The 70382-nt window shown below is 45.0% G+C and overlaps 1 protein-coding gene and 1 pseudogene across 12 annotated transcripts; both read left to right on the top strand.

The window, feature by feature from the left end:
• Window positions 1-1640: 1640 nt before the first annotated feature.
• Window positions 1641-2156, top strand: LOC100427335 (dnaJ homolog subfamily C member 5 pseudogene; annotated as a pseudogene).
• Window positions 2157-28007: 25851 nt separating this feature from the next.
• ENTPD4 (ectonucleoside triphosphate diphosphohydrolase 4) lies at window positions 28008-57302 on the top strand. Of its 12 annotated transcripts, none has more exons than XM_077942727.1 (14): window positions 28008-28167; window positions 36450-36554; window positions 36695-36734; window positions 37510-37707; window positions 38555-38760; window positions 41832-41982; window positions 42492-42595; window positions 44412-44471; window positions 44755-44885; window positions 46565-46731; window positions 49224-49548; window positions 51014-51099; window positions 52007-52168; window positions 53462-57302. In XM_077942727.1, exons 3-14 carry the CDS (start codon window positions 36718-36720, stop codon window positions 53688-53690), a joined length of 1836 nt encoding a protein of 611 aa, XP_077798853.1. In that variant the 5' UTR covers window positions 28008-28167; window positions 36450-36554; window positions 36695-36717; the 3' UTR covers window positions 53691-57302.
• Window positions 57303-70382: the final 13080 nt, after the last annotated feature.

The raw sequence follows: 70382 nt of genomic DNA, 5'->3' as shown, positions 1-70382 counted from the left end.
CCCACCCACATTCTGCTGATTGGTCCATTTTACAAAGAGCTGATTGGTCCGTTTTACAGAGAGCTGATTGGTCTGTTTTTGACAGCATGCTGATTGGTGTGTTTACAATCCCTAAGCTAGACACAGAGTGTTGATTGGTGCATTTACAATCCTCTAGCAAGACATAAAAGTTCTCCAAGTCCCCACCAGATTAGCTAGATACATAGTGCTGTTTGGTGCATCCACAAACCCTGAGCTAGACACAGATTGGTGCATTTACAATCCTCTAGCTAGACATAAAAGTTCTCCAAGTCGCCACCAGATTAGCTAGATATAGAGTGCTGTTTGGTGCATCTACACACCCAGAACTAGACACAGAGTGCTGATTGGCACATATACAATCCTCCAGCTAGACACAAAAGTTCTCCAAGTCCCCACCCAACTTAGGAGCCCAGCTGGCTTCCCTTAGTGGGGGCTGGGGCCCCAGCTGCATGTCAGTCCTGGCACCGTACACAGGCACTCCCCAGCCCTTGGGTGGTGGATGGAACCCAGCACCGTGGAGCAGGGGGCGGGGCCTGTCAGGGATGCTTGGTCTGCGTGGGAGCCCACCTGGGGTTGGGGGGCTTGGACATAGCAGGCTGCAGGTCTCGAGCCCTGCCCTGCAGGGAGGCAGCTGAGGCCTGGCAATAATTCGAGCATGGCACAGGCTGGCCAGCAGTGTTGGGGGACCTAGCACACCCTCCGCAGCTGCTGGCCCTGGTGCTAAGCCCCTCACTGCCTGGGGCGGGCAGCGCCAGCCAGTAGCTACCAGTGTGGGGCTGCCAAGCCCGCGCCCACCGGGAACTCGAGCTGGCCCACGAGCGCCACGCAGCCCCGGTTCCCACCTGCACCTCTCCCTCCACACCTCCCCGAAAGCAGAAGGAGCCGGTTCCGGCCTCGGCCAGCCCAGAGAGGGGCTCCCACAGTGCAACAGCAGGCTGAAGAGCTCCTCAGCGCTGCCAGAGTGGACCCCAAGGTGGAGGAGGTGCGGAGAGCAAGGGCTGCTAGCACGTTGTCACCTCTCGTAAGAACTCAGGAAGCTATTATCACCCATCCCCATCATCATTATAAAAAAAAACTGCTGATAAAAGCACTCACCGGAAAGGAGTAGAAGGTGGTAATGAACCTGACAAGGGACTTTTGTGGCCGGGGCAGCCTGGGGAAGAAAGTGCTGAGAGAAGGACATTCCCTATCTCCCTGAAGATCTCCAGCAACCCTAGGAGAGACCCACATCCTGAGCTGGGCTTTCAGGGGCCCAGGCTGCATCTGGCTGGAGGGAGTTTGTTTTATGTGACAACTCGGGGCTGGGAGCCCCTACTTTGGGGGTAGGGCCTTGAAGCCCTTGAATATGGACAGCAGTTTATCAGCCCTGTCTCCACCCAACCCCAGGAAGCTCTCAACTCATCAATCTCCCTTCCATAGAGCAGGTATTTTTTTTATTTTAAAATAATTGCCGCATCTCTGCTGCCGCTGCCGGTGCTGCACCCGCACCTTCTGCTGCCGCCGCTGCCGCTGCCACCGGGGTCTCCAGGCTGAGGAGTGCATTGGCCGCTGCCCAGCAGCGCCGCAGAGCGGGGAGCAGGAGCCATGGAGCCTGCAGGAGGGTTGGCGGATGGGCAGATTAGCCTAACATGGCAGACCAGAGACAGCGCTCACTGTCTACCTCTGGGGAATCATTGTACCACGTTCTTGGGCTGGATGAAAACGCAACCTCAGATGACATTAAAAAGTCCTATCAGAAACTTGCCTCGAAATATCACCTCGACAAGAACCCTGACAACCCGGAGGCCACAGACAAGTTTAAGGAGATCAACAAGGCCCATGCCATCCTGACGGACGCCACAAAAAGGAACATCTATGACAATTACGGCTCGCTGGGGCTCTACCTGGCCGAACATTTTGGGGAAGAGAACGTGAACACCTACCTCCTGCTGTCCAGCGGGTGGGCCAAGGCCCTGTTTGTCTTCTGCAGCCTCCTCAGGTGCTGCTACAACGGCTGCTGTGCTGCGGGAAATGTAAGCTCAAGGCGCCTGAGGGCGAGGAGACAGAGACAGAGTTCTAAGTGTCCCCTGAGGCTGCAGTCTGATGAGAGGGAGGCCACAGACACACCAATCGTCCTACAGCTGATGATGCGCTAGGGGCCACGTCCTCCTGGTGTCACCGGCATCACCATCATTCCTCGGTGTCTGTGCTGGGCACAGCTGGCTTGGGGTCTGTGGTTTCCTGGGCCTTGTGGCAGGGTTTCTCCCATGGGAGAAGTTGGTGTGGAAAGCATAGGAGGCCCCTTCCGACCTTCCGAGGTTGACATCGCATCCTCCACACAGTGTTTCTATCCTGGGTCTCCTTGTCACATGGACTCTGCAACTTCGGTCCTTGGAGGTGTGTCTTTCGCCCACGTTGGAGTTGTTTGTCTGTCTTCCTGCACTTTTCCCGGCTGTGAGCTGGATTGATGGGGCCAGTCTCCTCCTCCCCTATCCTGGGGTCATTCTCCACATTCCTTCCAGCCCGCCCGTCCTTTCCATAGCCTTTTTTGGACCTTTACAACCACAGATGGTAGCACCAGCCCGATGAGCACAGTCAGAGGGTAGGTTGTCCATGTGTGAGCACCCAGCTGCTGCAGACAGGGGCTCTTCCAAGACCCCTCCTCCCGTGTTTGCCAGAGCTCCCATCTGCCCCACTTGCCTTTGCCCCGTCATTGATTATTCAAGCAGAGTCGGATTCGTTAGGTCCCTGGAGGAAGGACTGACTGGACCAGAGGGACCCTCTAGCTCAGGAGGGTTGGATCCCTGGGAGGCCAGCAACCAGATTGCAGAATCCATGTGTGGACCATTGGAAGTCAGTCTCTTGTCTGTCCTAGACCTTGTGGGTAGGGGAACAGGTGAAACGAGCCTGATGTGCCTGTGCTGGCCGAGGGCTCAGATCTGCCCCCACTCTGTGGCTCTGAGCCCTTGATGTACTGGGCCTGCCTTTGGCAGTGGGCCTGGTTTCTGCAGAACGTCCATGGTGGCCGCTGCAGAGCTGCAGAGTTCTCAGTGGAGGTGAAGCTGAGGAAGAGGCTGTGTGTGGTGGCTGTGGCTCGGACCAACCAGATGAGCCTCCTGAGGCTCCTTTTCCTGCCTGCCTGCTGACTCGTGGCCCCAGCTCACTCATTGCCCTCAGCGGCCCACCCAAGGCCGTGCAGAGGGGTAGATTCAGGTTCACCAGGAAGTTGCCAAAAAAGACATGGATGTGAGGACAAATCTGGATGTGCTTAGGAGCGGGTTGCTGGTTGAGGGCCCCCAGCTGACCCCTACTGCAGATCCCCATGTGGGTGATGAGCTGGCTGCCAGCACCAGGTCCTGGGGCAGTTTTGTTCGTCCCACTGTTCTTTGGTTTTTCTCCCTAAAACGATCATGAAGACCTTTGATGAGAGGAGAGCTATGCACTGTGATATTAAGTTAGAAAGAATTTGTCAAAATCAGACCTCTCCTAAAAGAATAAGAAATTCATTGTTTGGCCTGTCCTGAAATGCTAGGCAGCGAGACGGTGGGGTGCCTTCACGCCGCTCAACACAGCAGCAAGTTCAGCCTGAGATGCCGGCTGTACTGTCTTTGCAATTTTTGTAGATGTAGCTTAGGAAGTGAGTTATTTTTCCCCAGACTCCCAAAGAGCCAGGTTCTAACCTTGGACCTAAACTAGAAAGCCGCCCGTCGGGGGTCCTGGCTCAGCCCCACCGGGCCCTCTGTTGCGCCTGCACACAGCTCTGTGGCTAGAACACTCCAAGACCCATCAGAGTGGGTCCCTTGCCAGGTGACTTTTCAGTTACAGAGTCCAGTGGACCATTTTTTAGAACCATGTAGCTCCCTGCAAAGGGTGGGGTAGAGTGGGAAAGAGGAGCAGGTCTGGAGGTTTGTGGAACCCGGTCCCTGCAGAATTTGTAAAACCTAAATAAATCATGGCCATGACAATTCTCACATTGTGATTATAAGACCCCCAGGAAGCCCAGACACTCGGGGCCTGGAGTTCCTCCCACTGCCTGACCCGGAAGCAAAACCGTTTCTGGTGTTCCTCCCTATTGGTTTTAAGGCCTTGTCTTAATTCAAGGAAAGAGAACCTCCCAGGTTTTCTCTTTTTCCAGAGTGGAATGTTTCCCTATTAATTAAGAGAGGTGGTGAGTCCCCTGGGGCAGCTTACACGCCTCCCTGTCCATGTGCGAACAGATCGGGACGCCCCCAGCACCCCTGACTGCTGGTGACAGTGACGGGACCCCAACTCCTCACTCTTGGGCTGTGGACGATGCTGTGAGCAACTGTGGCCGTGGGCACAGAATGTCGCATTGGACACTGCTGCTGGGTGCTGCCAGGGGCCTGCTGGGGTCGTTCGTGCTTTGAGGCCTGTCTGGTTCACAAGGGGGTCCAGGCAGCACTGACTGCTTCCGACCTGCAGGAGGCGTAGGAGCAGCGCCGCGGGCCCTTTCATGGCAGCTGCTGGTGTGTAGATTTGTCTCCACTCAGTGACGTGGGATTTGTCTTCCTTTTGGCTTTATTTTTAAACTGCTTTAGATACCACTGCTCAGAGTTTGTGAACTTTCCCAGTTCTCTGATGTTCAGTTAATGCAGCCAGCACCCAGTGGGGACCTATTAGAAAAAGAAACTGGCATGTGCACGTGCCCAGCAGGAAGCTTCAGCTCCACGTTGGCTGCTGCCGTCCAGGAAAAGCCCTGAAGCCTCACACAGTCGAGGCTGCTCTCAGGTGCCACATGTTGCCCGTGGTGGCACCCATTGCCCTGCCGAGACCAGAGCGTTCTGTTCCAGGAGAGCCTTGTGCCGCAGGGGCATCAGCATGCAGACTGCCGCTGGAGGGTCCGGATGCTGAGGGCAGAGTTCGACGTGGGGCTTGTCCGCCCTCCCTTAGCTCTGGCTCAGTGCATCCTACTGTGGGGACATCTCGTGAGGGGACACGAAGTGACTAATCTCACCCTTTGCCAGTATTTGGAGCTGCGAACCTGTGTGGCACAGGACTGGCCTGTGTCTGTTATTTAGGTTGTGAATTATACTGTGGAATTGGCAAAAGCTACATTTTTACTGTCCTTACCAGCAGCGATTCGCATCATCACATGCTGTGAGTATGGGCTGTGGTATGTCTGTGTGTGTACATATGTGTACATATGACATAGCAAGCATGTCATGCTGCTGTCCATCAGTGAAGCAACAAGTACAATAAAAGGTGGCTCTAAAACAGCCTCTGGTTTCTTGACGAGTGGGGCAGGGACCTTCAGGAGGCTTTCCTGGCAGGTGCACAAAAGGAACGGCTGAGCCTACTGTGTGCAGTGTGTGTGTGCCCAGGGCACTGCCATGGCCCCCAACGGCGTTGGCCTCTGGTCTGCAGGGTCAGGTGCCCATCCTGGGGGCTATGTGTCATGCTCACCTGACCCCGGTATGTGTCCTGGTGTGAAACCTAGGAGGTGACTGGAAACCCTTTCCTCCCTTGAAATATTAAAGATGATTTTCTAGGCAACAGATACAATCAGTGGTGAAGCTGCATCTGAAGGGCAGCCCAGAAAGGGGCCCTGTCCTGGCCCCAGAGGAGTCCACACATCTCCACCCTCCAGAAGGGGCTGGGCCCAGGGTCCTGCAGGCGGCACCTTTTGGTAGATTTTGTTTCCCTGGAAAATGGGGAAAATGTTTCAAGCCAGGTGAGGGGAGGAAGTTAACACTGAAATATGTATTTTTAAAAATTAAATGCAGGCAGGGCGCAGTGGCTCAAGCCTGTAATCCCAGCACTTTGGGAGGCTGAGGCAGGCGGATCACGAGGTCAGGAGATCGAGACCATCCTGGCTAACACGGTGAAACCCCGTCTCTACTAAAAAATACAAAAAACTAGCCGGGCTAGGTGGTGGGCGCCTGTAGTCCCAGCTACTCAGGAGGCTGAGGCAGGAGAATGGCGTAAACCCGGGAGGCGGAGCTTGCAGTGAGCTGAGATCCGGCCACTGTAATCCAGGCTGGGCGACAGAGCGAGACTCCGTCTCAAAAAAAATTAAATGCAAATGCATGGAGGCTGGTTGTCCATTCTCTGGTTTTGTCACTGGCATCCTGGAATCCAACCGTGTTGGGGTGTAGGTGCTGTCAGACTCTGACTGATCCTGGCTCGAGCACACACATCTAAGGGCCAGGCTGGTTTTGCATGGTGATCTCCGTCTTGTATGTCTGAATGTTGACCTAAAATAAAGATTACTGTTGTAAAATAAATGTTTTCACTGCAGAAAAACAATAATAATAATAATTACACGTTTTTCATGTTTACATAAATAACAAGTAACTATTTATTAGGTTGGTACAAACGTAGAAAAGCCAAGTCATATTTTATAATTACCTGAAGTCTCACCACCCAAAATAATCACCTTTCTTTATTCCAGATTATTTCAATGGATTATTTTTGTTTGTTTCAAATGTCATAGACATCATCAGAATATAATTTTATTGTTTCTCACTTAACATTCCTTCATAAACTTTCCTTGTTATTACAGACTTCATATACACAATTTTAAAAGTCCACCTTTGATTTTAATTAGATGGTGTATCCTTTTCTGAGCATTCCTGCATTATTAGGCTGTTTCCAATTTTACACTATTACACAGACTGTTACATTAACATCTGCGTATTATAGCATACTCTATAATTTGAATTACTGTCTGATAGTAAATCTCCAAAATGAAATTTGTATAGTTAAAGTGCATGAACATGTATAAGGCACATAATTTAGAATATATAGATCAGGTATCTCAAAATGTTTTTCAGTTTTTTTCTTACAGTATATTCATTGTAAAAATGTTAAAACACAGAGACAAGTATATGTAATGGAAAAAATGATTAACAACCCTGCCACTCCCAAATAATCACCTTAATATTTTCATATATTCCCTTCTTCCCACATTGTTCTGGGACCACTTTGTATATAAAAAACTGTATTTTTCTCTTATTTTAACTTATTTCTCCACATCATTAAGAATCCTTCTAAAACATGATTTTTAGCTACCACCAAATGGCCCATTATGTGTGTATATCCAAATTTATCCTTTATTGGTGGTTATTCGTGTTTTCCCCAAATTTTTCAGTATTATAAATGACACTAAAGCAGATGCTAAAATGTCACCACATTTATGATGAGGACCTTAGTGGAAGTCACAGAATTATAGATCTTGAGCACTCGTATGCCTCGAGAAATTCGCTTACCCAGGACCCTGCAACTAATCTCAAGTGTATCTATATACTTATTTTACAGAGGTAGTATCCTGCACTTAAGAGAATGGGAGTGGAGGCCGGGCACGGTGGCTCACACCTGTAACCCCAGCACTTTGGGAGGCCTGGGCGGGCGAATCACCAGAGGTCAGGAGTTTGAGACCAGCCTGGCCAACATGGCAAAACCCTGTCTCTACTAAAAATACAAAAATTAGCAGGGCGTGGTGGCACGCGCCTGTAATCCCAGCTACTCAGGAAGCTGAGGCAGGAAAACCGCTTGAACCTGGGAGGCAAAGGTTGCAGTGAGCTGAGATTGCGCCACCACACTCCAGCCTGGGTGACAGAGTGAGACTCTGTCTCAAAAAAAAAAAAAAAAAAAAAAGCAGAATGGGAGTGGCTTGTGCAAGTTCACAGATCTGGGACGTATCAAAGAAAACAACTGGAGAGCTAATGTGTTGGGTCCAAGGCTCTTTCCCAGGTGATTCAATGAGATCTTGTTATTCTGAAACATTTCTGGGTCTTGAGTATTGTGAAAGCTAGGAAAGCACACCATGATGATATGGTAAGGAGAGCCTGGAGAAGATTGATCTTTTATTCAGTATCAGCCTGAGCAAAGGGAAGGTCTCTCGTGGTGTGTCACCGATCTCTAGCTTTGACTCTATTCTGTCCAGCACTGGGATGACAATGGATAAAGCAGGCAAGCCTTAGACTCGGACTCTGGCTAAGTTCAACAACAAATCTATTGGAAGAATGAAGAGTAGTTCACATGGTCAAGGAAAAAGCTGAAGGAGCGGAGTTCTCGGTAGCAGGAACTCATGGACAGCAGTCATGGATTGCAGCTGTTGGGATGAAAGAGTTCCATTGCTCTGCATCCTGATTCCAGGAGAGAGCAACTGATTGGCCAGACTGAGTCAAAGGGCAATAGCCCCCAGACTGTGTTCAGTGGGGTCTGGAGACTTCCTCCAGCAACATCATGCTGTTATTACTTGCAGAAGAGGGAAAGGGTCTACACAGACAAAACTGGATGACTACAATGCAGTTATTAATTAAAGTGTAATCAGTCACTAGGGTTGTGTGTTTTCTCCAGCAATATTCAGTCTCTCTGGGGCAAGCTCAAAGAAAAGCAAATCAGTGAGACTGAACAAGGTGAGTATTGTGTAATAAGGAACTTATTCTAGCAATGAGAACTTACACAATTGTAGGAGGAGCCAGGGAAGTAAGAATCCAAATATGGAACTGAAGGATCAGGAAAAAAGCCACTAACCAGGCCTGCACCGGAGAACGGCTGGGCACCTGCAGGCTATGTGGAAGCTAGCCACATTCGGTTGCTGAAAGCAGACTGCAAAGGGGGATGGTGTCAAAGTTCATAGAAGAGTGCTGCTGCTCTGTGAGTTCCCATCAAAGTACCTGGAGATGGGCCTGAGGTCCTTGTTGGTCAGTACAGCTAGCAGTTGGGAAGAGAGTCTCATCGAGGAAAAGAGGGAGTGCACGCTGGGATCTCTGGCACCCCTGTGTCTACCCCTAACCAATGACAAACACCAGCCTGGGTGTGTACCTCTAATCAATGACAACCTTCAGAATAATGGCTGCTGTTTCACCTTGACTCCCAAATCTTGCACATTTTCACTGCTGGCCAAATCTAACACTCTGAACCTTTCAGAGAAAGGGATCTGAGAAACAGCTCCCAGTGTAAAGAAGTCATCAATAGAAAAATATGGCATGGTGAGTATCACGGAAGAAAAGACAGACAAAGGGATTCAGGGTATTTTCAGGGGAGTGACATTATGACAAGGGATCATAAAATCTAGAATACAGGGACCCAGGCCGGGCGCGATGGCTCACGCCTGTAATCCCAGCACTTTGGGAGGTCGAGGTGGGCGGAACACGAGGTCAGGAGATCGAGACCATCCTAGCTAACAAAGTGAAACCCCCGCCTCCACTAAAAAAAATACAAAAAATTAGCTGGGCGCAGTGGCGGGTACCTGCAGTCCCAGCTACTCAGGAGGCTGAGGCAGGAGAATGGCGGGAACCTGGGAGGCGGAGCTTGCAGTGAGCCGAGATTGGGCCACTGCACTCCAGCCTGGGCGACAGAGCAAGACTCCATCTCAAAAAAAAAAAAAAAAAAAAAAAAAGAATACAGGGACCCCATAACATTGGCAGTCTCAAGGTCAAAGACACTGTGGATGGTAGAGTCAGTGAACTGTAAGCGTAAAAGATGATGGTCAAAGTGGCATGTTTGAACTTGAGATTTTGGATATTGTGACGTGGTGACCTGTGATAATGAGGTATAAGGTGGCTAAAGTGATGGAGACCAGGGCATTGGAAGAATCATCCATGTGGATGTTGAAATAGCTGGGTACAGTGGCAGGATTGGGCAGAGAGAAAGTCAATGAGTCTTGAGCTGAGGTCTTCAGTAAGCACAGGGCAGTTGCCAGTAGACTGTTAGGCACAGTAGCGAGGACGGGTGGCGGCAGCTTGGCCCTCAGGTACATGAAGGTGAGGGGGAAAACTCCACCCCTCTGAGAGGGTTACAGGGGAACCAGTGTCCTGAAGGAAGGAGCCAGATTTAAGGTAACAAAAGCAGGTAGCAGGAAAGAGAGATTACAAGGCCAGGTACGTGACTCATGCCTGTCATCCCAGTACTTTGGGAGGCTGAGGTGGGAGGATCGCTTAGGGCCAGGAGTTCGAGACCAACTTAGGCAACATAGTGAAACCCTTGTCTCTACAAAATATTTAAAAATTAGCCAGGCATGGTGGGTGCACACTTGTTGTCTCAGCTCCTCAGGAGGCTAAAACAAAAGGATTGCTTGAGTCCAGGAGGTCGACACTGCAGTGAGCTGTGATCACACGGCCCCCTGGGCAACAGGGTGAGACCTTGTCTCTTTAAAGAAAAAAAAGAATACCAGACAATGTGCTGATCACTCCGTAAGTGCTCCAAGGGAGGGTAACAAAATGTACAGCCCTCCACTCCAGAGGAGGCATGGGAGCTCGAGTCAGGTTAGGGATTATATTAGGACTCTCCATTTTCAAATGTCAGAAATCCAACTCAAGCTAGATTCAGCAAAAGAGAAGAGAATGTGTTTATCCATATAACTGGAAGTGTAGTGGGGCTGCTTGCTGGCTTCAGTGCTGATCACAGGGACCCAAGCCACGTCCTCGAGGGGCTCTCCTTCAGTCTCCCTGCTCTGCCATCCTCTGTGTTGGCCACGCTCCCAGGCAGCCTCTCCCCATGCAGCAGCAGATGGTGGCCCAACAACCCTGGAAAGTGTGCCCCTCCCTTATGGCACCAGGGAAATTTCAGCCTGAGCCATCCATGGTGGTTAGTGAGGCTGCATCTCTAGTAGCCACTCAGAGGGCAGAACCCACGAGAATCACATGTTGGCAAGTGGGGAAGTGGTCCTTCAAAGGAAAACTGCTTTGCTGACATCAGGAGGAGGGCAGGGCCAGGCATGGTGGCTCACGCCTGTAATCCCAACACTTTGGAAGTCCAAGGCAGAGGATCACTTGAGCCTGTGAGTTGAAGTCCAGCCTGGGCAACATAGGGAGACCCTGTCTCTACAAAAAAACAATTTTTTTAATTAGCCGGGCGTGGTGGCACATGCCTGTGGCAGGAGGCTCTCTTGAGCCCGGGAGATCGAGGCTGCAGTAACTGTGCCACTGCACTCCAATCTGGTTGACAGAGCAAGACCCTTTTTCAAAAAGAAAGGAGTGAAGTGTACTGGATAGGCATAACCTCAGATACCCTCATCAGACAGACACAGAGGTCGGGAACGAGAGTGAAGGTGACACTGAGTCACTCCAGAGGCTGGATTTGGACTTCTAGTGGTCACTGAGGAAGACAGGGATATGAGGCAAGATGAGGTTGGCACTGGCTTCTTAGGGGAGCCCTCAAGTCACTCCTGAGTACCTGGAGTACCCAGGTGAGGCCGTGGTCACAGCGCCATCTACTGCCATGTCAGGATGTAGCCAGGAAGCCAAGGGGCTAGATGCCCCCTTGATGTTCCTTTCGCTCCAAACAGGGTGGTCTACGAGGGGCAAGGAGCTGCTTGACAAATATTCGAAGGCAGGGGGACGTTTGGAGAGAAAAAGTTAGGGAAGATGTAATGGCAGCTCTTGGCTATTTGAAGAACTGACCTCTGGGAGAGGGATGAAACTCACAGAACTAGTACCCTTAAGGGGGGCTACAGGAAATTTGGGGTGAATGATGACAACTAGAACTGTCTAATGAAGAAGTGGGCTTTCTTCCAAGGGAATGAATTCCCATCCCTGAAAGCGTTTAAGCTGTGATTGGGATGTCTTTAGTCAATGATAGGATATAAAATCTCCTATATTGGGTGCAAGATCAAGCCGCAACACGTTTAAGGTAGCTTCCAGATTATAATTACATGAGTTATTCACACCCTGAATGAGGAAGAAATCATCCACCAAATGGTGCAGTAGCTAAATGTTGTCTTCAGTGTCCTTTCACTTCCCTTTTGGGGCTCCTTTTTCCTGTCTCCAGGCACCTCTATTTCATACTTGGAAGCTTGAAGCTCTCATGAGGTCTACCTGCTCACAGGGTTGCCTTCTAGACATAACAATATCCCCGTTGCAAAATTTGTCGTCTTCTTCCCATAAAATTTCTAGGATCTGACAAACAGCCTGTAATCAACAAATAATCCAGATGTCAACTCACCTCTTGAATGTCAGAATTCAAGAAACTGAGCTCTGTTTGAGGAGCTATAAACTTAATTATAAACAGCCAATATCATACATTTTTATTTAATTAATTTATTTTTTTGAGACAGAGTCTCCCTCTGTTGCCCAGGCTGGAGTGCAATGGTACAATCTCGGCTCACTGCAACCTCCACCTCCAGGTTCAAGTGATTCTCCAGCCTCAGCCTCCTGAGTAGCTGGGATTACAGGCATGCACCACCACACTCAGCTAATTTCTGTATTTTTAGTAGAGACAGGGTTCCACCATGTTGGTCAGGCTGGTCTTGAACTCCTGACCTCAAGTGATCTGCCCGCCTCAGCCTCCCAAAGTGCTGGGATTACAACCATGAGCCACCACACATGGCCGATCACACATTTTTAATTACTTTTCGTTTAGTAGCTTCTGTGTTCACTGTTAAATGTGTTTTCATTAATCTTGTCTTCTCCGGTCATTTTGTTAGACACCGTAGGCAACAGTTTCATAATATAATCTTCTGAATCCTCTACAAAATTTAGTGTTTCAGTAATAGAATAGTTGATGAAGATCAATGTTTGCAAATCCCATTTGTGAGTTTGTTCCTCTGCATGGAGGATGTCAGGCGCTGTGATAGACAAGAACGTGTAAAGGTGAATAAATAGAGCTCCAATCCACCTGGAATAGAAGTAAGATATAAAGCGCCTACTGAGTGCCAGAAACTGTGCCACACACATGACACAGCATTATTGTGTTTTACTCAGGCAGTTTCATGAGGCAGGAATTTCTAGTTTCATTTTATAAACTAGAAATGTAGGCCCGGAGAGGGCTTTGCCTAGAAAATAAGATCCAAAACTCAAGCCCAAATTAGTATGCCTCTCCTTTTCCTATAAACAAACAAACAAAATAAATTACAAAACAAATTAGTTTTTACTGGAAAAGGTGCACGTTTCATTTTGGGAGTCCCCAGAAGCAAAAGGACCACATTTTCCCTAGGATTGGATCCAGGGAATGGAGGAGCAAAAACTTCCTAGTTTAGTCTTGATGGATACTCCTAGGGAATCAGGCAAAACCAGGGGCAGGAGTGGCTGTGTCTGATGGAATAGAACTCTTGTCACCTCCCTGTCCGTGGCCACTGAGGCACCTCGGGATCGCTTCCTGCCGCCTTGCTGCGCCGCGGTGGAGAGCGCGAGCTCGGACGCCATCTAGTGGTAAATCCGAGGCTTCACTGGAGGGCTCAAAGGGGATCTGGTGCCAACATACGTTCAGGATTCGCAAAGAGCTGGGATTCAGAGTCAAATGCAGTGGGTCCTGAATCCCAGGTCAGAACACATCATAGCATCCCAAAAGAAAGCCACTTGCTGCCCGTTTTGCGCTCAGTTCCATATCCCGGAGCTCAGTGGCTTCTCTCCACCCATACCCTCAACTTCCAGGCTTCCGGGAAAGATGCTCTCCTTATCCTTCTTTGTATTACACTTCCATTCATGTTAGTCACAAGTGAAAAACAAAAGCCTCAGCTTTCAAGTCTGGCAACTCCAAGACACACACACACACACACACACACACACACACACTACAACTGTGGCACAGTCATTCATCACGCACCCTCTCTAGGGGAACTTTTACTAAACACAAGATCCAGGCGAGAAAAATCCAATAGCCTGGGGAAGCAGATGGATGAGGCCCACCAAGGAGGAAGATGTCCTTGCAAAAGGAAGCTCTGCACACAGAGCCTAGGAACCGGAGACATCCTCAGCAAGTCCACCTTGAGGGCCTCGCTCCTGCTCTCACCCCCTCTCTCTGCCTGATGCCATGCCAGGTCATGCCTCTGCCCTAGCCCCACTTTCCCACAATGGCAGGCAGTTGTACCAAGCTTGAAGAAGGGAGGCAGGCCTCGCCCTGGGGTCACAGGCGATGGACAGCCAGGCTGCGTGGTATCCCAGAGAGCTTTCTCTGAATGCCTCCGGGGATGAAGAGTTCTCTGAGCTCATTTTTATGCTTGACTCACCCAATTTAGTCACTTGTTATGTAAGTGGATAAATAATGTTATATGTTCCATGGATGCGTATAGAAATATTTTTTTTTAATTTTTTTATTTCCATAGGTTTTGGGGGAACAGGTGGTACTTGGTAAAATGAGTAAGTTCTTTATTGGTGATTTTTGAAATTTTGGTGCACCCATTTCCCAAGTAGTCTACACTCAGCCCAATTTGTAGTCTTTTATCCCTCACCCCCTTCCTACCCTTTCCCCCTGAGTCCCCAAAGTCTATTATGTCATTCTTAAGATGCATATATTTTTAATTAAAGAAATATATTCCCATTTTAGGTCTTGTAGTAGCCAAAATAATCCCTCTCTCCACCTCTCTCACTCCCACGCATGTCCCTGATCTAATCCTTGGAACCTATAATACATTACCTCACATAACAAAGGGGATTTTACAGATTGATTAAGGACCTTGAAATGAGAGAGTAGCTTGGATTACCCAGGTGAGCCCAATGTAATCACATGAGTCCTTTAACATCAGAGAGACTTTCCAGGCTTAGGGAAGAGAGAGTTGATCGTTGCTGACTGTGAAGATGGAGGAAGAGGCCCAAGCAGCAACCAAGGAAAGATCTCTGGAATTTGGAAGTGGCAAGGGTGGTCTCTGGAAGTTGGAAGTGGCAAGGAAGCAGATTCCCGCTAGAACCTCCAGAAAAGCATGCAGCCTTGTGGCTGGTGAGACCCTTGTAGGCCCATGTCAACCTAACTGTAGGGTAATAAACTCGCATTGTTTTTAGCCACTAAGTTTGTGACAGTTTGTTAGAGAAGCAATAAAAGCTATTAATAGAGTTCTCACGTAGGCTTTATGATCACACAGTTTCATTTAATATCAAAGCAAGACCTGCCTGGAGCTATGCTGCCTCTCAGAGAGTTTGCATTACCGTAGGGCACATTTTTGGATTTTGTTTCAGGACCTAAGAGGAACGGCATCATTTCTGTTAATAATCCATGTTATTACTCAGAAACCAGAAGATCTACTCTGTTCCACCTAACAGAGATGGCCCCTAGTGCTCCTGGCCTCCAATGAATGTCTTCAGACCCTTCGAAGAGATCTCAGTTAGGGGCTTTTGGAAATGGCCTCTGGGCCTTTCATGGTTCACTAGGACATATTTAGAGAGAGATGCATGAATATGTTCTGTAGAGAGGGCAAACCCTTAAGAAACACATTGAACCATAAAATTGTCCACACCTCCGAAAGGCAGTAATTCCATTCTTGGGAATTGATTCTAAGGCATTTAATTCCAAAGGTGCTAAAAAATGTGCATGAACCTTTTTATGATAATATGTACAACAGTAAAAACAACAAAGGAAACAGTCAAAATTCAAACTAAATGAAACCTTTAATAAATTTTGATTCTCTGCTGGTATGGAAACATTAAAAATTACAATTGTTTATACTCTAGAAGCATAGGGAATTGTTCCTATTACACTCAATGAAAACGGTGTATTAAAAAACAGCATTCAGGCCAGGCGCGGTGGCTCACGCCTGTAATCCCAGCACTTTGGGAGGCCAAGGCGGGTAGATCACTTGAGGCCAGGAGTTCAAGACCAGTCCGGCCAACATGGTGAAACCCCGTCTCTATTAAAAATACAAAAATTAGCCAGGCAAGGTGTCAAGTGCCTATAAGCCCAGCTACTCCAGGAGGCCAAGGCATGAGAATCGCTTGAACCCTAGGCAGCAAAGGTTGCAGTGAGCCAAGATCGTGCCACAGCACTCCAGCCTGGGCGACAGAGCGAGACTCTCTCCCGAAAAAAAAAAAAGTATTTATTCAATAATCATTTGTTGGCCACATGCTATGTATCAAGTATTGCACCAAGCACCAAGTAATGAAAGGGTACCAAAATAAATGTAGTCACTGCTCTTGTAAATTGAAGTATGCCACGATGGCAAAAATGTAAAGTGATCAGGTGTCAGGTGACACACCAAAAAATAAAAATAAAAGCAAGTTGTTTTGTTAGAGTATAGTTAATATTCTGATTAACCTTCTTACATTACCTTTTCAGTTATGATAATTATATTAAAGTACAGGGCAGGAAGAAAACGTAGACCTCTTGATCCAAGTCCCGATGCAGTGGACTCCTCACCGAGGAAGCCAGCCCTGAAAGCATTGTTTAGAAACACAACAACAGCCTCTTCCCCAGCGGGGGAGCAGGAAGCCAGCTGTACACACAGGTCACTCCCGGAGGGTGGTCAGCTTTGGGAGGCCACCTTTGAGCCTGAACTGACACCCTCTGTGTATGCGTATCTGGGAAACTTTCACAGGACTGACTAAGCACGGCCCTGAAAGACAGCAACTCCTGTCTCTACCTGTGCCCCAGCTGCTGAGAGGAGAACTGTGAAAGCAGATGTGTTGCTTTGCTCATCACTGTTTTTATGCTGCCGTCGGTGTGGGGCAAGTATGTGGTGGCACATACACCGGCCTCCATCTCCCTTCATGGACAAGGAGACTCAGGGCTTGTTCATTTCTTTTTTGTTTGTTGGTTTTGTTTTTGAGACAAGAGTCTCGCTCTGTCGCCCAGGCTGCAGTGCAGTGGCACGATCTTGGCTCCCTGCAACCTCCGCCTCCCAGGTTCAAGCGATTCTCCCATCTCAGCCTCTCAAGTAGCTGGGATTACAGGCAGCCACCATCACGCCTGGCTAACTTCTGTGTTTTTTAGTAGAGACGGAGTTTCACCACGTTGACCAGGCTGGTCTTAAACTCCTGACCTCAGGTGATCCACCAGCCTCAGCCTCTCAAAGTGCTGGGATTACAGGCTGAGCTTGTTCATTTCTAAAGTGCCTTCTGAAACTGCAGCTATGGGAGCTGTCCGGGGCTCTAGGACAAGTAAGAGGAAACCCAGGTAGGCAGAGCCCCTGACCACTGGATTCTAATCTGAAGACACCTTTAGGATGGTGCAGACATGAAGAACATTTGGATCACCAAACAACTACAGAGCAAATGATATGAGTGAAAGAGAGACTCGTTAGCAATGTACATTAATTTTCCAACAAGTAGCATAGTTTGATTAGGAAGGGCATTTATAGAGATGTATTCTTCTCCCTTGACTACCGTCCACTATCAAATTAGGAGGTGCCATTTAATAATGATTCACAGTGGACTTTGTATCAATTATTATTATATGTCAAGCTTTGTACTTAGCACTTCAGTTGGATTATTTCATTTAATTCTCACAGCAATCTAAACAGCTGGGTAATGTTTTTTGTTTTTTTTTTTTTTGAGACGGAGTCTCGCTGTGTCTCCCAGGCTGGAGTGCAGTGGCGTGATCTCGGCTCACTGCAAGCTCCGCCTCCCGGGTTCACGCCATTCTCCCGCCTCAGCCTCCCAAGTAGCTGAGACTACAGGCGCCCGCCACCACGCCCAGCTAGTTTTTTGTATTTTTAGTAGAGACGGGGTTTCACCATGTTAGCCAGGATAGTCTCGATCTCCTGACCTCGTGATCCACCCGCCTCGGCCTCCCAAAGTGCTGGGATTACAGGCTTGAGCCACCGCGCCCGGCCGGGTAATGTTACCTCCATTTTACCATTGAGAAAATGGGAGCTTAAAAAAGTAATAACGTGGCCAGGTACAGTGGCTCATACCTGTAATCCCAGCACTTTGGGAGGCCAAGGTGGATGGATCATTTGAGGTCAGGAGTTGGGGACCAGCCTGGCCAATGTGGTGAAACCGTATCTCTACCAAAAATACAAACATTAGCTGAGTGTGGTGGTGCACACCTGTAATCCCAGCTACTTGGGAGGCTGAGGCAGGAGAATTGCTTAAACACGGGAGACAGAGATTGCAGTGAGCCCAGATTATGCCACTGCACTCCAGCTGGGTGACAGAATGAGACTCTGTCTCAAAAAAAAAAAAAAAAAGTAGTAACTTGCCCAAGGTCTCATAAGTGACTAATGGTTCAGTTCTTGGAAGTCCAGATTGAGGACTTCATGTATTGTCATTACAATTGGAACTTTGTGTCTGGTTATTTCTACTTGTTCTTCCAAATCCAGCACATGAAACTGCCACCCTGCCCTCCCACTGCCCCACCTCCAACCAGTCTCCAGCCTACTGTGATCTGTGTCTCTGTGATCTGTGATTGCTGCCCACATGATGTCCCTGCTGCCAGCCCCTTGGTCTTGGACCTCCCAGCCTCTGGGACCATGAGATAATACTTTTTTTTTTTTTTTTTTTTTTTTTGAGACAGAGTCTTGCTCTGTCACCCAGGCTGGAGTGCAGTGGTACGATCTGGCTCACTGCAACCTCCACCTCCTGGGTTCCAGCGATTCTCCCGCCTCAGCCTCCTGAGTAGCTGGGACTACAGATGTATGCTGCCACGCCCAGCTAATTTTTATATTTTTAGTAGAGACAGGGTTTCACCATGTTGGCCAGGCTGGTCTTGAACCTCTGACCTCAAGTGATCCACCCGCCTCAACCTCCCAAAGTGCTGACATTACAGGTATGAGCCACCTCGCCTGGCCAAAAATTTGTTTCTTTTAAAATCTAAATTTCATTATAAATTACCCAGTTTGTGGTATTCTGTTAGAGCAACACAAAATGGACTAAGACATCCCCCATTTCTGGGTATACATCCAAAGGATTAAAAGCAGAGTCCCAAAGACACATTTGCATACCCATGTTCATAGCAGCAGTATTTACAATACCCAAAGGTGGAGGCTACCCACGTGTCCATCAACAGATGAATGGATAAATAAAATGCAGTATATCCACACAGTGGAGTATTATTTGGTCTTAAAGAGGAGAGACATTCCAACACATGCTGCAACACAGATGAACCTTGAAAACCTTATGCTAACTGAAATAAGCCAGTCACAAAAAGACCGATGCTGTATGGTTCCACATATATGAGGTGTCTAGAGTAGTCAAATTTATAGGCAGAAAGCAGACTGGGGGTTGCCAGGGGATGGAAAAGAAAGGAATGGGGAGTTGTTTAACAGGTATAGAGTTTCAGTTGTGCAAGATGAAAAAGTTCTGGAGATTGGTGGCACAGTAATATGAATACACTTAACATTACTGAAGTGTACACTTAAAAATGATCAAGATGGGCTGGGTGCAGTGGCTCATGCCTGTAATCCCAGCACTTTGGGAGGCTGACGCAGGAGGATCACTTGAGCCAAGGAGTTTGAGGTTACAGTGAGCTACTATTGTGCCACTGCACTCCAGCCTGGGTGACAGAGACACTGTCTCTAAAAATAAATAAGTAAGTAAGTAAATAAATAAATAAATAAATTTAAGATGGTACATTTTATGTTATGTGTATTTTACCACAATTCTTTTTCACAAAAGAAGAATCCTTCCTCCTCTTCACATTTATCGTTCTCCTTGTGTCTTCAATCCCATCTCATGCCACCTCTTCAAGGAGGTTTATTCATTCCTTCTGCGTTCTCCACTCTGGGATTGCCACAAACATTTGGAGGGGCAAGGCTAAGAGGACACACACATGTTTTAAGATGTTTAAGATGATAAATTCAGATAAACTAGTAAATCAAATGTTACAGCCCCTTTAATTTTTACTTTTTTGCATTTATTTTTACATATATATATTAAATCTATATATCTTTGTAACAACAACATAGAAAAGTCTGTAATGCTGTGGTTTCTGTACGACCGAAAGTCAGGCAAGTATCAAGGCTCAAGCTCTGCCCTGAAGCCCCACACTCCCCACCCATCCTCCCAGCTGCTCAGGCCAGCCCACAGCCTTGGGCAACAGCAGAGGCTTCCACAGTCAAGGCCATAGGGCTACACTTTCCTGGGGTAGCTACAGAGCTGCTTCTAGGACGTGGGATCTGTGCAGTCAGTCACAGATGGCTGGCACTTAGAAAAGCCCTGCTCACTGGGCAGAACATGAGGTCAGGAGTTTGAGACCAGCCTGACCAACATGGTGAAACTCCATCGCTACTAAAAATACAAAAATTAGCCAGGCATAGTGGCACGTGCCTGAAGTCCCAGCTACTCAGGAGGCTGAGGCAGAAGAATCGCTTGAACCTGGGAGGCAGAGGTTGCAGTGAGCCAAGATCATGCCACTGCACTCCAAGGGAAGGGAAGGAGATGGTAGGCGAGGGTAGGTGAGGGGAGGGGGAGGGAGGGGGAGGGAGGGGGAGGGAGGGGGAGGGAGGGGAGGGAGGGGGGAGGGAAGGGAAAGGAAGGGAAGGGAAGGGAAGGGAAGGGAAGGGAAGGGAAGGGAAGGGAAGGGAAGGGGAACAATCGGAAAACAAGCAAATAGTCCACTAAATATGTTAGAACACAGGGAAAATATATACGGGGAAGTGTCTGGACATCAGGCTTAAAAGTTGAAAGCGACTTAACCATGGCCTTGGGATGTCATGCTAAGGAGACTAGTCTGAAGCCATCCTGTCCATGACAGCTGATCACCCCATTGATTTGCAGCTGATTTGCTCAGGAATTTCAACCTTAACCTAAAGATGATGGTGCATTCGGGAAGGATGCTGAGAGGAAGAATGGTATGTTATCTGGTGTGAGGAAGGAACAGAGGTTTAGAGGTTTAAGGGGTCCAATAAACTAATCACTGCTTCCTGCTTAAGTTTGAATAATTTTAGAAATGAAACAAAAACCGTACGAAAACCTGTGAAAGGAAAATATCTTGGGGCCCCAAAATCACTAAGCCAAAGGGAAAATTCAAACTGGAAAATGCTCAGAGCAAACCTGCCTCCCAATCTACTCAAAGTCATCCCTCTGCTCACTGACATAGATGCATATTCTGATTGCCTCCTTTAGAAAGGTTTATCAGAAACTCAAAAGAATGCAACCATTTTCCTCTCACCTACCAGTGATCGGAAGCTCCCTCCTTGCTTTGAGTTGTCCCCGCCTTTCTGAACAGAACCAAAGTACTTCTTACATATATCGATTGATGTCTCATGACTCCCTAAAATGTATAAAACGAAGCAGTACCCCAACCACCTTGGGCACATGTCATCAGGACTTTCTGAGTGTGTGTCACGGGCACACATCCTCAACCTTGGCAAAATAAATTTTCTAAATTAACTGAGACCTGTCTCAGATTTTCTGGGTTTACAAACCAAAGTATCATCTTTATCACAGATGAAGCTGATATTGAAAAATGGGGCTTATATCTGATCAGAACAACATTGACTCATGTGCCCATCATCGTGCCAGGAGACAAAATTACCTTGATTAACCAGGCCAGGGTCATAATTTCTGACGCAAACGGACCAAGTACGACCTAAGTATATTCCTTCAGAAATTTGAGGTACTGTTACCAAAACTAGAGACATGGGTCCCGAGCAGTAAAAGCAACCATGTCTGCTGCCTACGTGTGCGCGCGCGCGTGTGTGTGTGTGTGTGTGTGTGTGTGTGTGTTCAGTTACTCGTCTCCCATGTGACTCCTTTATGGTACGGTTTGATCACTCTGCTTTGATGAGAAAAGTTTAGAGGAAACCCTGGATTTTGATGTTGCTTTGAACAAGTCACTTTCTATTTCTCTCCACAACAAAACACCATGAAATAAAAATCCCTTGGCCTTAGGAATGCTGGGCTCATAAATGAGACCACGCCTGTAAAGTGACATGATCTCCTGAAGACAAAGGCTGTGTAAATATATAGGATTATTAGCCAAGTCACTCAAGACTAGCCTGTGCATGAATGTATTGGAAAGCAAACAGGGCCAGGGAAGAGGACTCCTCATTTCCAAGGGCCACAGGACTCCTTTGTTTCCTGACATCTAGCATGGTTACCTCCCCCCAACACCCACACACAGCCAGGAGGGACAGGTGAGCCAATTTAGGTTCCTTGGAATGATGGATTAAAACATTTGGAGAGCAGAATTTCAAGCAATTGCCATGTCGGAGGGTTTTCTAGAAAGATAATTAAAGAGAAATCATAATTGAGTTTTAGATATTGATTGTTGTTCATCTGCCCTAATCCATTCATCAACATTCCCGTATACACTGTTACAAAGAAATCTCAAGTTCAACAAAAGAAGGAAAGAGGTCTTCTATCTTATGTTTGATTTTTTTTTTTAAGTTTTCTTTGGAGACAGGACCTTGCTCTGTCACCCAGGATGGAGTGCAGTGGTGCAATCACAGCTCACTGCAGCTTCAAACCCCTGGGCTCGAGCAATCCTCCCACTTTCACCTCCCAAAGCCCTGGAATTATAGGCATGAGCCCCTGTGCCTGGCCCTTATGTTTTATTTCTTAAGAAGAAAGAGGCCGGGTGCAGAGGCTCACGCCTGTAATCCTAGCACTTTGCAAGGCCGAGGCAGGTGGATCACGAGGTCAGGAGATCAAGACCATCCTGGTTAAAACGGTGAAACCCCGTCTCAACTAAAAATACAAAAAAAAAATAGCTGGGCGTGGTGGCAGGCGCCTGTAGTCTCAGCTACTTGGGAGGCTGAGATAGGAGAATGTCGTGAACCTGGGAGGCAGAGCTTGCAGTGAGCTGAGATGGCGCCACTGCACTCCAGCCTGGGTGACAGAATGAGACTCTGTCTCAAAAAAAAAAAAAGAAAGAAAGAAAGAAAAAAGTGAAAAGGAAAAAAAAAAGAAGAAGAAGAAAGAGAAGGAAGGGAAAGGAGAGAAGAAGAGACTGTCTTAGTTCATTTGTGCCACTATAACAAAGTACCATAGAATGGATAATTTATAAAGGACAGAAATTTATTTTCTCACAGTTCTGGAGGCTGGGAAGTCCAAAGCACATTTTGTATCTGGTAAAAACCTGTTCCTCAAAGATTGAGCCATCTAGATGTCTTCATCTGATAGAAGGCATGGAAAGACAGAAAGGATTCAGTACTAGGTACTTACAAGGAAGAAGAGCAAAAGAGAGTAAACACATTTCCTCAAGCCCTTTTATAAGGCCTCTAATCCTACCCCTGAGGGCTCCACCCTCATGACTTAATTAATGCTGAGAGGCAGAACCCCCTAACACTAATCACATTGGCCATTACGTTTCAACACATGAAAACTGGGGGGCACATTCAGACCACAGCAGAGAGGGAAAGGAGAAGAGAGAAACGGAAAACCTTACTTCTAGTCTTCTCTTTTGCCTCTCAGAAATCATAGATTTTAGACCTGGAAAGAACCTTAAAGGTCAGCCTAGCCATCTCCACGAACCCCTTTCCTTTTAAAAATTATACATGGGTGGTGAGGACCAGTGAGGCAAACTAAAGTTTCCAAGCTTACACAGCCTATTGGTAGCATAACGGAATAAAGATTCAGGTTTCCTGCCTCCCAACTGGGTACTTTTTACATTAAGTCATCCTGTCTCCCATTCAGTTTTATGACCTTGAGCAAGTCACCTAACCAGTCAATAAACATTTTTAAAGACCTAAGAAGAAGTAATGGAATATCCAACGAAAAGAAATTTAAACAAATAAAGAGCTTATTTTTCTCTCCTAATAAGAAGTCAGGGGGTAGACATAGTCACCGGTACTAGTTCAGCGGCTTAATAATGCCTTCATGGACCCAAACAATTCTATCTTTCAGTTCCATTGTATTTATCGTTGGCTCTTACCAGCATGACTGTTGTCCCATGGTTGCAAAATGGTCACGTATCTCCACATATTTTTTCAGTATTTCATTTAACACTTTTTAAGTCCCATGCATGTAATGAGTTACTTTGATTTTACAAGCATGATAACTGTATTCTTTTGTAGATGCTCCATCAAACTGAGGAAAATCATTCCCTTTACAGTTGATAGAGGCTTCTTTAAAAAATCATGAATGGGTGTTGAATTTTGCCAAATTATTTTTACATTGACTGAGATCATATGAATCATATGAATTTTCTTCTTTATTCTGTTTATGTAGTGAATGACACTGATTGACTCAAATGTTGAGCCAACTTTGCATTCCTCGAAAAAAATCCCACCTGGTAATGCTTCTTGCTCTTTTCAGATGTCGCTGGATTTGATTTGCCAATTTTGTTTTTGTTTTTGTTTTTGTTTTTTTGAGATGGAGTCTCGCTCTGTCACCCAGGCTGGGTGCAGTGGCGCAATCTCAGCTCACTGCCACCTCCACCTCCCATGTTCAAGCAATTCTCCTGCCTCAGCCTCCTGAGTAGCTGGGATTAAAGGCGCCCACCCCTTGCCCGGCTAATTTTTGTATTTTTAGTAGAGACGGGGTTTCACCATGTTGGCCAGGCTGGTCTCAAACTCCTGACCTCAGGTGATCCACCTGCCTCGGCCTCCCAAAGTGCTGGGATTACAGGCGTGAGTCATTACACCCCACCTTGATTTGCCGACATCTTGAAAATTTTTGCACCTATGTAAGAAATAGAGGTGTGTGATTTTCTTTCCTTTTTATTTCTTGGTATCAGGATTATTCTGAACTTATAAATTAAAAAGTGTTCTCTCTTCCTTTGTTCTTTCAAACGAGTTTATATAAAATTAATATTACCTTTCTTAAATGGTTGATAAACATTTACTAGTGAAACCATCTTGCTCTGGAATTTTCTTTTTAGGACCTTAAAGATATGGGGTGAGTCAGGCCGGGCGTGGTGGCTCAAGCCTGTAATCCCAGCACTTTGGGAGGCCAAAACGGGCGGATCACGAGGTCAGGAGATCGAGACCATCCTGGCTAGCACAGTGAAACCCCGTCTCTACTAAAAAATACAAAAATTAGCCGGGCGAGGTGGCGGGCGCCTGTAGTCCCAGCTACTCGGGAGGCTGAGGCAGGAGAATGGCGGGAACCCGGGAGGCGGAGCTTGCAGTGAGCTGAGATCCGGCCACTGCACTCCAGCCCAGGCGACAGAGCAAGACTCCGTCTCAAAAAAAAAAAAAAAAAAAGATATGGGGTGAGTCAAATGTTCTATTTTTTCTTGTGCCAGTTTTGGGAAGCTGTATTTTTCAAAGACTTTTTCCATTGAATGTAAATTATTGAAATCATCAGCATAAAGTTATTCATAATGTTTTCTTATTATATTTTCAATTTCTGTATATCTGTAGGGATGTTCCTCTTTTATTCTTGATATTTGTTATTAGTGTTTTTCTCTCCTGTTCAGTCTCACTAGGAGTTTAGCAATTTTGTTAATATTTTCAAAGAACCAACTTGTAAGTTGGTTAATGTCTCACATTATTTTTAATTTTTTTTTCCTCCTATTCACTTCGGCTTTAATTTGCTTTCTTATTCTAACTTCATAAGGTGGAAACTTAAGACAATTGATTTCAAACCTTTTTTCTTTACTAAAATAAACTTTTAAAGCTATAAATTTCTCTTTAAGGACTGCTCTGACTGCATTCCACATATTTTGATGTAGTTTCACTATTATTCAGTATGCAGTGTTTTCTAATGTTCTTACAACCATGCCTGGCACATAAAGTTCTTAGTAAGTGTTCCCTCCTGTTAGCCCCAGTTTTGTTTTGTTTTGTTTTGTTTTGTTTTGGTTTGGTTTGGTTTGGTTTTTTGAGATGGAGTCTTGCTCTGTGGCCCAGGCTACAGTGCAGTGGTGCGGTCTCGGCTCACTACGAGCTCTGCCTCCCCGGTTCTCGCCATTCTCCTGCCTCAGCCTCCCAAGTAGCTGAGACTACAGGCACCCACCACCATGCTCGGCTAATTTTTTGTGTTTTTAGTAGAGACGGGGTTTCACTGTGTTAGCCAGATGTTAGTCACGATCTCCTGACCTCGTGATCCGCCCACCTCAGCCTCCCAAAGTGTTGGAATTACAGGCGTGAGCCATTGCACCTGGCCTAGCTCCAGTTTTTGTTTCTCTTATTAACAAGTGAGAAAGAGCCCCTTCAGAGCCTCTTTGCTGTTTCCACTGACTGAAACACCATTCCTTCATATAGGCCCAGCATTCTAATAAATTCCCATTCATTGTGCAGGTGTGACCTCAGACATCATTACCTCAAAGAAGCTTTCCCTGATGACCCAGACCAGGATGGTCCTCTCATCTACTAAGTTGTATAGTGACCACCCCCAAAAAATTCATGTCCACCCAGAACCCCTGAATGTGACCTTATTTGGAAACAGGGTCTTTGCAAATATAATCAAGTTAATATGAGATCATAAGATCACATTGGATTAGGGTGAGTCTTGAATCTAATATGGCTGGTGTCTTTATGGGAAGAGAGAAACTTGGAGACAGAGACACAGACACACAGAGATAATACATGTGACAACAGAGGCAGAGACCAAAGTGATGCATCTTCAAGCTGATGAAGGCCAAGGATGGCCAGTAGCCACCAGAGGCTAGGCAGAGGCAAAGAAGGATCCTCCCCTAGATCTTTAGAGAGAGCACAGCCCTGCTGACACCTTGATTTCAGACTTCTACCATCTAGAACTGGAAGACAATAAATTCTCTTGCTTTAAGCCACCCAGTTGAGGGCAATTTGTCACTGCAGCTCTAGGATATAATACTCCAAGTTATATGTTTCCATACTTTCCTGTATTTTTCTTTCCTAGCTCTTTTCAGACAATTATTACATATCAATTATCAGGAAATATGGATGGCGTGATGATACATACTAGTCTGGCTTTTTTTCCTCTCTCTCTGAGACAGTCTCACTCTGTCACCCAGGCTGAAGTGCACTGGCGTAATCTCAGCTCACTGCAACCTCCGCCTCCCGGGTTCAAGCAAGTCTACTGTTTCAGCCTTCCGAGTAGCTGTGATTACAGGCACAAAAAAGTCACCATGCCCGGCTAGTGTTTCTATTTTTAATAGAAATTTCACCGTGTTGGTCAGGCTGGTCTTCAACTCCTAATCTCAGGCAGTCCACCCGCCTTGGCCTCCCAAAGTGCTGGGATTATAGGTGTGAGCCACCATGCCCAGCCTAGTCTGGCATTTTAGTAGAGTCCTCCTTAAGAAAGACTAACATAACCCCATACAATGTCTCCAATGGTAAGGATTTTGAAAGGCAGATAATTTCGAAGGAGCCTGTCCTTAAAATCACAGTATGTCAGTGGCCACCGTTAGCTTCTCAATGCTGTCCTTGGGTCACAGGGTTTTCTAGTGTATAAATTATCCAAACGAGTAATTTCTTACAGCAACAGATTGTCAAAAAAAAGACACTGATGCGCGAGTCATGTGAGAGTCAGAAACATTGGTTCTGCTCTCCTCTCTGCCTCCAGGGGGTCTTGACCAAGTCACTCAACCTCTCTGGGTTCCAGGCTCTTAACTGTAAAAGAAGGTGATTGGGGCTAGACAGTAGAGTCCCTTTGGCTCTAATCTTCTAAGGCTTCATAGTTTGTTCCATTAACAGTAGCTGAATCCAGGTGGAGGAGGGGACCTAGGCGGGTGCTGGACCAAGAAGGATTCTGTGTTAAGATGTAGAACTTCGAGTTCTAAGCTTGTTTTACTTGATAAATGAAATTGAGTAGAAGTTTCTAGGACTCTTGTTTTTAAAAATCTTTTAAAGTGGCTGGATTGGCCGGTCACTTCCTATCTCTGGGCCACAGCGCATTCACGTGTATACAAGGCGAAAGAAAGGATGGAACCCGGGATTCCCAAGGTCTCTTCCAGCTCTCAAGTGCAAAGTTCTGTGTCTTCAAAGCAGTTTATTGCTAAACCAGAGAGCTAAGAGAGCTTAGCCTTGAGCTAAGTGTAGGTCATGGGGTCAATCTCAGGAACAGTCCTCACTTTATTTCTTCTCATAACCATTGCGTGTGTTGGGGAGGGATGGGGCAGTCTGTCTCCCCCAACATACGCTCTAACATATGCCATTGACAGGCAAGAATGAAATCCTGGCTCTACTTCTCACGAATTAGGTGATCTCAAGAGAGACTGAATAAGTGTGGGCCTCCGTTTCCCCATCTGTGAAACAGGGAGAGTTACCAGCAAAGGTGTAAATGTCAAGAGTTGAGCAACAACGCCTAGTCCTTACTAGGTTTTCAACCGCTATTTTCCATAACCGTTAGGAGCGCTAAGGAAAGATAAACTGCGGTGTCCTAAGTACGCTGCGGCTCGCTGACAACCAGACGAGCACCACGCCACAGTACTGGGTGCCTCCGTGCCACCACTTCCACATTCCTCGCGCACTGCGCGGAGGCACGCCCACGCGGATCCACGAAACAACCCAGCGCTCGGACGCCAATCATCCCGGATCAGGCTCCGCCCCCCCGGTGCTCAACGCGCCCGTCGGCGTGCGCGCTCCCGCCACCAGCGTGCGCGCTCCTGGCGCAGGCGGTGACGCGTCGCCGGCGGGTGCCGGGTGGGGGTGCGGCTCCAGGAAGGGAGCGCGGCCTCCAGGAAGCCGGCTGGCCGTGATGCTGCCAGTTGGTGGTCCCCCGCTCCCGGGGTCCCCGGCCAGCCAAGCAGGTAAGGCCGCCTTCCGGGCGCGAGTGAGGGAAGGGCGGGCGGCCGAAGGGGCCGGCAACGGCGGGTGGGTTGGAGTGCGGTGGCCGGCGGCTCGGCGAGCGGGCCGCGGACGAGCCTCTCTGCCTCAGGCCCCAACAGCCGCCCTCTTAGCCCCGCGGACAGATTCCCGCCGCCCCTGCTGCGCGGTCACATCCGGGCGCCCCGGGACCAGCGCCTGTGAGCCGTGGCGGCCGGCGCTCCCCCAGCCCCCGGCAGGGGACATCTGGCGGTCGCGCGCCTCGGTTGACCGCTCGGGATCCCCCCCTCGAATGGGCGGAGCTTGGCCGGGCAGCACGGATGCTGCACCGGGGACCTAGCCGGCCCTGCCTGCCGCTTTAAATGACATTCGCGCGTCTTGTCGTTTTCGGTTTGCTTTGCTTTGCTTTGCTTTTGCCAGATTTCATGTTAGATTTCTTCTTGGGAAAATGGAGCTCATTGGGCAGTAAAGAGATAATACACAGCATTGTTTCTGAACTTGAGTAATGCGCGGACCCCTTTTAAAGGGACAATTCTCTCATGGTCTAGAATATGTCCCAGAACCCTTAGGGTGCTCCAGACCCCAGTTAGATGTACCCTGGTGCAGAGCGTTTTCAGAGAACGTTTATCACGAAGGAAACCAAAGAGATCCTTTATAATTCAGGAACTTTCAGGCTAGAAGGTAAACTACAGGTAATGGAAGAATTCTAAATTAGAGACTCAAAGCCCAGGTTAATTTCACATTGCGCTGTCTGTTGTCTTCTGCTTTTTGTGATGAAAATACCAAATTATCCAGCTTTAGAGAGGCCTAGAAGAGTTATATTATTTGTGTTATATATTTGATGTTTTTGTGTCAGATTTGTTAATTCTGTTTGACATATTAGAATTATAAAATGGAATACTAATTTGTATAGTTTAGTCGTTTATTTCTGTGTTTACCTTAACATTGATTTATCTCTTGTAGTTGTTGCATATTGAATCTATGGCTTATATTCTTCTCCTCTAGTAGGAAATGTGTGACCGAGGCCCTTGAGGGTGTAGTCTAGGAAGGAGACAAAAATGAACATTTATGTAAGGATTTATATTCTCTACGTATTTACTCAGCATGTTTACTTAAAATAGAATACCCATGAATAAAGAGACGATTCCAATTGTGAGAAAACCTCAGGATGTGTAACAGGTTAAATCTTGACAAAGAAAAATGTTGACTTGTGCTTTGAAAGAAGTGTAATGTTGAGAGGAGGACAGGCTGCCTTGGAGGAAGTGCTGTTAGTAAGTGCCTGAGGCAGGCATGGGGACAGCTTGTGTGGGAGAGAAGAGAGAGAACTGCCGCACTAGAGCAGAGAGATGGTATCTGGGACTGATGAGAGGATAGGTTGGTGAGATAAGGTGGACCAGTTGATGGATAAAAGGTTTCAGGTGCCACACAGGAAACTTATTGTTGATCCTTGTGCTTCCAGAAGGTTCTTAGCTGGTCATATTTTGAAGGCCTTGTTTTACAAAGAGTTGCCTGCAAAATGTGCAAAATGTGGCGTGCACAGTGAAGGCAGAAGATGGGTGAGTCGCCAAGAGATCTGTCTTGAGATAGTGATGCCTGCTATGGTCATCTTAGATATGAGGGATATCTGAGGAAGAATCGACGGGCTTGGAGAATGATAGAATATGTCAACACAGGAAGTGGGAATCAAAGCTGAGAACCAGGTAATCCAGGTCAATGGGGATTGGTGATACCCATCTTAGACCTGGAGAATTTGGAGGGTGGTATTAGTTTACATCAGAAGATTTCAGCCCCAGACTTGGACTGAGTTTGCGGTAACAGGGCTTCAATGAGCTTGGAATGTGGAACTGGAACTTGAGGAAAGTCAGAGTTAATGCAGGAAAAGTGACCAGAAAAAGACTAAAATGGCAACCAGAATTTTGCAAATGAATAGAGAGGGAGAAAGAGGTTAAGACTTTATACTGACAAATAAAATTGAAATGGTTAAGATAAATATTGAAGAACATACAGATCGTAAATAGCAACTACGTACGTTTCTTCTTAAAGAATAAATCAAGTTGTCTTCATGTATCTGTTGTCACAGCTGAGTAATGGTGCCACCCTGCCACCTAGCAGCCTTCACATCAGCCTCTCACTCTCAGAAAGCAAAACGCTGCTGGAATGGTTGAGAGCAAATTTAATTTTTCCAGGTTCTCTTGAATGCTTTGATAGTCAAATCATTCTTTTCTGAAGTACCCTTCCCTATGGTACCTTTGCTTATTCAGAAGCCGAGCTCTCCCAGAGGCTGACTTCTCTGTGATTTTGTTTGCCTGTGATTTGAGTTCACTAACATCTGTTTCCTTGCATCTTGCGTTTTTTCACCAGTGGAACCATTTCCCTTTGTGATTGATTTGCGTTGTTTTTGTCGTTGTCTGTAGAACTGTCAGTGAGAGACTGACAAAGACATTGACACCTGACCATGGGCTTTATTCCAATAAAGAATGATCAGCCAAGCAGGGCCCCCCTAGCTGAAATCATGAGAGTTAATGCATCTCTCTGGTGATAGGTCTAACACAATTTAGGCCTTTTTAAAACATGTCAGTTTTGGCCGGGCGCGGTGACTCAAGCGGGTAATCCCAGCACTTTGGGAGGCCGAGACGGGCGGATCACAAGGTCAGGGGATCGAGACCATCCTGGCTGACACGGTGAAACCCCGTCTCTACTAAAAAATACAAAAAAACTAGCCGGGTGAGGTGGCGGGCGCCTGTAGTCCCAGCTACTCAGGAGGCTGAGGCAGGAGAAGGGCGTAAACCCGGGAGGCGGAGCTTGCAGTGAGCTGAGATCCGGCCACTGCACTCCTGCCCGGGCGACAGAGCGGGGCGACAGAGCGAGACTCCGTCTCAAAAAAAAAAAAAAATGTCAGTTTTATGTGGTGGTACTGAATTTGCCTCCCAGAGCCCTGGTGCGAAGATTCTTAACTAGAAGGACAATTGGAGTTTACATTTGAAGATCAAATTACCATATTGTTAACTTTTAGGCAATAATCTGTTGTACTTTTGTCCTGAGTAAAAATTATAGTGCTTCAGCAGTTATAAGCTGTCCTGTTTTCTCTGCTTTTAAACACAAGTTTTGTAACTTAAAATATCTGTTTATCCTTTTGATCAAAATCATCACATATCTCAAAAGAAAAAAAAAAAAAAGTCCTGAGACAAACCTCAGATGACACAAAGTTTCCTAAGTGTGCTGTGATCCTTCTCGCGGTCACCTTCCTCTTCGAAGTGTGTTCTCACCCCATCCAGAATTGACCGCCCACCTCCAGAAATCTTTTCCTGCTAAAGCTAGCCTTCGCTGTGCTCTTCTCTGAGCTCTTATAACAAGAATACGAGTAATTTAACATTGCCTTGAATTAGTAGCTTGGTTATTTTCTGGGTATTAGTATTTTCTCTGTAGCCATCTGCAAACTCCTTGAAATTTGGAGTTGGGTTTGTTACTCCTCATATCACCTTTGTAGTCCTGATTTTCTTCCCCAAGGACCAGTTTGCCTTTAACTGTGACTTGAAGCTGCTAACTAAAACTTTCTTTTCTTTGGTTCTCAGTTCAGCTATCACACAGCTCTCACTGATTTTTTTTTTTTTTTTAGTGTTTGGATTGGAATTCCTGTGTCCTGATAGGCTTTTAAGATAGGCTTTTTCAGTATGTTCAGAAAAGTATTTGATCCTGGAAACAAGGTTTCATCAGTCAAAGGTAGCTTGTTAAAAATCGTTATTTCTTCTGATGATAAAATTAATATATGTCCTTTGAAAAATATAGGCAAGACTAGGGAAGAAAATAAAGATGATACCTGATCTCATTGCCCAGAAATAACTAAGCACTGTTAACATTTTGGTTTCTTTCCTAACATTTTATCCCCCCCAAGCATGGTGACATTTTTTCACTTAATATATCATGAACATCTTTTTCATGTCAATAAATAGATCTGTATCATCACCTTTAATAGTCACATTGTATTCCACTGCATAAATGTACCCCACAGTGGACATTAGTAACAGTGTTTTGCTGTTACACACAATACTATGATGAACATCCTATAGATATTTTAGTGAATTTACCCCATGACTTCCTAAAGATGAATTTCTGGAAGTGTGATGGGTAGAGCAGAGGGTCGGCACGCGTAAATGTTTGTGTCACCCCAGTACCCCCAGAATGTTAGTGATGTGCCTGTCCAGAGTCTCACAGTCTTCCCCGTCCCCTGTTAGCCAAGTATCACCAGGCCTTCATGACTGCCAATCTGATAGCTGTTTTTATTTCTATTTATCTGAATACTGGTAATTCTATTTTATCAGCCATTTCAATGAGATCATTTCAATAATCTCACATTGTCTTTGCTTATTTTTCTATTCAGTCTGTCTCTTATTTCTTTATGAGAACTTTGGATATGTAAAAGTTATTTACTCTTTGTCACGCACGTTGCAAGTACTTTTCCCAAGTTGTGTGTATTCGTACCGAGGAGGGAATTTTTTTTTTTTTAAAGCACATAGAAGTTTTAAACTTGTGTAACTATTTTATAAAAACATTAAAATCCATTTAAAGATCTAGATCACTGATTTTTTTTTTCCTTTTTACTTTTTGTGTAAACTTTTAAATCACAGACATTGTTTGTCCTAAATTTGGGGTACAGGGTACAATATGGAAACCATATTAAAACTTGAACTAAAGTGATTTTTTCCCTTTGTCAGGTAGGCAGTATTCATACTTTTTACTGTCTAATATCTTTGTGTGTATGTTTTATTTCCTCCACTGCATTATAGATTCTTTAAGGTCTGGGCCTGTATCTAATTCATCTTTGTGTCTCCCATTTCCAGCCATTTGTGAAACCTGCAAGAGTTACCCATGATTTGTATGGCAGGCACTGGTCACTGGGGAACCAGAAGAATAAGAGGCTGTCCCTGCCCTAGTGGGACTTGTCATGTAATGAGGAAGCCAACCACAAGTGTAATACTTTATCCCACTGCTGTGATAAGCAAATACTCTGGGGATGTGAGGATTAGGGAAACTCACCCAGGACTCATGCTTGGTTTGTGTCAGGACTGATTCTTAGTAATGCAACTGACGACCCAAGGGAGAGGTTCATTCTGCGAATGCCAAGGAATGAGAGGCATTTCAGTGATCTGTAGCTTGTGTTTCGTGTGGCTGGAGCCTAGGGTACATAGGAGGGGTCTGTCAGGATGAGACAGAAGATGGGCCCCAGATCAGTACTTTGCAAAGAGCTTTCTGCGATGATGTCAGTGCTTTATGTCTGGACTGACTAATGCAGAAGCTGTATGTGGCAGTTGAGCACTTCAAAGGTGGCTAGTACAACTGAGGAACTCAATTTTTAATTTTATTTAATTTTAATAACTTTTAATAACCACACGTGGCAAGTGGCTACTTTTATTTAATTTTAATTGGCTAATTTTATTTAATTTTAATTACTTTAAATAACCACTTGTGGCAAGTGGCTACTTAGTGGAGAGCACCGCACTAGATCATGAGGGATCTCTTTTATACCCTAAGGAGTGAGAGAGAAAAGTTGGGGGATGGGGAGGTATGATTCCCTGTTTGTTTTGGAAAGGTCACTCTAGTATAGAGGTTCTTAACCCTTTTGGGTCCCAGAACTCTAAAACTTGACTTCTTGCCAGGCCCTTTCCTGGGGTCTGCAAAGCTGCAACTAGCACTCAGCTGAGCAGACCAAAACCTGGGCCTGGGGGAGCTCCCATTCTGGAGGAAGAGACAAAAAAGAGAAACGTAACACACGCATTATGTTAGAGGATGCGTGTAACATACACATAATACATAATCGACGAGGGTGAGTCGATTCTCACGCTTGCATCCCACCTCCCCTCCCAGGAGCTGTGTGACCTTAGACAAGTTACTTAGCCTCTCTGCCTCATCCATAGAGTATTGTGATAATAGTGTCTGTCTTGTAAGTTGTTAGGAGGATGAAGTTAGTACTTGTGCAATGTGTGAAGCAAGGGCTGGCACGTAATGAGCACTGTGTAAGCGTTTAATAAATAAATGCTGAGGAGAAAAGATCAAGCAGGGAAGGGAGTTGGTGGGGAGGGGGTAGGCATTACAGTTATTGATCGGGTGACCAGGAAAGTCCTCCTTGAGAAGGTGACATTTGGGTAAAGACCTGACGGGAATGAAAAAGTGAGCCATACAGATTACTCCCTAGCAGTTGGGGGGGCAACAAGTTGAGAGATCCTGAGACCAGAGAGTGCCTGGCATTTTTGAAGACCGCTCGGCACATCAGTGTGACTGCAATGCAGTGTTAAAGGAGAGAGTAGGCCGGGCGCAGTGGCTCACGCCTGTAATCCCAGCACTTTGGGAGGCCGAGGCGGGCGGATCACGAGGTCAGGAGATCGAGACCATCCTGGCTAACACGGTGAAACCCTGTCTCTACTAAAAATGCAAAAAATTAGCCGGGCGAGGCGGCGGGCGCCTGTAGTCCCAGCTACTCGGGAGGCTGAGGCAGGAGAATGGCGTGAACCCGGGAGGCGGAGCTTGCAGTGAGCCGAGATCGGCCATTGCACTCCAGCCTGGGCGACTAAGCGAGACTCTGTCTCAAAAAAATAAATAAATAAATAAAGGAGAGAGTAGACGATGAGGTTAGAGCCTTAACAGGTGTCAGATCCTCTACGACTTTGTAGGTTGCAGTCTTTGGTGGATTTTGAGTGCAGAAGTAATCTGATCAGGGTTCTGAGCAAGGGGTGGGAGTGTGGAGCTATCAATTTCCGAGAAAGTATCTGTGCCGGAGGGTGTTGGAGGCAGCATTGTGGGGCCACTGGTTGAGACTGCCGATAGAAGACTAGTTAGTCTGCTCTTTTGATAGAGCAGGCAAGAGATAAGAGCCTGATCTCAGGAGAAGGTGATAACGAAAGGGATTTTAGATAAGCTGAGGTTAAAGAAATTAAAGGAATCGGTAAGAAATTACATTTGGGGCCAGGCGCAGTGGCTCACGCCGGTAGTCCCAGCACTTTGGGAGGCTGAGGCGGTCGGATCACAGGGTCAGGAGTTCGAGACCAGCCTGGCCCACATGGCGAAACCCCATCTCTACTAAAAATACAAAAATTAGCTGGGCGTGGTGGCAGGCACCTGTAATCCCAGCTACTCAGGATTACAGGAGAATCGCTCGAACGCGGGAGGCGGAGGTTGCAGTGAGCTGAGGTGGTGCCATTGCACTCCACCAGCCTGGGTGACAAGAACAAGACAACATCTCAAAAAAAAAAGAAAGGAAAAAAAGAAATTACATTTGGAAGGTGAAGGAAGAGGGATCACACTTGAGTCTGGTTTCTGATTTGTGTAGCTCTGTGGGATCAAGATTGAGACTGCAGGGGCAGAGCAGATTAGGAGAAAAAGGGGTGAAGACTGCAGTTGTTAGGGGTGCAGTTTTAGAATTTTCTCATGGTTCTATGCAACATTCAGATAGAGACGGCTCATAGGCTGTTTAAGATGTGTAGAAGAGAAGCCTGGGGTGGAGAAAGAAAAATTTGAGTTACCTGATCATTGAAGCCTCAGTAATGATTGTATTAGAAGAGAATGAGGCTAGACAGAGAGCCTGGAAACATAAGAGTAGTCGGAGCTGGCAGAAAACAACACTTAAAGGATCCTGAGCAGCAGTTACTCCAGAGCTCAGAAGCAGACCAGACGAGACAGCTGTCTTGAGAGCTCAGGCAGCTTTGTGAGACCGAGGAAAGATAGAGACTGCTTGTCCTTTGGCTTCAGCAGATTGGAAGGAGGCCCTGGCTGACGGCCTCTGTCTGCTCTGCAGTTTGAGGCCTGGAGGCTGGAGGAGGAGTGATAATGGTGGAGTCAGAGAACTAACTAGGGACACAGTGCCTTGCACAGTACTTTGTATATAAAAGGGAAGTCTAATAGACATTTATCAAGTGAATGGACATTTCAGGTTCACATTCAATTTATTCTGCCTGTCTCCTACCTCCACCCCAAATCTCCCTTGTACCATAAGGTATTTATGGCGTATTTGATATCCTGATATTTTGGGATCACTTTTGGTTAGAGAGCACTAACTAGTACCAGACGATTATCATCTCTTTTGATTTAGGTCTATATTGGACAGTATGAAATTAACTTAGAAGTGTGTTGCTCAGAATAAACCCTTCCAACAGCTTCAGTGCGAGGATCATGTATGTATAGATTATATGTGGCTGGATTTAAGCACACACTTAAAGAACGTAGACGTTTTCTTTGATGATGCTATCTTTGTGATTTGTCTCACTTCCTGGAACAGGAGGGCTCTAACTCCGTGAGGACCCCAGCATTATTTCTATAATTGTTTGTGAGAAGGACTGAATCCCAGAGCATTGCCTTGTTGCTGACCTTTCAGTATGGGGAGGTGAGTGATGGGCCTAATCACCATGAAACGTGAAATCTTGGTGACACAAAAACAGATCTGGAGAGGAAAAAAAAATCCAAATTGCAAGTGAAAAATGTGAAGTTGTGCTGTGCTTCTGTTTAATACCTTTTTTCTTCCAGGACCCAGTGAGGTATTTTAATGCATGAAGCACTCTTCAAGGTGAATAATAAAGAAATTAAGTGTAAAATAATAAAATTTATCCCAAAGGCAGTGCAGCTTTTTTAAAACCAAATCATATTTCTGGAATGAGCCTCTCATTCTTGACATAAACTGAGGGGAAAAGTTCCTGATTATTTGCAGAAATGTCTTGTAGGAATATTTCTAAAAGCACAGGACATAGAAAACTCATTTATTGATTTTGTTATGGGGGTGTTGTTAAAATGCTGTTTTCTCCCATTCCTCGAGTCATCTGGGAGAGGTTTGCCTTGAACTTCAGTGTTAAGCAAATGTGCTCCTCCTGAGCTATTTGTGTATTTCTGATGTAATGGGCAGTGAGCTCAGTCGCATTTGCAGCAGGCCCACCTTACAACATGCCTTTCTCCACACTACGTTCCCGTTTAGTCTCATCATCCTCATACCCTATTTCATGATCAATTTATAGATTTATGTTACTGAACTTATTCTTGTAAGCTGTCTCTAATTCTGTATTTATTTTGGAACAAAGCAGGGTAAAATAAAAAATCTACACGATACTGTCAAGAAAAGGGGAAAACACAGAAGTGTCATAACCATCAGGGCCAATTCTCATTTAGATGGTTTTATGATAATGGGTTGTGTAGCTGTTGTGTAGCACATGCAAGATGCCGGTATACAGATACCTACAGATAGGGAAATTCAGGTAGCTCAAGCCAAATATCTTATTTTAGGATCACTTTAGGTGAAGGAAGCTTCATTGGAGCAGATTCCTTTAAAATCTTTTTCTTTCTACTTTCAGGATTGGCATCTCCTGTCTTTTTCCTGCTTCTTGGCATTTTAGCATATCTCCAGTAGGGTGTCCTCGAATTCTGAATACCAATTTACGCCAGATTATTGTCATTAGTGTCCTGGCTGCTGCTGTTTCACTTTTATATTTTTCTGTTGTCATAATCCGAAATAAGTATGGGCGACTAACCAGAGACAAGAAATTTCAAAGGTAAGGGATAAAAACATTTGCCTTCTAGACCAGAAGCCATACCTTCTGTCTTACCTGTTTTGGGCTGCTGGAACGGAATTCCATAGACTGGGTGGCTTATCAACAACAGCAATTTGTTTCTCACTGTTCTAGAGGTTGGGAAATCCACGATCAAGGTGCCATAGGTTTTGTGTGTGGTGAGGGCCTGATTCCTTGTTCTGAGATGAGGAGGTCTTCTTGCTGTGTCCTCACATGATGGAAAGGGGCGAGGAGGCTCCCTGAGGTTTCTGCCCTCATGAACTAATCACCCCCCTGAGACCCCACCTCCTAATAGCATCACATTGGTGATTAGGTCTCCAGCATACGAATTTTGGGGGTCCACAAACATTCAGACCATAACAATCATTTCGAGACTTCACGACGTTTGACTTTAGGTTGGAATTTAAGGAACTGTAGGAACTAGATTCTGTACCATATACATCATGGCATGAACAGTTAAACCATTTGAAGCTAGTTAACTGCTAACTACCAAATCCATATCATAAGAGGCCCTGGAATAATTATTTATGCATAAGCGTCTCCTGTAACATATTTTAAGCTGATTTTTGAGTTGGCAGTTTAGAAGTAGAATTTTGCATTTTGGAATTTGTTTGAACTTCTGTAAAGAGGTGTGTGTCTGATTTAGATGATCTTTATCATTATCACTTGTTTTCTTTCGACTCTTCAATTATTCGACAGTTGTGTTAACGTTATAATGAGGCTGCTACATAGCTTAGAAATTATGACTTGGTGTTCGTTGCATTTTTTCTGTTAGACATAAGATGATATTCTCTGTATAAATCAAAGCGTACGTGTGTTTCTATCTAAGGTACCTGGCACGAGTTACCGACATTGAAGCTACAGACACCAATAACCCCAGTGTGAACTACGGGATTGTGGTGGACTGTGGCAGCAGTGGCTCTCGAGTATTTGTCTATTGCTGGCCAAGGCATAATGGCAATCCACGTGATCTGTTGGATATCAGGCAAATGAGGGATAAAAACCGAAAGCCAGTGGTCATGAAGATAAAACCGGGTATGTAAATGAGAATATCTGCCTGGTAACCAGGGTGCGTCCCGTCATTCTCCGTGGCGTCTTTCATATCGTTCTCTTTCTGCACCCTCATAGCCCTGAGTCAAATCTCACACCGGGACCTGATGGGTCTCCTTGTTTCACTTTCTTTTCCCTTTTCTGTCTATTTTGCATAGGGTGACTAACACCTTGATAAAACATCCAAACAGACATGTCTTTTTGTCTCCTGTAGCATTTTAATAGTGCCTTACTCATAGTATCTACTTAGATGGTTGCTGGTTGGCCTTAACTATGGAGAGTTTTTTTCCTATTTAGTAGTCATTGGTCTCTATCGTTAATGACAAAGTAATTTCAGATAACTCATGAAAATCTATAATATGTTGGCATATATTTTTCATTTTTAAAAATTGCTGGCCAAATATAGTTCTAGTCATCTAGATTGTTTGGTGAGTGTGACCACAGAACTTAGAGCTAATAATAATTATGTATAGTTTTTAAAGATACTATAATTTCTAAGCCAGTGTGACATGTAAAAGTTTAGATTTGGCTTCCTTATTAGGTAATTTATGTCAATGGTGCTCTTTTTTCTGTGTCATCACCATTTCCATGGACAGCAGCTTCTGTCAGGAGCATTTAGAATGGGAGATACTGGGAGTGCCTTGAATCAGGCTTTTTATGTCTTGATAGTTGATCACTGATTTCAAACAGTGGACCACTGATCTTAATAGAGATGCAGCACTTTTATTTCATCTTTCTAATGTATTAAAGTAGTAAAATATCAAATGCAAACAATCCAGGAAATTTATCTTGTAAATTATTAGAGAATATCGATAAATAATAATTTTATAGTTTATTATCCCCATTTCAGAAATAAAATTTAAAAGGATGTTCAGTTTAATGTGAGAAAAATGCATATCCTCATAGAAGAGTCTCCAACCATGTAGAATGGTGACCCCTTGAGTCCTCATTCTTCATGGAATAATTCAGACCCCACCTCCTCCTTCAGGCAGCCCTCAACAAGTTGATTATCCTTTGATGTGTGGGCAGCTAGGAACCAGCATATTACTCAGAAAATCTAAAGTCTGTACCTCACTTTTCAGGTTAAAGAGAGAACCTACTTTATGTCTATATACCAGCATTATTTTATCAGAGTACATTTCCGTGTAATTTTTTAGTGAGTGTCTTTTAAGTTTAGTTGTATGTATTTCTACCCCTTAAATTTTTATGTATCCCTAATCTAGAAACATTTTTAGTTAAATTAATATTGATCAAATAAAAAATTTATGAGAAAACTATAAAAATAAAGCATTTTGCATTTCATCTAGCTTCACATACCAGGTCCCATCAGTGACTAAACAGGTCTCATGGAATAAGATGAAAACTTCCATGCCTTGGAGTTGTTTAGAACAAAGGGTCAACTACATTATCATCCTAGAGTATATACGAAAATCTCATTAAAATCAGGCTTAACATGGGTCTGTCTTGCACTATACAAAGTGTATGAAATGGAAGTCAAAATACTTTTTTATTGCACTACTCTGTCCTCAAGCATGGATTTCCATGTATAGCATTGCAGCAAAGCTCTAGAAATTTCCTTCATAGGGTCTGGCTAGTTTAGGACTTTGACTGCATTGAAATTGAATTGTATGTGGCGTCAAAAGACTTATAGTTTAGTTCATTTTTTGCTAATTCCTTTGATGAATCACTTAATCTTTGTGGGTTTCTAATTTTCTAATGTGTGAAATAAGGAATTTTTAGACTTCTAAAGTGCCCCTCATTTTTAATATTGTAGGCTAAATGACATCTAGAAATATTCATTGATGTATTCATTCATCAGATACATGCTGGGCACCTGCCATTTGCTAGGCACTGTGTTAGGTGCTGGGAGTATAAGTTTGAATAGACGCATTTTGTGCCCTTAAGAAGCTTTCAGTTGTAATGAGACAGGCAAGTAAATAGGTAATTTTGATACGGTGTAATGAATGTACATCTAGCAAAAGGAAGTAAGCATGGAATTTAACAAGAGTCATCTTCAGGGTTCTGTTAGGGTGACTTCCATGGAGGCTGGAGCCCAGTGGGTATGCAGGAGTTAACCAGGTGAAAAGGGACAGGGAGGTGGATGGAGAAGACTCTTCCTGGTGGTGGAGTTTGAGCAAGGCCCTAAGGCCACAGTAAGGTGCACCGTGGAAATGTTAGTTCAGTGTAGCTGAAGGCGACAGAAGAAACATGAGAAGAGATAAGGGTGGGTGAGTTATGCAGAGCAGGATGTGCTGTTCTGGAGTTGAGCCTTATCTGGAGGGCACTGAACCACAAAAGAATTGGAAGCCTGAAGAGGCATCATTTGGGTCGGGAATGGTGGGGAGATGGTCAGGATCAGAGGGTGGGATGTGCTGTGGCAGGCTGGCAGAAGGTGTGTCCAAAGGGATGAGGAGTAAAGTCATGTGAGAGGCACCAAGGAGAGGGCATCTATGAAACCCAGGTTGTGTGTTAGGATGAGGGAAAGGGACTTCATTGAAGACCCTGGCTTGGGCCACTGGGTGCCCAGCACTGATAACCTCGGAGGGAGGTAACCGGCGGTGAGACCAGGTTTGTAGCGAAAGTTGAATTCAGATTTTGCCATGATGTGTTGGGGGTGGCTGCAAGGACACGCACGGGCAGTGTCTGGTGGACAGTTACCCCACGCTCACCTGGAGGCTAATGAGCGCTGCATGGCCAGTGACACAGTTAGGAGTTCGTGGCATGCTGATGGTGATAGCGGCCTCAGGAGGTACTGAGCTCACCTGGCGAGATGGGCAGCACATTTCTTGAGGGCGGGCAAGAGCCCATCCGCATGGCAGTGACACACAGCAGATGCTCAGTCAGGTCTGTGTGCTTTGATGAAGAAGAAAAGGACATAGCACTGAATAGTGCCACCAACGTTTAAGTAAGGTCTGCAGAAGAAGTTGCTAGAGGGATAGGAAAAACTAAGAAAGTATAATATGTAGCATGATTTCCCTAAAACTAGCACTTTGAAGAAGCATCGCATGTTATAGCTAAAATATCTGCTTCTTAACTAAAGTATCCTGTTTCTCTAGGCATTTCAGAATTTGCTACCTCTCCAGAGAAAGTCAGTGATTACATTTCTCCACTTTTGAACTTTGCTGCAGAGCATGTGCCACGGGCAAAACACAAAGAGACGCCTCTCTACATTCTCTGCACGGCTGGAATGAGAATCCTCCCTGAAAGGTGATCCTCCACAGAAGGGCAAGGGCGAGGGTGGGCTCCTGGAGGGGAGAAGGGGTGTTCTCCTCCCCCCTCCTCCTCCTCTCCATCATCATCGTCATCGTCAAAAGGAAAACATTCAAAATTCTTTCTTCAAATCTGGAATAGTATCAGAACTCTTCCTTTAGCCAGAATCTACCAAATAGTCTTTAATTGACTTAGGACTATAGTCAACTGTAAAGTTGTCATTTTTAAAAATCTCATCTATTTTATGTAGTTAAGGAATGCTTGCAGTTGCAGTTTTACATCTAGATATCACATAATTCCCACAACTTGTTCATTTTGGAAATTCATTCCTAATATCTTTCCAACGAATTTCTTTGTTTTTAAAATTAACTGTTTCATACAAGATATACCAGAGCCCTGGTTTGTTTTTTGTTTTTGTTTTTTTGTTTTGTTTTGTTTTTTCTTTTCTAAACAGAAGATATCAAGCTGTAATCTTTTGATTTGTAAATGTTTTTGTTGCCTGACAGCCAGCAGAAAGCTATTCTGGAAGACCTTCTGACCGATATTCCCGTGCACTTTGACTTTCTGTTTTCTGACTCTCATGCAGAAGTAATTTCTGGGAAACAAGAAGGTTGGTATATTGGTCTTCAGTTTAAAATTTGGGACGCTATTCCTTTAAATCCTCCCCATTTTCACCAGCGTACCCTTTGTTACAGTCATATTATCTTAACATTTGGGAAATAATGGACTTGAAATATTACAATTTTTAAATAACTAAACCAGTTTCTTACATGACTAGTCTTTGTTGCCCAGACATTAAGCCATTGAAAAATAACTATTTGTCTTCACCACATGTAGGGACATAGCTTGATGTAAACTCACTTTGATAGAAAAGGCTTGTGTGTCTTGCCTCAGTTGTGTGGCTTCCTGGGACTTTGATCATTATTAAGCTGTTGGAGCTTCTTCTCAACTTTGATACACTGAGAAATATCAAATCTTTGTTCTATTTTCAAAGAAATGATTCTCCTTGAGAATGAAATGTCAAGTCAATGGAATTATTTGGGGTATAGCTTGCTAGAAATGTATACCAAAAAGTATTTCAAAAGTCATGTGTCATTTCAGCGTTAATACTTCCTATGTGAAAGACACTGTAGAAAATACAAAAATGGGGTGAAATTTACACATTGCCATTCAGCTGCTTACAAACAAATGAGCTATACAATTAGCTGTTCTATGAGGGTTTTAGGTACCAGAAAAAAGATAGGAAAAAATACCACAGGCGTTCTTAAGAGGGAGGCATTTTTTTTTCCAGCTAGGGCCATGTTGGAGAAAGTGACATCTGAACTGCACCCCAAGGGAGGGGATAGTTCTTAATAGAATGTGCCAGAGCATGGGAAGGGTGGGGCTCTGAGGGAGGGGCAGGAAGCACATGCCAGGCAGAAGAAAGGACTTGACTCAGGACAGGTTGGAAAGAGGGCACTGTAGACAAAGAAACACAAATGTTTTAGTGTGGGTGGTGGGCCTTCTGGAAGGAGTGGCGGGAATGTTAGCGATTGGCTGGCTCTTGAATTATCAGTCCAGGAATTTGGACTTCTTTCTGTAGAGGAGTCCAATGCAGAGAGTAGAGCAGGTGGCAACAGGAATAGGGGCAGAGATGGATTAGATGGGCTACCCCCCATCTGTAATGGTTCGAATCAAGGTGGCAATGAAAACCAGGTGTAGGGAATGTGAAACTAGAATCAGACTTGTCAGCTGAGTGAATGGAGGGATAAAGGAAAAAGTAGAAGATACTTTGAAATTTTTTTTCGTTTTTTTGTTTTGTTTTGTTTTGTTTTTTTGAGATGGAGTTTCGCTCTTTCGCCAGGCTAGAGTGCAATGGCGCGATCTTGACTTACCGCAACCTCCACCTCCCAGGTTCAAGCGATTGTCCTGCCTCAGCCTCCTGAGTAGCTGGGACTACAGGCGCCCGCCACCACGCCCAGCTAATTTTTATGTTTTCGGTAGAGACGGGGTTTCACCTTGTTGGCCAGGATAGTCTCAATCTCTTGACCTCATGATCCACCTGCCTCGGCCTCCCAAAGTGCTGGGATTACAGGCATGAGCCACCATGCCCAGCCAATACCTTGATGTAAAACTTGACAAGTTTAACATCATAAAAGTGAAAATTCCAGTATTTTGAAACAACTCATAAATTTCTAAAGAAAACTAGCACCTAGCGTATTGTATTTTCAACCTACGTAGGTGGTATAACTATAAGCATTAAAGTTGAGAGTTCTTGGAAAGCCATTTGGAGTAATAAAAACATCAGTAGCAAGGTGTTATTTCAGATGACTTTACAGGTTATCAGGGAGTGAAATAAATGAGACGTTTGTACAGACTGCACTGATAAGAGTTACACAAAATGTTTTAAAACTTTTTCTTCTCTTCACCCTGTAAAATGTCTGTAGGTGTGTATGCTTGGATTGGCATTAATTTTGTCCTTGGACGATTTGAGCATATTGAAGATGGTAAGTGTCGTGTTTCCAGCAAATGTATCTAGTTGGAAATTGGTGCTTTTCTGTTTAATCCAAAGGCTGAAAAAAGAGCTAAGCTTTGTGACACGTCTAAGCGTGTAGGAGTAGAATGAGAGGAGCTGCAGTTGAACATAATTCAACTTGATTTTAGTTGGGAGGAGTGAACTGGGTTTGCCTGAATATGCTTGAAATAGACCATGAAAAGAAGGTGACTCTTCAGAAGAGCCCAGTTCTCTGGATTAGTTCTGTTCCCATGAACGCTTTCTGTTCTTTCCAGATGATGAGGCAGTTGTGGAAGTTAACATTCCTGGAAGTGAAAGCAGTGAAGCCATTGTCCGTAAAAGGACAGCGGGCATTCTCGACATGGGCGGCGTGTCGACTCAGATAGCGTACGAAGTCCCCAAAACTGTAAGCTTTGCGTCCTCACAGCAGGTCATTATCTGTACAAATTTCCTTCTGTTTGGTTTGGTTTTCATTTAACATGTGTCCATCGTTCTTGTTTTGTTTTCTGAGTCTGAACACATCTTTACTGTGCTTGCTGAGGTGCCGCCTCTCAACCCAGGAGAAAGGAGACAGGAGGAACAAGGCAGACCTCAGCTGAGCCGCTTGTGTGTGTTCATTGAAATCAGCTGGTTTGTTTTCTGACCGTAGTTTTTCTTTGGTATATACGCAGTCGCATGCTTGAGTTTCTGTTTCTGTTTTCTCTTCAGTCACGTCTTTTCTCAACAGATTTTATAAAATGTCACATAATAATATCTGATTTTTTAAGTTAGAATTGGGGGAAATTCTTTTTTTTTAATGGTTCAGACTTTGAGCTTCCTTGGGGAGGATTGAGGTTTGTATCCACTGCTTCCACATCTTTCGACTGGGGGTTTCCCCGAACTGTTCTCCACCCTGTTCTGTGCCCTCTCAGTTGCTGCCTGGGCAACCTTGTGTGGAGAACCCGGCACAGTTTCCGGATGTATTTCTGAATTGCTACACGTCTTTATTACTCCATTTGTGTTCAGCTGTAGATTAACACCAAAGCCTAGCTTCCTGCATTTTCCCCTCAAAGGTGGGAGGCAGCATAGTGTGGCGCGGAGGGGAGGGTTCAAAGTGAGACCGTGGAGCTAGACAGGCCTGGGTTTCTTCATCATCCTCCTCCTCACTAGTTGTGGGACCTTATGCGAGTCATGTACCTTTAAGCTGGTTTCTTCATCTATAAATGTGAATGAAAGTACCTACAACATGGTGTTGTAAGAAGGTTTAAATGAGATAATGCATCCAGTGTATCTGTGCACTGCCAGGCAGCTAGTATGTTCTCAATAAATGTTACTGACATCTTTATTAAGCTTCTTGGAAAAATACTTTGTAAATTCAAGTATTAGAATTTGTGTTTCCTACCTCCCATTCCAGACATGCCTCTAGAGACGGTTATGCTCTTTGTAAAAAATCACGTTTTCCCTTCTCAATATAAAGTAAAAAAAATACATAGAAATAATGTTTGGAACAAATACTGAAAAATCAAGATTAAGAATTTCCCATGGATTCATCATCTAAAAAAGCCCTTGTTAGCCTTTTAATGAATTGCTTTTCTTTTTTTTTTCTACTCATAGTTTTAAAAAATATGGTTGTGATCGTCTTAGTTTATGTGATTTTTGTCCTTTATTTAACACTGCATGAGCATGTTCCTCTGTAAGCTATTGATTACTGTAATTAACCTTCCCTTGCTAGTATATATTTAGATGACATCTAGTTTTTTCTGCCATAGAATGACAAAGGACATATTTGCATATAGAAACATTTCCATGTTTAGGTTTATTTCCACAGCATAGGATTACATAAATAAATAATGTCAGAGGGTATGAACTGTTTGGCTCACTTCCTCTTTCAAAAAGTTGTAACAGTATCACAAATTTGCAGCCCATCTGAAATTTCCTGAATCAGAATTGTCATATTGAATTATGAAGGATGCTTAGAAGGGTCTTTGGGAAGTGCAGAAGCAGATGTTTTTGTTCCTCTTAGATGAGACTGTTTTTAGACCCTTGTTTTTAGTAGGAGGTTAAAGTAGCTTAAGCTATTAAAGTTTGTTATGCTTATGTTTGCAGGAAGAAGTAGCTAAAAACTTGTTAGCTGAATTTAACTTGGGATGTGATGTTCACCAAACTGAGCATGTGTATCGAGTCTATGTGGCCACCTTTCTTGGGTTTGGTGGCAATGCTGCTCGACAGAGATACGAAGACAGAATATTTGCCAACACCATTCAAAAGAACAGGTAAAGCACCTTTCACTCCTTGGCAGTCACTTGCAAACCGAGGTCTCCCCTCCTAAAAAACAGACCCAGGCAAAGCAGGAAGAACTCAATTAGCAAAAGTGTGTTGCACTGTTAGCTTTTTATTCCCCCACTAGCTGAGCAGGGAGAAGAGATGAAAGCACACCAGGGTCCTGCCTTCGGCCCTGTGTCCCACGTGCCCTGAAGGAGGTGCGTGCGTGCTGTCTCTCTCTCACCCGCATCTCAACTGATGGATTAGAAATTTCACCATCAGACTATAGAATAGTTTGGAGCCCTGAGTGATGCTACTCATGATGCAGAGTCCTTGGAAAAGCCAGTATCTGGAGCACTTCTGGTGTCCTGGAGGCCTCAGGTAGTGTGTTGTCTTGTTGTTGCTGAGGAGATTGAAATATGTGATGTTCTGGAGACTGTGTGGATGAACCAGCCTGTGCAGCTAGTTAGTGGATAAAAACCATCGTGAAGGGAATTAGTCGAGAGAAATAAATTATCTAGAAGAGTCAGAGTTAGTGGCTTTTAAATTTAGCAATGAAGCTTTAAAAAATGAGTGTATGTAGAATTGTGCTATAGAAAATATATAAAACAAAACAGCACTCTATTGGTTTAAATTGACTTTATAAGTGTAAGTATATAGCAATTATTTATTTGAAATTTGTAAGAACAGAAAAGCTATTTGGATGAATACAAAAAATCTGACTCTGGGGTTATGTAAGCTATCCTATTTATTACTGTGTTTTATTTGTTTGTTTATTTTGATGAAACAATTTTGAGGAGAAAGAATCCTGATTCATTGAGCTAAGAGATTGTATACTTCATTGATTAATCTTAGTAAACCTGTGAAGGCCTGAACTTGAAAAAAGACCAAGTTGGAGCTGTTCAGTACATTTACCACAAAGTCATGTGTGTAAATAGGAAAAGCAATAAAAACCTTTTCCTATGTCTGAATAGTTTTAATTATAAAATTGATAGTCCCATGGTTTTGTATTTTTAATTGGTATTTGGCATATCTTGGTATAATCATTTTTATAGTAGTCTTAAACTAGAAATATTTTATAAACAACATTTGAAATATATTTTTTCCGAAACCTTAATTTTTACTCATTGGTTTTAATGTCAGAAAGCTTTATATAATGGATAGTTTAGTAATACTTCTTAATTTAGATATAGGACAACTAAAAATAATAGCATGAAATATATATTTGACTACTCTTTGACTTTTATAATAATTACAAATGTTTCATATATCATGAATTGAGCATTGAAATACACATTTATCTGTTTGCCATTTGTAGTGGTGGTTAATTTTTTTTAATTAAGTGAACATTTTTATGGCAAAGACCTTAATTTATTACATTCAACTGCATGATGAGTAACCCTGATCTGAGGAATGCACAACTTGTGAGTGAAGTGAAAAGTGAAAACTTGACTGTTGGTGATGAATATTGAATTCTGACCATGCTTAACTCTACCAGTTCAATACCTGTCAGGCCCCTGTGATTTCACAGTATCCAACACCAACATCACTTGACATTTCGTGAGCTCCTCTCTGTTTCTTACTGCTTTAAGGCGTGCACACACAATAGGATGACAGGTGTTCACTCCCAGAAATTTCATTAGCAAGTAATAAACCTAGTGCCTTTCAGTTAACAAAACTAATGTTTATTTTCTACAGGGCTTCTCAGAGCCCATCATGCAATAGAAACTGCTGTCTGCTGCATTTGGGACCCATAGCTGATCAAGAAAAAAAATAAGTTGAAACAGAATCATAAAAATAGAGCCAGGCCTTAAACATTCTGTCTTAACTTCTGTATTCATTCGCTAATCCTTTGCTCCGAACCAAGGTCTGTTTTTAGACTCCATCCTTTCTTCGGCATGCACTGCACCCCTCATTGAGATACCAGTTTGTCTTTGTTTAAAGAACACTGAGTTCTTAAAGGAGATTTGCAAAGCAATTTGATACCAAATCCTTTTAGACGTTTGCTAATTTTTCCCAGTTTTAAAAATCTTGCCCACACCTGGTTTGATAATTTTCTAGTAACTTGACCTTAGTTTTCTAAAGCATCTAACCTGCTATGCCCAGGACCAGATCTTGTCACAGTCACGTTCCTTCCATCTGTATTAGGTAAAATCACAAGCACTAGTGGCAAAAATGGGGCTGGCAACAGCACAGTTGCCTTGTGCCCAGCAACTGGGAACGTCAGGCCCAGTTGCCAGGAGCATCAGGTAATCGGATAGGTCATCTAACTGGCCTCTGGTAGCCTGTCTGCTGCAGACAAATTTGTATCCTGACTCTCCAAGAAAGTCTTAAGTGTGTATTTTCCTAACTAATTATCTCGGAACCCTTTTCTGTTCCACAGACACCGTCCTGCAGGTCTCATGTCCCACAGAGCGTATTTTGAGAAACACTGGTTTGCAGCCACTTCTTGAAAACACAGTTTTCTGTAGGACTCACGATAAAGTTTTTTGTTTTGCCATAGGCTCCTGGGTAAACAGACTGGTCTGACTCCTGATATGCCGTACCTGGACCCCTGCCTACCCCTAGATATTAAAGATGAAATCCAGCAAAATGGACAAACCATATACCTACGAGGGACTGGAGACTTTGACCTGTGTCGAGAGACTATCCAGCCTTTCATGAATAAAACAAACGAGACCCAGACTTCGCTCAATGGGGTCTACCAGCCCCCAATTCACTTCCAGAACAGTGAATTCTATGGCTTTTCCGAATTCTACTACTGCACCGAGGATGTGTTACGAATGGGGGGAGACTACAATGCTGCTAAATTTACTAAAGCTGCAAAGGTACCCTTGAGAGACGCCATCTGCTCCGCATGCTTTTGAGAGACCAGCGTGGACGGTGATGGGTTGTGTCCTCACTTCACACTGGCAGGGAAGGATGGAGTGTGGAAGGCTGCACTGCAGCATGTTGGAATCCTGTTCTCTTTGCTTGGAGGGAGGTTGAATAGTCACAGCAGAAGTAAAAAATGTACTGTAAGCTGACTTCTGCCCACCACTCCATTAGCTACCCTGGTCATCAGTTACCTCCAAATTACAGTGTTTTATGTCATTTTTATGCTTTGCTGCTATCTGACAATTCTCCTACTAGCCTTCCCGCTCCCTGACCTGCCAGGACACTCCTGTTCTTGTGTTCTCTCTGCCTTCCTGACACACCTTAAACTTAGGTGATGCCAGACTTCCACACTTAGCCCCTCACCTTCAGGTTCTTGGATGGTCTCATCCATGCTCAGGGTTTGCTGCTGCCTCTCAGGAAGAGGCTCCAATCCTGACCCCTGCCCAGTTGCCTGCTAGATTCCACAGCTCCAGACAAACCCACCATTTTCTCTCCATTCTGTTCCTGTTGTTCTCTCTTAGTTAATGGCATCACCAACCATCCAGTCCCCCTCCCTGCAGCCTAGGAGTCATGGACTTCTCCCTCTAACCAATTCATGTCTCTGTACACCCCAGTGTAATCAGTCACAAATGTAATATTTTATCTCCCAAGTGTTCCTCAAACCCATCTTGAAGCACAGAGCACTGTATGCTGTAATCATGTCAAACAGCTGGCTTCCCTCGTGCTCTCCACGACGTCTCCTCTGTGTCCATGTTCATGTTCCTGAAGCGCCTATGCTGAGCCCTTTCTCAAGGCCAAGTGCTTCTTCCTTGAGCTCCCTGTCACCCAGGCCCATCTCCCACATCTCTCAGCAGTGTCTTCATCCTTTAAATAGAGGTCGGGATGGTAGCCACCTCGAGGAGTTAAGTATTACACTGAGAAGATGCACTTACACAATGCTCAATAAAAGTTACTAATATTATAACAAATAACTTCAGGAAATAGTGGGATCTCTTTCCCTTCTGTTAAAGACAAAAGCCTTTTGTTTTGATTTTCCCAGTAGCTTGTACTGTGTCCTCCGCAGGTACAGGATTTAGTTTGAAGTAGCTAAAATACTGCTTCACTTTTCCAAAAATGTATGTCTGTACCATGCAGTCATGGAGGGAGAAACTAAACAGTTTTGGAGAGGTTGGTTGTGTACAGCAAAGCTCTCTTTAACAATACCTGGACAAAATTTTAAGGCAAAGCATTGTGTTTGCAAATCAGTAAGTATTCCCTGAGTGTTTGCGTATATCTTGCATTTATTGTATGTTAAGCTTGTGTGTTTCCTAATGGGAAGGATATGCTTGTTACAAATATAAATTTGGTAAACCATTTTTAAAGTGAGAATTTTAATAAGCCTTTAGTAGTGATTTATTTTGGTAAATTTGTTTTCAGGATTATTGTGCAACAAAGTGGTCCATTTTGCGGGAACGCTTTGACCGAGGACTGTACGCCTCTCATGCTGACCTCCACAGGCTTAAGTAAGTACTAGAAGATCAAGCCCAGGGCACTCTTTAAGAACCATAATTCAGTGTTGGCCCCACTGGCTGGCCACACCCTGGCCTCAATCCAGCTTCTCCTCACTCACTGTTCTTCCCATCTACCCTGGACCCCTTTCAAACGGGACAAATACTTGTGCCCAGACATATTCCATATCTTTTTTGTTTTAGTCACTTTTACTGTCTCTTCCGTCTGAAATTCCCATGTTCATACCTTTGCTTGTTCAAGTCCTGCCCAGACATCAGAGTCCAGTCAGAGGCTGTCCCTTTCCAGTCTTGCTGTGTCCCCTCAATCAGACTTCATCCCTTTCTCTGAGTCTCAGGAATTCATCCTACTTCGTTAATGCATTTTATCATGTTCTGCTTTTTCTGTTGCTTTTTAAAAATCTCCTTTCATCGTAAGTCACTTAAGTGCAGACACTGTATCTTATTAATTATTCTATCTTACTACTTGCTTAGCACAGTGCTTGGCCAAAAGTAAACCTCTAATAAATATTTAGAGTCATATAATATCAGAGCTGAAAAGAACCTTCCTACCATCTCATTTTATAATCAACTGAGGTACAAAGAGGTTGGAACCTGTTCAGTATTCATTCAGGGAATGAATGGTGAAATGCCAGAGGGAAAAGAAATCTGTCTCAGGGACATATGACATTACGCCGAGACCGGGTTCATGCACTAACTGATTTGACAGGTGGACTGCTCCATGTTGTGGGACTAGGGATGTGAACCAAGTACATCAGCCTTGAAACGCACGCAGTGGGTTTGGGAGAGCCGGCCTGAGGAAGCCCCTGCCCCACGGCTGCCCGGAGAGGGAAGGATTGTCTGTGCGCCTGCCGTCTTGACAGAGCGAGTCAGTCTGACTTGCCTTTGTGCTTGCCGTTTGTAGGTATCAGTGCTTCAAATCGGCCTGGATGTTTGAGGTGTTTCATAGGGGCTTCTCATTTCCTGTCAACTATAAAAGCTTAAAGACTGCCTTGCAAGTTTATGACAAGGAGGTTCAGTGGACCCTTGGAGCCATCCTCTACAGGACCCGCTTTCTACCATTAAGGTAGGGCTGTGAATTTGGTAGCAAGAATCAAAAAGATGCTTTTCTGCAGTTACAGTGCCTCATGGCAGCTATGGCCTGTGCCTGTTTGGGGCATTGCTATTAGAGCCAGCCACAGCAGAATTGTGGGGACAGTGATGCTTGCTTTTGGTCTTGCCCCCTCCCCACAAGTGCTTCCTCCCTTCCCACCCTACCATCCTGTAATACACAGCCCTCCTGTCCTACTGCCCTGTGTTTGGTTATTCTCAACTGTCTGTTCCCCAACCCTGGTAAAAGGTCAGTTCCGGAGTTCTTTTTTTTTTTGTCTTTTTTTTTTTTCCTTTTTGTGGAGAACGGGGTCTCGCTATATTACCCAGGCAGGTCTCGAACTCCTGGGCTCAAGCTATCCTCCCGCCTCTGCCTCCCTGAGAGCTGGGATTACAGGCGTGATTATGACTCAGGCCTCTTTTCCAAATACTGTTTTTAAATGCATGTATAAATACATAGGATTACAGAAGAAACCATCATATTGAAATAATATTCATCAAAATATTACAGAAAACAAGTTTGTGATACTGTGATATGTGTTCTTCTTTATTAACATATTAAATAACAGGATCTGGCAGCAGAATTAGCACTTTCTGTAATTTGTTTAGGCAATGAGCGTCAGTGATATTTTGAGGCATTAGTGGTACCATAATGTGATGTGAAAGATCTGTGATTTTCATTAGTAACAAAGTTGCAGGTGCTGCCAACACTAATGATAGTTTGTTGTCTGCATTTCTGGTCAAAGAAATGCTACATTCAGTCAGCGCTTGGGTATAACAAAGATGTGCATTTTTCCCCATTCACGTTTGCAGATCTGCTGTCAGTTGACCTGTGGTATGAACCCGAGTTACCAGATAGATGAGATATTTGCTCTTCCTCCCACCCCCTTCATTTAATTGAGCATTTCTCAGCGACCCTTTTAACTGGGTTAACTGTAAAAATAGTGAGTCATGGGTGTTACTGATCACAAGCATGCAGTTTGTTTACACGTTGACTACTTTGTGTCAGCAAATCCCTCACGACTCTTCTAAATTCCTCTGATTTTGGTTACCCAAATTATAATGACAGACTTCAGAGTATACTCTCAGGTGTTATCTCATTGACAATTAGAAATTCCCTGCATTGGGCTGTTCTGTTCTCCATTTCACAGGTAGGGTTGCAGTTCCTGAAGTACAGCTCTGGGGCCTGGGCCCCGCCATCCCCCGTGCACCGTGTCCACCCCTTTCCTTGCTTACTGTCCTGTTTGTTGTTTGGTGTTCACATGGGCAGAGACATCCAGCAGGAAGCCTTCCGGGCCAGTCACACCCACTGGCGGGGCGTCTCCTTTGTCTACAACCACTACCTGTTCTCTGGCTGCTTCCTGGTGGTGCTGCTGGCCATCCTGCTGTACCTGCTGCGGCTGCGGCGCATCCACCGGCGCACTCTCCGGAACGGCTCGGCCGCCGCCCTCTGGATGGAGGAGGGCCTTCCCACCCAGAACGCCGCGGGGACCTTGTGATCCTGTGATCTTGTGATCCGGCTCATAGCTCCACGAAGACTCAAAGACTCGAAAGGAAAAGCCATTTTTGCCTCAGGGTTTCTCCTCTTTATTTTCCTGTGGTTTTGTTTTTTATTTCCCTTTTTTGTTCCTCCAAACAAAAACAAAAAATCCATTGTTTGTAAGCCCTGCTGTCTAGAAGTATTGCATTTAGCCCTTTTGAGTACAGCTTTAAATTGAGGAGTGGGGAAAAGGGAAATTCACTTGATTTTTGCTGCACAGGGTATCTGCCAAAAATAAATGAGATTTCTGGGGTTTCTTTAAGGAATGTTAGATTTAAACAAATGCACTTTGATACCGGAGGGAGGTGGAAAGACACATTCTGTCAGTGGAGAGGGGACTGAATAGTGATGCTTTTATAGAGCCAAAAAACTTACTGCCTGAAATGATAATCCTCTTTTTTCTCTGTCTCGAAAGCTCTAACCTGAAGAGGGTGATGTTTATTTTTTATTTATTGTTCAGGTCTGTTACTGTATTGTGTTCTTTGCAAATTTAAATTTTTTAAACCATGTATATCTAAAACAGAGAAATATAGGCACCAGGAGATAACCATTTATAAAAGTGATAGTGAACTATCGACTAGAGCTTTGTGTGAGTGTGTGAAAAATCTCCAGGAACCAGAGTGAGCGGAGGCAATGCTGGTTCTTCAAAAACACACACTTCAGAATTTACTGGTTCATTTTATTTGGAAAAATCCTTGTTACTATTATCTTTTCCTGACCGCAGGTAATTACTCTCCTTATTCTATATTTCAGTGGCGTTAGAACACTTTGGTTTTGAAAGAATTGGAAAAATCCTAGTTTCACCAGTTTCGGTTTTATTGGAACTAGAGCACATGCCCACTTCTTGCTCTTCAGTATTTCTCAGTGTTTCTGCTTAATTGTGCCTCAGTTTCTTCCAGCTTCCAATTGGTGTTTCCACTCCCCCCACCCTCCTTAATTAAAAGTCATCTCAGCTTTTAATCATACTTGGAGACCCCACGCACAGCCTGCCGAGTGTTCTTCGTCACTGCTTTGGCTGAGGCTGTCATTGTCAGTGCCACTGTAAATCCAGAAGGGAAGAGTCTGCATCCAATACAGAAAATAAATTCACATGTGAAGGAAAAAAAAATGACAATTTAAGCCAAAATCTAAAAAGGACAATTGGATTGGCATATGTGAGATCGTGTTTTTTCACCTATTTATTTAGTTGAGAAGTTTGGGGAATTCTCATACAGTTTTTTTAGGTGGAGTTTGTTTTGTGCAAGTGTCTGTATGTGCTGTTCCCTAACTCCAGAACAGTTAAATTCATGTACTTGGTAGCAGATTAGTGGGGTTGTTGCTATAACAGATAGCTGAGAATATGGAAGTGGCTTTGGAACTAGGTACTGGGCAGAGGCTGGACGAGCTTGGAGAAACAGGAGAGAAAAGGCCTGTATTGCCGTGAACTGAGCATTAGAGGCAGTTCTGCTGAAGGGTCAGAAGAGAAGACTAAGGGAATTCTGTCCCAATTGTGGCTCAAACTGCCTCAGGTGTGGCTTAACCTGCCTCTCTGGAAGGTAAAATGCATCTAATCCTTGAGGCAAGAGCTGTGGGGGCATGGCTCCCTCCACCTAGATTTCAAAGCATGTTACTAGCAGCCGGGGGACCCAGGCAGAGGCTTGTCACAGGGGAGAGACTGGAGCTGGTTCATCTCCAGCAGTGCCTTGTACAGCCGCAGGGTCTCGTAGTTGTCCAGGTTATCGGGCTCCTGGAGGAGACTCTGCCTGTCTAGATTTGCCTGCATTGTATTTGTGCTTCATGGTCAAAGTTGTTAAGAAAGTGGGTGAGCTTCTGGCTACCTAATAAGTTGGTCCTGCCCACCTAATAAATTGGTCTTGGCCACCCTCCTGTGACTCCTCCTATAGGAGCCATGGATTATTGGTGGAGCTGCAGGGAGCTGGCGATGGAGCCACTAGGGGTCAACAGCAGAGACAGAAGGAAGGAAAGGAAGGGGCCACAAATGGGTGAAGTGGGCAGATGGGCACCCAGGGAGTTAGGGGACCCCCGCCTTCCAGCTCTGGACATAAAAGTTAGTCACATACCTGAGGGTCCTGAAACAAGGGCTGAGAAAACCTCGCTGCTCCAGCTGAGAGGCAGCAGTGGATATGCCATTTTTAAACAGTTACCTGAGAAAAAAACGTTGAGGAATATGCAACAGACACTATGTGTGGCCTGTAAAGCCTAGAATATTTACTAAAATATTTGCAGAAAAATTTGCTGGTCCTTTTGAGAACAATGCAGTTCAAAAAAGGATACAGACAGCAGCCTCCTCTTAAATCAGGAATGTAGTTTCCATTTGTGGGAACAAAAAGGTGGACAAGAGAAGTAACCAAACTTCAATCTTAAAATATTTGTTTATGCACCAGAATTTCACTTAGCATTTTTCTGTCTAGATTATTTTCAAGATGAGTTTTCAAACAAACCAAGAGACCTGCCCCTCCCCCAAAATTGTTTAAAAAGAGACCACTCAAGGGAGTTCATTATGCTGTGTGGAGATGTCTGCAGTCGCAGCAAATCACATTCCAGAGAAGGTCTCGCGTAGGTGAAGACAGCCAGGTGCTTTCTCTGAGAGATACGGGGTGGGTGAGAGAGAAGCCAGGGAGGAGCTTCATTCTAGAGAAGAATTCATATCAAGAGCTGACCAAGAAGGCAGTAAACTCTGTGTACTTGTAACAGAAGAAATTGGACTAGGAACTTGCCCAAAGCTTTATCAAGGAAAAGCATCATGTTCAATCTTGGTAGAAACATGCCAGCAATAAGTGCTTATGTTCCATAGCCGTATCATAGGCTTCTCATTTTTAAACCTCCTCCAGGGGATGTTCTCAGAGATTTCACAATCCCTCTGGGGACATTACAGTAGAAGAGAAATACATGGAATTGTACCAGTGCTTTTTGCCCATGTTCATCCTAAGCTCTGGCTTTAGGCAGTGCTTTCTGACCTGGGCAGAGTGAAGGCACTGCTGGTGGCTGAGGCCAGTGACATGGGGCCCCTGCCCAGCTGCCCTGAAGGCTGGATAGGTCCCTGTTTCCACCATCAGTTTTCCATACCTGTGTACTCTAGATTAACTCTGGATAAACAGATATTTACATTTTAAACTCAGGCCTATACAGAGTAGTTTTCCTTAAGAGGAGCATGTATCACTTAGCAAGAAACTAAAAATGGCAAATGAGTTTTCCATCCTTTAAGGAAAAAAATCAGTTTTAGAATTCTGTGCGGTCGGTTGTGTGCAATGCAGCAAAACTACCTTTCAGTAAATTACTTAGTTATTTATTTCAGTGTTTTGTTTCTTTTGATACTGTTTCCCCTTCAATAATTAATGATGTGACCAAGGAGAATTTTTTTGTTCTGTACTAAAATTGTTTTACAGTTAGGAATTATAAAAAGCAAGGGAGCATCTTTAAATGTTTTTTGTTTAAGTGATGTCTTCCATCCAAAGTAAGAATAATTCTCTCAGAAGGTCCTTGTGGTGTCATGTCACTTGCTGTATGTGGCAGCCTTACATTGCCACACTTAGGTATTGAAAAATCAATAAAATGAAAGTTCATCATCCCATGGCCCGTAGACTGTGTGGGCTTGCTTCCTTGTCATCTTTGAATCTTCTTACTCATTAGAACGATGAGTTGAACTTCAGTCCAGATTCAGTGAAATACGTTGTCTGAGTCTGACACACACGCTTTGCATGTGTTGTGTTGGGTGTGCATAAAGTGAATCACAATTGTGTGGGGTTGTGGAGAGGGTATCCACACACTCTGCAGCTCAGAAACCAGATATTTCATAAGTAGTGACCAACCCACGACGTTAAGCCATTTACCAACAATCATTGCCACTGAGATGACTGTTTATAAGGTCATCATTTTAAGGACCTACTTGTGTGTAGACAAGGAAAAGAAATAAAATGAACCAACGCTTATATATTTTATAGTAACAGCAAATGCTGACTTTGTGTTACACCGTTTTGCAGTTCGATCTAAGCTTAGAACCTTTGGCTTATTTCCAGAAAAGTATGACTGTCTTTATTAATGTTACGCGTTACATATATGGAAGATGAAATTAGACACTCAGCATGTTTCTCAGCCGTTGGAGAATACATAGATGTTCTCCTGGAGGAGGAAGGTGGGCCTGAGCCATAACCTGAAAATAGATGACAGAAACAGATGGGAAGGGAAGGGGACCAGCTGTTAGGACCAACAAAAATAAAGGCCTGAGACATGCTGGAGAGGAGAGGGAAGCGCAAAACAAAATGAGAGAACAGAGCCAGCAAAGTGAGCTCAAGGGGGGTGCTCAAGCCGTTGACCGCTAGGAAAACAGGACACAGCATTAAGATAGAACTGTCGTAAATAATTTTTGAGGCAGTGCAATAATTATAGGGCTTTTCGCCTGAGTATAAATACATTAAAATATCTAAGATGTCAAAAGGCATCTAAATTTTTATTCCACTTGGTGGAAGAGAAGTCAATGCCCGTTTCCAACACTAACCATATTGACAGGTCTGAAAAGCCATGGTTCTGTGTGTGTTTGTTTTCAGTCTGTTTCCATTTGTCCTGTGAATTGGCATGTGCCCGTGGTGTTTTTGGTTTTTTTGAGATCCTGAAACGCTAATGGTTTGCACAGAGGGTTCGTGAAGTGCAGGTCACCTCCGTCAGAGTCAGTGTCTTTTGGAAACGTCATGAAAAGACAAAGGATTGCCCGGCTAATCCCAAAGCGCGCCTTGGCAGAGTGGATCTGCCTGCAGCATCCATCAGTGGCAGCATGAAAAGCAATCCTGTGAGTCTTCCCGGCCTCGCCTAGTCTGGGAGCCTGTGGGCCTCTGGGCCTGTGATCCCACCTCCTCCTAACAATAGAAGAGTGTGTCTGTTGATGTGTTTTATTTTGCTTTTAGCCAGGCTAGTCCCCCTTCCCCTGCGCAGTCCTGCCTCTTTCTATTAATAGATCCATTAAGGTTGACTGAGACCTGCTGCAGGGGACACGAGGGGCACTTTGGCCTTCGATCTTTGCCTTTCACCCTTGACACTGTTTGGCAGGTGAACGACATCCGGGCTCCAGACTTCATGACCACTTCAACATTTCTGTCAGCAGCCTGTGTCTGTTTCATGTAAGAGGCCCAAACAAGAAAACCAAGCCTTAAGAAGGATTTCTGCCCTGAGTAAAGAACTGAAAGCTCCTCACAGAACACAATGGTGACAGGCACAAAAGACAGGCTTCTTGTTTAAATATGTGAACTCCAAAGACGGAGGGAAAAGGAGTTTTTTTCCTCCTGTTCATCCAGTCATCAAATAAACATCTCAGGCATCTGGTGTTTTGTCAAGGGATTGGGATTCCAGTGGCCCCTGTGTGACTGGAAGGGGAAAAGCTGGTCTGTGGCAAGGCCATTGAAACACAAAGGAGCGGCTTTAGAATCCCCAGTGTGGGTCTTTCGTTGTGTTATTTCTACAAGGTCCCTGTGCCGGCTGTTCTTGCTGTTCTCTCAGGCTTCTGATTGGGAGTGTGAATACCACCTTTCACCCTTTTTGCCTTCATGAGAATCAGTTTGAAGTGGACAGTTCTGAAAATATTAATCATCTTATTCTTTTTTTTTTTTTTAGACGGAGTCTCACTCTGTCGCCCAGGCTGGAGTGCAGTGGCGTGATCTCAGCTCACTGCAAGCTCCGCCTCCCAGGTTCACACGATTCTGCCTCAGCCTCCTGAGTAGCTGGGACTACAGGCGCCCGCCACCTCGCCCGGCTAATTTTTTGTATTTTTAGTAGAGACGGGTTTCACTGTGTTAGCCAGGATGGTCTCGATCTCCTGACCTCGTGATCCACCCGCCTCAGCCTCCCAAAGTGCTGGGATTACAGGCGTGAGCCACCACGCCGGGCCTAATCATCTTATTCTTGCCTGTGATTATACAAGACTTAAACTCCAGGGACCAGACTTAGCATTTTCTTCTCCTAAGATTGCTGCTTCTCCCCCTTGGCCCAAGCTTTAATACCCAGATTTTAGACTCAAAACACTTAGACATGTAGCAGGCTCTCCTCAGCCTGGTAAAGTTCTCTGATGCTGGTCATGGCAGCGCAAGAGAGTTTTCCAGAATTTCCTGGCTGTTTTCTGTAAAGTTCAAATTACACGTTTAAATTCTCTCCCACCTCCCGTGGCCCTGTTGTCCATCGGTGTATCTGTTTCTGCCCCAAATGTCCTTGAACATGGACCATGACAGGTCCTGCGTTTACTTTCTGTTTCTACATTTGTAACCCAACAAAGAAGACACCGAGTAGTACATAGTGTTTCATAAATATTTGTAAACTAATGAAAATCTGGTTTCTTTCACAAATCACCTCTTTAGGTTTCTAAAATTTGTGAAACAAATATTTTAAAAATATTTTATCCTAGGCCGGGGATGGTGGCTCATGCCTGTAATCCCTGCCCTTTAGGAGGCCAAGGCAGGCGGATCACAAGGTCAGGAGTTTGAGACCAGCCTGGCCAACATAGTGAAACCCTGTCTCTACTAAAAATACAAAAATTAGCTGGGCAAGGTGGTGGGCGCCTGTAGTCCCAGCTACTCAGGAGGCTGAGGCAGGAGAATCGCTTGAGCCCAGGAGGCGGAGGTTGCAGTGAGCCGAGATTGTGCCACTGCACTCCAGCCTAAGCAACAGAGCGAGACTGTCTCAAAAAAAAAAAAAAAAAAAATGTGTGTGTGTGTGTGTGTGTGTATATATATATATATATATATATATATATATATATATATTTCTTGATCTTTGCTGTTCTTTCCAGATGTGTGGAGTTGTGTGGTTTTAAAACCATATGCAATGTGCCGGGAAGGGCGGGATGAAACCCAGGCCTCTGAGTCTCAGTCCTCCGTTCACTTCTTCCCTCCACCAAAGTTTGTTAAGGGAGTGTTGCATTTTAAAGCTGTATTTAGAAAAACTTAGGAAAACCAAATTTACCTCAGGTGGTTTCCTTTCTTCGTAACCTGTTCAGGCTTGACAGAAAGGAAAAAGAAAGCCCAGAATTAGGTAGTAATAATAGAGGCAAAGTAAGATTGATATTTTCTGAAGCCCTGCTTACAGAAAATAATTCCTGCATATTTATTTTATTCTAAACATAGCTTCAGATTGTTTTTCATTCTAAGTTGTCCTTAAAAGTCACTTTTTAAACCTCACAAGAAGCATCAAATGTAAGGGGGAAAGGATGGATTTGACTACATCTAAAGTAAGGCTTTCTGTTCATCATCAAAGCTAACAGATGGCAGACTAAGAAGGTATTTGCAGTCACTAAAATTGAAAAGGGATTAAAATGTACAAAGTTTCTTGCAAAACAACAAGAAAAAGGAAATCCAAAAGAAAAAACCGGCCATGGATATTAATAGGTGATTCACAGCAGGGGAAGCCCAAATGGTGAGCAAGAGATAAACTAAGAGAGCTGAAGAAATGCAAATGTAAATTAAGAGCCACTACCTTATGCCCCTCAGAATTGCCAGACTTCAAGTGCTGGCAGTGATGCGGGGCCCGGACTTCAATATTGCTGGTGGTGGTGCAAACTGCAATGCATACCCCAGAAGGGGAGCTGGCAGTTTAAAAGTTAGCAGCGTGTGCGCCCTGTGATTCAGAGAGCCACTCGCACGTGGCTCTCCGGAGAGATTTCTACCTGGGTCCATAAATGGACTTACAGAAGGATGCCCTTGCAATGATTTTGAGTGACTGCGTTGTTGGAGGCAAGCAAGGTCTTGGACAAGTCAAAGGCGGCAGGTGAGTGCCCTGGAATACTCTATAGTCCTGAGAGACAGACCTAGACCTATGGATAGCAAGCAGGTGACTTTTAAAAATAGTGCTGAATACTGAAAGCAAGACATGAGAATTGTTGCATAATGCCATTATGTTAATGTGGGACACACGACACTGTGTCCTATGAGGATGTGCATATTTTGACTCAAATACATTAAAATGGACATTATGGGGACACAGATTATTTATGAAAGGACAAAAGATAAAACTGATCTTGTTTCAGGGTACCTCACATCCCAGTGAGCCCCTCAGTTCAGGGCCAGGGAGGATGATTGATTACCCCAACCCAAACCAGACTGTTTTCAGCACGGCAGCCTGATAAGGTGTGATTCAGACCTTGAAGTTGTCAGGCAAAAGCCCTCCACTCCGCTCTGTATTTGACTCAGGAAGAACCGAAGTATTTATAATGGCCTAGACAGCCCTGCACTGTGGCCTCCCACTCCACACCTCTCTGACCGCAGTCCTCATTTCTCTGCGACTCTCCACTCCAGCCACCCTGGCCTCAGGGCCCTCTGAGGACTTTCCATCCCCCTCACCCTGCTTCACTTTCCCCCCATGATGCTTGTGACCTTAGATGTAGCACACTCTGTGTTCATTACATTCCATGTAAGACTCTCCCTACTAACCTACTAGAACATGATCCAGGAGGCAGGGGGTTTTTGTCTGTCTGTTTTCATGTTGTATCGCCAGGCACAGGATCTGATACGCGGTAGACATTCAATAAATATCTGTGGAATGAATGAACAAGGCAGGATCCTTAAAGCGAGGGGGAATAACCAGGCTGAGAACTGAGGAGAGAGCATACTAAACTCTACAGTCTGGCCCCAGGGATGGGGGCAGGAAACATGGCACCACCTGCTTGATTATTGGAGGGAAAGAAGGTGCTGCTTGTGCAGAACCGTCATCATAACAGAATGATAGCTTATTGCACGCCAGGCACTGTTCTAGCTCTTTGTTAGCTTACATAACCCCTGTATTAGTCCGTTTTCACACTGCTGTAAAGAACTTCCCAAGATGTGGTAATTGATAAAGGAAAGAGGTTTAATTGACTCACAGATCAGCATGGCTGGGGAGGTGTCAGGAAACTTACAATCATGGCGGAAGGTGAAGAGGGAACCAAGACACCTTGGCAGGTGGCAGGAGAGAATGAACGTAGAAGGAACTACCAAACACTAATAAAATCATCAGATCTCGTGAGAACACTATCACGAGAACAGCACGGGGGGAAACCAGTCTCATGATTCAATTACCCCCACCTGGTCTCTCCCAGGGATTGTGGGGATTATAATTCAAGATGAGATTTGGGTGGGGACACAAAGCCTAACCGTGTCAATCCCCAAAATGACACGAGGAGGTGCTTTGATTACCTTCACTTTACAGGTGGAGAAACAGATGTGGAAAGGGCACATAACTTGTCCAAGGTACCCAACTAGCCAGTGGTGGGGCTGGGATTTGAACGCAGGCAGCCTGGCTCCAGTCTGTACTCTAGAGCTGCACTGTCCAGTATGACGGCCTCCGGCCACATGAAACAGGCCAATCCAAACCGAGAGGAGCTCTGAGTATAAAATACACACCGGATTTCAGGCCGGGCATGGCGGCTCATGCGTGTAATACCAGCACTTTGGGAGGCCGAGGTGGGCAGATCATGAGGTCAGGAGATTGAGACTATCCTGGCCAACATGGTGAAACCCTATCTCTACTAAAAATACAAAAAATAGCCAGGCGTGGTGGTGCACGCCTGTAGTCCCAGCTACTCAGGAGGCTGAGGCTGGAGAATCGCTTGAACCCAGGAGGCGGAGGTTGCAGTGAGCTGAGATTGTGCCACTGCACTCCAGCCTGGCAGCAGAGTAAGACTCTGTCTCAAAAAAAAAAAAAGTTTTATGCAAAGACTTTGTATAAAACAAGAAATAAGAAATATCTGTTTCTTTACATTGGGTACATGAGACATGACAGTATTTTAGGTATATTGAGTTAAATAAAATGTTGGATTAACATCACCTGTTTCTTTCTACCTTTTTAATATGTACACTACACAACTCTAAATTGCCTGTGTGGCTCCCAGTATATTTCTATCAGATGGAGCTGCTCTCGGTCCTTGCTTCTCAAAGTGTGGTCCTTGAATCAGCAGCATCAACATCACTGAAGCCTGACGGAAGTGCTGTATCTCAGGCTTGGTCTCAGGCCTCTTGAATCAAATTCTTCATTTTGCCAGCCCTCCAGGTCACTCATAATGCACGCTCACATTTGAAAAATGCCACTGCAGACCAAGCCAGCAATTTTTTTCTCTAAAGGACCAGATAATAAATATTTTAGCTTTGCAGGCCACATGACTTACCTCACTGCTTCTGTAGTATGAAATGAGCTAGAATACGCACGTGAATACCGATTCCACTGTAACCTGCACGGACCTAGGGGGACTGAACAAAGCAAGGCGAACGCGGGAATAAAAGACGAGACAAAAGAGTTTATTTTGAAGCAGGGGTCAGGGGGTACCTTGCCTCTAGTGGACAAGGGCCCTGAGCTTTACACAGCCCTCCTTATTTATTCGGCAAAAGAGATAGTGAGAAGTGGGGGTGGAAGAAGGGGTCAGCTACTCAGTCCAGAGTAGGCTTGCAAGACTGCATTCCTCAAACAACAGGCTAAATGTCGCAGTAGACAGCCTCGGCGCCAGGGAGTGATTCCAGCAAACCTTCTGTCGGCAGGAACAGTCGTGAGTTTTGCTCACATCCTGCATTCATGATAAACAGTTTGCTGTTTGATCATATAGCTTCCGGTGGAATGCTGGTTGGTCACATCCCATGGGCCTTCGGCTACCTGCATATCCCCCTTTCTGTTTATGAATTAATTGAAAGAATGTAAGACCAGGCTGGGCAGCTCTCATTCTCTGATTGGCAGTCCATCCGATTTTACAGACTATAAACAGATGACAGAGACAAAGCAACATTATTCCAAGAACCACATATAAGATGTAAATGTGGTGCCTTAGGTAGGTCCAAGGGTTGAGGCTCTCCAGGCCTTGCTGGAATTCGGTCTAGTCTTCAAAAGAAGGCAGAAATTCTTGAGTTTACCTATTAAAATCAAGAATTTTGTAATTCACCAATATCAAAGGTGATGTTGGATGTGAAAGCTCCCTGCAAATGGGCTTTCACAAGGCCCCAAGGCCCCATGGATACTCACTTTGGTTATATTCCAAGTTGGTTACACAAATATGAGTGTGATTAAAATGACAACGCAATTGCTGCTGCAACTGCAAGCTTTGTACTTGTTCCCCTAACCATAGAACCGTGGATTTTAATATTGCCACTTCAGTTTGTAACTCAGTGTTAATTTTATTCTGAATTAGCCATGCTTAGTTGGCTATGCCTGTCCAGTTCTCCACGTACTGAGCTGTTTGGATAGAATTATGAAAAGCTACAGGAGATATCACAACAGAAGTTAATAGCGTGACCAAGGAAACAGTAGCAAAAATGATCATGCTTAAGGTTCTATGGACACAATGAGTAAGCTGAGTTAGAAGAAGTTTCACAAAATGCAAAGCAGGTGTGGCAGCCCAAGACTTGGACAGATTAATGGGAATCCATAGCCCAGGGATGAGACCTAAAATAATCAAAGTAGAGATATTATGTGTTGGCAATGTGCTATGATCAATGCAGCGATATAACTGGCAAGACTTACAGGTCAATTGGGTATTGTTTACCTGGAGCCGGTCCTTCTTAGCTGCCAAAACGACATAAGGATTAAAAACACAAACTGTAAATTGAGTGATGATAATCTTTACAAATGTAATCTTAGTGTGTCGTGACTCCAGTTGGCCTTCTCTCCACCTTTGCACTGAGGCTCCAGCTGACTCATGGGCTCATACCAGAGGGACCAGGTCCATGGTTGGCCACCCTGAGTTCCTCCAGTTTCCCATTCCATGGCCGCACGCACCTTGAGGGCACCCACACGGTTTGTCCATCTCATGCAAAAACACAAGCATACCCTCGTCCCCATGTTAGTAAATCCACCAGACCTTTCCATTGTCCTTCTTCCAGGAATTTCCATAACACTTTTGGATAAACCTTCTTCTTTTCCTCTAACACTTACCAATGTCTTTCTGCTGGAGTCTTACCTTCCGTACCAGGAGTCAGAAAATTTAAAGTAAATAAGACTAAATGTAGTTTTGATTGAGGTGGTAGTTGGCCTCCTATACCCCCTTTTTGTTTTTTCAACATGCATTGTAATGTTTGATGTGCCCGCTTTATAATGCCTTGTCCTCTAGGATCATAAAGAATTCCTGTCTTACGGGTTATAGCCCAAAGCTGTAAGAAATTTTGAAAAGCATGACTAGTATCAGCAAGTCCATCGTCAGTTTTTAATTGTTTAGGTATCCCCATATGAGCAAATGATGACAGACAATGTCACCGTACATGACCAGCTGTCTCACCTGTTTGGCATGTAGCATGCAGCACATGAGAATAAGTGTCTATGGTCACATGAACATAGCTAAGCTTACCAAAGGTTGCTACGTGTGTAACATCCATTTGCCAGATTTCATTTGGAGCCAAACCTCATCAGTTACAGTCTTCTACAGGTGTGGTTCAAGGGACATGCTGGCAAGTAGGACAAGCTTGTATTATAGCCCTAGGTTGGCTATGAGATAAATGGAACATGCAAGTAAGGGCGGAAGTATTTTGGTGCAGAGGTGCATGAGACGCTTGAGCTTGCTGAAACACAGAACCAATCAGTTTGTCTGCTTTCTCATTACCTAGAGATAGGGGCCCAGGAAGTTGTGTGTGGGAGCGAATATGAGAAATATGAAAAGGAGCTGCATGAGAACAAATAACTTGTTGAAGTCTTAAAAATAAATTAAGCGGCCAGGCACAGTGGCTAACGCCTGTAATCCCAGCACTTTGGGAGGCCGAGGCAGGCGGATCATGCGGTCAGGAGATTGAGACCATCCTGGCTAACATGGTGAAACCCCGTCTTACTGAAAATACAAAAAATTAGCCAGGCATGGTGGCAGGTGCCTGTAGTCCCAGCTACTCGGGAGGCTGAGGCAGAAGGCTGGCATGAACCCAGGAGGCGGAGCTTGCAGTGAGCCAAGATCACGCCACTGCACTGACAGAGCAAGACTCCATCTCAAAAATAAATAAATTAAACAGTTCTGGGTCTAGTGTACTTTTAATTGTAGCAGTTTCTATGCGACTGGCTACATTTACAACATAAGCTGAATTAGACAATGTTGCCAGAATCTGAGGCTGTGACCTGTAAAACCTGAATGACTGCAATCAGCTCTGAGCATTGAGCTGAAACACCGGAGGTATCTAGCTTCCCCTGTGTTAGAGGCACAACTGTGAGAGCATAAGTGTCTGCTGTTGAGGCCACCCAGTTCGTGGTGCTCTGTCATGAGGGCCCTAGGAGGTGAATATACTTCCTAAGAGCAGAGGACACTTGAGCTCAATAGGGAAGGCTGTGGAGCTTTCAGAGGGGACTGTGCAGGAAAATGTGGTGGGCAGAAGTAACATCACGAAGGCAGGGCCCACAATGTGGAAAAACACAGACACAGTTGTTCAGGCTGGAAGTCAAGTTGAGGAGTCTGCAGGGCCACGCTCCCTCTGAGACCCTGTAGAATCCTTCCTTGCCCCTTGCTGGTTTCTGGCGGTGACCAGCAATCCTCAATGGTCCTTGGCAGCTGTGTCACTTTCATCTCTGTCTCAGTCTTCACGTGGCATTTTCCTCTTCTTATAAGGACACCTGTCATATTGGATTGGGACTTGCCCTGATGACTTCATCTTAACTTGACTGCATTTGCAAAGAGGTCACATTCAACAAGGTCACATTCAGAGTTTCAAACAAGGTCACATTCAGAGCTCCCAGAGTTAGGACTTCAACATATCTTTTGGGGGAACACACATCAACCCCCAACCGGAAGTCTTGCTTGACTGAGTTCAGGTCCTTCTCTCTGCTCACATGGCATCTTTTTACCAAATTTGTCATTGGAAGTGTCCGTTTGTATACTTGTCACCCTGCCCTCTGTCCCACCTCCAAGACTATGAGCTTTCCTTTCTTTTCTTTAGAGGCAGAGTCTTGCTCTGTCACCTAGGCTGGAGTGCAGTGATGCGATCATAGCTCACTGCAGCCTCAAACTCCCGGCTCAATCAGTTCTCCCGCCTAGGCCTCTCAAGTGGCTGGGACTACAGGTGCATGCCACCACACCCAGCTAATTTTTTCAGTTTTTGTAAAGACAGGGTCTCACTATGTTGCCCAGGCTGGTCTCTAACTCCTGGGCTCAAGCAGTTCTCCCACCTTGGCCTCTCAAAGCACAGAGATTACAGGAGTGAGCCACCGTGCCCAGCCTTCTGAGTTTTTTAGGAACAGGGACCCCATGTCAATTTTTATTTCTGCATCCCCATGGCCCAGCGCCCTGACTCATTTGTAGTAAGTGTCTGATGAAAGGAGCTTGCACTCAGAAAGCCCTGGCTGTGGCCTGGAGTCGGAAGGCCCAGCCAAGCCCTGCCTCTGTCACTTCGAATGTGGCCTTCGGCAAGCCGTGTCACTTCTCTGGACTTCAGTTTCCAATCCTATAAAATGTGAGTAAAAACTCCTGTCATGCCTCCCTCACAGAGAGGTCAAGGGGCTCCAAGATGATGTGTGTGATGAAAGCCCTTCGGAGCCGCTGTCTGTAAAACAGAGAAAGTTGTGACATTCATTCTTTTCCAGCCCAGGACTTTATCTCCTGCTCCATCTTTCCTGACTCAGGCCTCAACTGCAGCCTCCGTCATCCCATCTGGAAGGTTTGCCTCAGAGCCCAGCCAAGGTCTGGGCAGGCCTGGGCATCCCCTGATTGGAGTTGGAGGTCGCCTGCTGCCGGTGGAGAAACAATGTCACCACCCAGTGGCTGCCCAACCCAGTTCAGTTCCAACCTGAACTGCCCTTCTGAAAAGACAATGTGACCTTTGCAGCATAATCACTGCCAAAAGTAGTCATTTTATAGCAGAAATCCAGAGATACTGGGTAAACTCTGCAAAGTGGAAGAGACAAAAATGTGAAGCTTTCTACCACCTCTCACTGCAGCTCCACTGTTGGAGGGACCACAGGGATGGGGTAATGGAACCAATTCGTTCCCCTGGATAGGAGTTCCCCTGGATAGTAGTTCCCCTGGATAGTAGTTCCCCTGGATAGTAGTTCCCCTGGTTGTCTACATCCAGGGCTCTTCCTCTGGTGTTTGTCTACTCTGGGTGTTTACACCCTGCCAGAGCAGAGGCTGGCTTTAGATCTGTGGGCGGGCAGATCCCAGGGTCCCTCACTCTCACACAAGCAGGTTTTAGCCCATGCTGGTGAGGCGTGAATGACAGACTGGAGAGGAATTCACTTCAAGTCAGTGGTTTGGGATGGCAGGGCTGTTCATTTCCTGTGGCTGCCATAAAAAGGTACCACAAACGTGGATGGCTTAAAACAACAGAAACTGATTCTCTCACAGTTCCGGAGGCTAGAAGTCCAAAATCAAGGAGCCTGTAAGGCCATGCTCCCTCCTTAGGCTCTAGCGTGGAATCCTTCCTTGCCTCTTGCAAGTCCCTGGTTGCTGCCAGTGATCCCTGGCGCTCCTTGGCTGCGGCAGCATCACTCGAATCTCTGCCTCTGTTGTCGCATAGCCATCTCTGTGTGTCTCCACTGTGGCTTCACATCTCCCTCTCTTCCTAAGGAGCAGCGTTGGATTTTGACTCAGTGACCACCTGAGCAGGTGCCTGTAATCCCAGCTACTCGGAAGGCTGAGGCGGGAGAATCGCTCGAACCCAGGAGGAGGAGGTTTCAGTGAGCCAAGATCACACCGCTGCACTCCAGCCTGGCAATAGAGTGAGACTCCATCTCAAAAAAGAAAAAAAAAAAAAAGAAATGAAATGAAATGAAACAAAATATGGAGTCTTATGCAGTTGCACTATCTTTGATCCTCTTGTAGATTTCCAAGAAGAAACAATTTCCACTTTACCTGGGCAAGCTGGTGAGGTCCCATGATGCCACAAGACAGAGCAGAACTCCTAAGGGCAGCGGATATCACTGGTCCCTGGATCCTTCTCCAGAGGTAATAATGGTGTGAGATTCTGTCCATAGGCATCCTGGGAGAGCAGCTGGTCTGTTGGGGGTTTCAAGATAGCCACAGAGAAAATCAACCCAACAACAGGACAAAGCATGATAGACAGTCGCAGTCCTGGGCTTTGTTCTGGATTTCACAGGCTCTTAGTATGACTGGGCTGGAGGAGACCTTCGATCTGTGCAACCTCCTTGGTCTACTGATGAGGAAATGGATGTGTGGGGCAGCAAGAAGGACACTGCGTCACCAAGGAATGTCTGGCCTAAACGAATCACTTCAGGTGCCTGCAGCCACACCGGAAATGGGGCCCTTTTGGTCTGTCCTTCACAGCTTCTCGTTCCCCTTCTTCTGGCCAATTAGAGAATTGCATTTCCTAGCCATCATGACAGGCTCGGGGATACTCAAGCAGGGCCGGCTCTAGGTGCCCCTGGGATCGATGGGGATGCTGGAAAGAGAGGTGCTCTTTCAGTTGGATTTGCTGGGCTGGGATCATGTTAAGTTGGAACTTCCAAGAGCTATCTTCCCTAGACTCATGAAGAAGTTTTTTGCTGGAAGAGAAATGAAACCAACCCAGAGGGAAGCAGAATTGATAAAATATTCATGCCCCTGAGGCTGTGCACCAGGCAGCCCTGTCTAGCCACATCATCTGAGTCCCTGGATCCATGCTTAAGTCAGTCCACCCTGGGCCTTCCCCACTTCAGGAGTTCCTTTGGCACTCAGGGAGCTCACGTTGGTGAATTTATGATGCCCACTCGCAACTGAAAACAATGATGACTACAGAGGTCTCCCTGTGATGCAGTC

The sequence above is a fragment of the Macaca mulatta genome, chromosome 8 (genome assembly GCF_049350105.2).
Source record: "Macaca mulatta isolate MMU2019108-1 chromosome 8, T2T-MMU8v2.0, whole genome shotgun sequence".
Classification (NCBI taxonomy): Eukaryota; Metazoa; Chordata; class Mammalia; order Primates; family Cercopithecidae; genus Macaca; species Macaca mulatta.
The sequence above is the reverse complement of the archived record's forward strand: the minus strand, read 5'-3'. Positions and strand labels throughout refer to the sequence as shown.

Excerpts from the sequence above, each read along its gene's own strand:
- ENTPD4 (XM_077942724.1), top strand. Across the intron at positions 44,472-44,754 it reads ATTTGAGCATATTGAAGATG|ATGATGAGGCAGTTGTGGAA; the intron begins GTAAGTGTCGTG and ends TGTTCTTTCCAG. Across the intron at positions 46,732-49,223 it reads AACACCATTCAAAAGAACAG|GCTCCTGGGTAAACAGACTG; the intron begins GTAAAGCACCTT and ends GTTTTGCCATAG.